General features: G+C 46.1%; 28 non-coding genes across 28 annotated transcripts; all 28 read left to right on the top strand.

Moving 5' to 3' along the window:
- The first annotated feature begins 7,435 nt into the window (after window positions 1–7,435).
- On the top strand, window positions 7,436–7,506 carry trnag-gcc (transfer RNA glycine (anticodon GCC)). Its single transcript has one exon. It is a non-coding gene; the product is annotated as a tRNA-Gly (tRNA).
- A 2,062-nt stretch (window positions 7,507–9,568) lies between these two features.
- On the top strand, window positions 9,569–9,639 carry trnag-gcc (transfer RNA glycine (anticodon GCC)). The gene has a single exon. It is a non-coding gene; the product is annotated as a tRNA-Gly (tRNA).
- A 2,062-nt stretch (window positions 9,640–11,701) lies between these two features.
- trnag-gcc (transfer RNA glycine (anticodon GCC)) lies at window positions 11,702–11,772 on the top strand. Its single transcript has one exon. It is a non-coding gene; the product is annotated as a tRNA-Gly (tRNA).
- Window positions 11,773–13,834: 2,062 nt separating this feature from the next.
- trnag-gcc (transfer RNA glycine (anticodon GCC)) lies at window positions 13,835–13,905 on the top strand. The gene has a single exon. It is a non-coding gene; the product is annotated as a tRNA-Gly (tRNA).
- Window positions 13,906–15,967: 2,062 nt separating this feature from the next.
- On the top strand, window positions 15,968–16,038 carry trnag-gcc (transfer RNA glycine (anticodon GCC)). Its single transcript has one exon. It is a non-coding gene; the product is annotated as a tRNA-Gly (tRNA).
- A 2,062-nt stretch (window positions 16,039–18,100) lies between these two features.
- On the top strand, window positions 18,101–18,171 carry trnag-gcc (transfer RNA glycine (anticodon GCC)). Its single transcript has one exon. It is a non-coding gene; the product is annotated as a tRNA-Gly (tRNA).
- Window positions 18,172–20,233: 2,062 nt separating this feature from the next.
- trnag-gcc (transfer RNA glycine (anticodon GCC)) lies at window positions 20,234–20,304 on the top strand. The gene has a single exon. It is a non-coding gene; the product is annotated as a tRNA-Gly (tRNA).
- Window positions 20,305–21,258: 954 nt separating this feature from the next.
- Window positions 21,259–21,330, top strand: trnae-uuc (transfer RNA glutamic acid (anticodon UUC)). Its single transcript has one exon. It is a non-coding gene; the product is annotated as a tRNA-Glu (tRNA).
- A 1,037-nt stretch (window positions 21,331–22,367) lies between these two features.
- Window positions 22,368–22,438, top strand: trnag-gcc (transfer RNA glycine (anticodon GCC)). The gene has a single exon. It is a non-coding gene; the product is annotated as a tRNA-Gly (tRNA).
- Window positions 22,439–24,500: 2,062 nt separating this feature from the next.
- Window positions 24,501–24,571, top strand: trnag-gcc (transfer RNA glycine (anticodon GCC)). The gene has a single exon. It is a non-coding gene; the product is annotated as a tRNA-Gly (tRNA).
- A 4,251-nt stretch (window positions 24,572–28,822) lies between these two features.
- On the top strand, window positions 28,823–28,893 carry trnag-gcc (transfer RNA glycine (anticodon GCC)). The gene has a single exon. It is a non-coding gene; the product is annotated as a tRNA-Gly (tRNA).
- Window positions 28,894–31,012: 2,119 nt separating this feature from the next.
- On the top strand, window positions 31,013–31,083 carry trnag-gcc (transfer RNA glycine (anticodon GCC)). The gene has a single exon. It is a non-coding gene; the product is annotated as a tRNA-Gly (tRNA).
- Window positions 31,084–33,185: 2,102 nt separating this feature from the next.
- Window positions 33,186–33,256, top strand: trnag-gcc (transfer RNA glycine (anticodon GCC)). The gene has a single exon. It is a non-coding gene; the product is annotated as a tRNA-Gly (tRNA).
- A 928-nt stretch (window positions 33,257–34,184) lies between these two features.
- On the top strand, window positions 34,185–34,256 carry trnae-uuc (transfer RNA glutamic acid (anticodon UUC)). The gene has a single exon. It is a non-coding gene; the product is annotated as a tRNA-Glu (tRNA).
- Window positions 34,257–37,566: 3,310 nt separating this feature from the next.
- Window positions 37,567–37,637, top strand: trnag-gcc (transfer RNA glycine (anticodon GCC)). Its single transcript has one exon. It is a non-coding gene; the product is annotated as a tRNA-Gly (tRNA).
- A 2,120-nt stretch (window positions 37,638–39,757) lies between these two features.
- Window positions 39,758–39,828, top strand: trnag-gcc (transfer RNA glycine (anticodon GCC)). The gene has a single exon. It is a non-coding gene; the product is annotated as a tRNA-Gly (tRNA).
- A 2,120-nt stretch (window positions 39,829–41,948) lies between these two features.
- Window positions 41,949–42,019, top strand: trnag-gcc (transfer RNA glycine (anticodon GCC)). Its single transcript has one exon. It is a non-coding gene; the product is annotated as a tRNA-Gly (tRNA).
- A 2,119-nt stretch (window positions 42,020–44,138) lies between these two features.
- On the top strand, window positions 44,139–44,209 carry trnag-gcc (transfer RNA glycine (anticodon GCC)). The gene has a single exon. It is a non-coding gene; the product is annotated as a tRNA-Gly (tRNA).
- A 928-nt stretch (window positions 44,210–45,137) lies between these two features.
- Window positions 45,138–45,209, top strand: trnae-uuc (transfer RNA glutamic acid (anticodon UUC)). Its single transcript has one exon. It is a non-coding gene; the product is annotated as a tRNA-Glu (tRNA).
- Window positions 45,210–46,328: 1,119 nt separating this feature from the next.
- trnag-gcc (transfer RNA glycine (anticodon GCC)) lies at window positions 46,329–46,399 on the top strand. Its single transcript has one exon. It is a non-coding gene; the product is annotated as a tRNA-Gly (tRNA).
- A 2,119-nt stretch (window positions 46,400–48,518) lies between these two features.
- On the top strand, window positions 48,519–48,589 carry trnag-gcc (transfer RNA glycine (anticodon GCC)). Its single transcript has one exon. It is a non-coding gene; the product is annotated as a tRNA-Gly (tRNA).
- Window positions 48,590–50,709: 2,120 nt separating this feature from the next.
- On the top strand, window positions 50,710–50,780 carry trnag-gcc (transfer RNA glycine (anticodon GCC)). The gene has a single exon. It is a non-coding gene; the product is annotated as a tRNA-Gly (tRNA).
- Window positions 50,781–51,708: 928 nt separating this feature from the next.
- On the top strand, window positions 51,709–51,780 carry trnae-uuc (transfer RNA glutamic acid (anticodon UUC)). The gene has a single exon. It is a non-coding gene; the product is annotated as a tRNA-Glu (tRNA).
- Window positions 51,781–52,899: 1,119 nt separating this feature from the next.
- Window positions 52,900–52,970, top strand: trnag-gcc (transfer RNA glycine (anticodon GCC)). Its single transcript has one exon. It is a non-coding gene; the product is annotated as a tRNA-Gly (tRNA).
- A 2,120-nt stretch (window positions 52,971–55,090) lies between these two features.
- Window positions 55,091–55,161, top strand: trnag-gcc (transfer RNA glycine (anticodon GCC)). The gene has a single exon. It is a non-coding gene; the product is annotated as a tRNA-Gly (tRNA).
- Window positions 55,162–57,257: 2,096 nt separating this feature from the next.
- On the top strand, window positions 57,258–57,329 carry trnag-ccc (transfer RNA glycine (anticodon CCC)). Its single transcript has one exon. It is a non-coding gene; the product is annotated as a tRNA-Gly (tRNA).
- A 4,354-nt stretch (window positions 57,330–61,683) lies between these two features.
- Window positions 61,684–61,754, top strand: trnag-ccc (transfer RNA glycine (anticodon CCC)). Its single transcript has one exon. It is a non-coding gene; the product is annotated as a tRNA-Gly (tRNA).
- Window positions 61,755–66,109: 4,355 nt separating this feature from the next.
- trnag-ccc (transfer RNA glycine (anticodon CCC)) lies at window positions 66,110–66,180 on the top strand. The gene has a single exon. It is a non-coding gene; the product is annotated as a tRNA-Gly (tRNA).
- The last annotated feature ends 3,103 nt before the right edge of the window (window positions 66,181–69,283 follow it).

The following is a 69,283-nucleotide window of genomic DNA, read 5'->3' as shown; positions in this document are numbered from 1 at the left end:
CACCCTGCATCACTGCTGCGAACGTTGCCCTTCTTGCTATTTCAACAATCTGGACTTGGGTACAGGAGGCAGACGTATCGAAATATGCTGGTAACACGAAAAACAGGGAGCCTGGGTAGCTGTGAAGGAACCGTCAGTGAACTTTTAGAGAAGAATATGGAGAGGAAATGTACACCAAATAGTGTATTAAAAGCTGCCAAGGAGTCCCCAAAAATAGATATTTACAGATCAGAGGAGACCATTCGGCCCACTGTGTTTATTCTGGGTCTTTGCCACAGCAATACTAAACTAAACGCACTGACTCACTATCTCCCCATAGACCTGTATCAATCGCAAACTAATCCCACTGCCCCGCTCTCTCCCCAAAGCCCTGTAACAATCCCAAACTAATCCCACTGTCCCGCTCTCACCCCATAGCCCTGCATCAATCCCAAACTAATCCCACTGAACCGCTATCTCCCCATAGCTCTGTATCAATCCCCAAACTAATCCCACTGCCCCGCTCACACCCCATAGACCTGTATCAATCCCAAACTAATCACACTGCCCCGCTGACACCCCATAGACCTGTATCAATCCCAAATAAATCCCAGTGCTCCACTCTCTCCCCATAGCCCTGTGCCGGCACTTTGAAAGAGCTCTGCAATTAATTTCATTCACCTGCCCTTTCCCCATAGCCCTGTAATGATTTTCCTTCAAGTAATTATTCAACTGCCTTTTTAAAGTTACTATTGAATCTGCTTCCACCGCCCTTTCAGGCAGCACATTCCAGATCACAACAACTTGCTGCTTAAAAAAAATGTTTCCTCATGTCACCTCTGGTTCTTTTGCCAATCACCATAAATCTGTGTTCTCTGGTTACCGAACCTTCTGCCAGTGGAAACATTATCTTCTTATTTACGCTATCAAAACTATTCATGATTTTGAACATCTCTATCAAATCTCCTCTTAACCCTCTCTGCTCTAAGGAGAACAATCCCAGCTTCTCCAGTCTCTCCACATAATTGAATTCCCTCATCCCTGGTACCATTCTGGTAAATCTCCTCTGCACCCTCTCTAAGACCTTGACATTCTGTGTTGACGTTAATAACATAGCCCTGATTTGACACGTTACTGTGAAAGGTCATTGATCATTAAGAGATCGTAAATCTCACCTGCTTGCTGCTGGGGTTTGCCGATGTTGAGCTGAGACTGTAAGTGCAATGGTTTTGAAATGACTATCAGAGGGGATGTGGTTTAGACGTCACATGAATGAAATGGCAGTTTCATCTTAAAAAGGAGAAGTGTAAGTGAAGGCAGTCCACGAGGAGGCTGGATTGGCTCTTGTGTGTCATGGGCTGTGGTAACCCGCTGTCCGAACTGCCTGCTGTGGGCAGCAGCAGCTGTAACAGCTGGGAGCCACTTTCTTTATCTTTACAACTTCCCTTCTCCACCTCTCCCCTCCTGCTGAAACCCATCACAACTGGTCCTCTGCTCAGCCATTGCCCAGAGCCAGCAGGGCGAGTGGACAAGAAGCAAGGCTCATTCACCCTCTCACTGACACAGGGCCACTGACACCAATTGTAACCGCTGCCCAGGCTCAGGTCAGCTCCCTCAGCACAGGCCGGGAATGGAGCCTGGAGCTTTCCAAATGCAATGAAGTAAGAAACAAATACTGGCCAGGAAAGTCTCAGCGAGTCCGAGAAATCTGTGTGTTTGTTTGATTGAAACCAAAACAGCTTCGAACCCGAGGATACTTCACGCAGGTGTAGAAATTCAGTTCACTTTTTCGACACAATTCAAAGCAGCAGAAGAAATGAACACGATGAAACCGGCAAATATGAACACATATATCACAAAGCAACAATAGAATAAGGAGCATATGGCACAGAAAAGGAAGAAATGAAAGAAAGATAGTACAAGGACTTGGGGTTTTATACACTGGCACTGTGTTTCTTTCTGCACCGGGCACAATCAGAACATCAGCGCCTGAAACATGGTTCAATAGGTACAGGAGGAGGCCGTTCAGCCCCTCGAGCCTGTCAAGCCGGAGGCCATTCAGCCCCTCAAGCCTGTCAAACCGGAACAGGAGAAGGCCATTCAGCCCGTCGAACAGGAGGAGGCCATTCAGCCCCTCGATCCTGTCGAAGAGGAACAGGAGGAGGCCATTCAGCCCCTCGAGCCTGTTACAGAGGAACACGTGGAGGCCATTCATTCCCTTGACCCAGTTACACAGGAACAGCTAATTTATTATTAATGTTTCATGTGATGTGTTTATTCTGTGTCTGTTTAAAAGGGATCTACCGTCAGTCCCGGATCATTCTGTGTCTGTTTAAAAGGGATGTGCTGTCAGTGCCGGATCATTCTGTGTCGGTTTAAAAGGGACATGCTTTCAGTCCCGGATCATTCTGTGTCTGTTTAAAAGGGATGTGCTGTCAGTCCCGGATCATTCTGTGTCTGTTTAAAAGGGATGTGCTGTCAGTCCCGGATCATTCTGTGTATGTTTAAAAGGGATGTGCTGTCAGTCCCGGATCATTCTGTGTCTGTTTAAAAGGGACATGCTGTCAGTCCCGGATCATTCTGTGTCTGTTTAAAAGGGATGTGCTGTCAGTCCCGGATCATTCTGTGTCTGTTTAAAAGGGATGTGCTCTCAGTCCCGGATCATTCTGTGTCTGTTTAAAAGGGATGTGCTGTCAGTCCCGGATCATTCTGTGTCTGTTTCAAAGGGACATGCTGTCAGTCCCGGATCATTCTGTGTCTGTTTAAAAGGGATGTGCTGTCAGTCCTGGATCATTCTGTGTCTGAATAAAACGGGTGTTACATAATATTATAGAGTCTGCCCCACAGAAGCAGTCCATTTGAACGAACTGGTCTCCACACGAGACTGCTCCTTCTCTATTTCTCCTAACCCCCCCAAAAAAACTAGAATCAATAATGATAACCATGAAACTATCGGATTGTCATAAAAACACATCTGGTTCACTAATGTCTTTCAGGGAAAGAAATCTGCTGTCCTTACCTGGTCTGGCCTTTGTGTGACTCCAGTCCCACAGCAATGTGCTTGAATCTTAACTGCCCTCTGAAATGGCCTAGCAAGCCACTCAGTTGTAACAAACCGCTACGAAACAAAATAATAAAAATGAAACTGTATGGCCACCTGGCCTGATCCTTATCAGCCTCCTCCTGAGGTCCCCACCATCACAGAAGCCAGCCTTCAGCAAATTCGATTCACTCCACGTGATATCAAGAAAAGGCTGAGCACACTGGATACAGCAATGGCTCTGGGCCCTGACAACACCCTGGCTATCATTCTGAAGACTTGTGCTCCAGCCAAGCTGTTCTAGTACAGCTAAAACACTGGCATCTATCCAACAATGTGGAAGACTGCCCAGGTATGTCCTGTCCACAAAAAGCAGGACAATTCCAATCCAGCCAATTACCACCCCATCAGTCTACTCTCTACTCTCAATCATCAGCAAAGTGATGGAAGGTTTCATCCACAGTGCTGTAAAGTGGCACTTACTGACCAATAACCTGCTCATTGATGCCCGGCTTGGGTTCTGCCAAGAGCACTCGGCACCCGACTTCATCAAAACCTTGGTCCAACATGAACAAAGGAGCTGACCACCAACATCCTGGGGGTGACTATTGACCATAAATACTGTGACAACAAGAGAAGGTCAGAGGCTAGGCATTCTGCGTCGGGTGTCTCACCTCCTGACTCCCCAAAGACTTTCTACCATCTACAAGGCACAAGTAAGGAGTGTGATGGAATACTCTCCACTTGCCTGGATGAGTGCAACTCCAACAACACTCAAGAAGTTCGACACCATCCAGGACAAAGCAGCCCGCTTGATTGACACCCAGTCCACCACCTTAAACATTCACTCCCTCCACCACCGGCGCACCGTGGCTGCAGTGCGTACCATCTACAAGATGTACTGCAGCAACTCACCAAGGCTTCTTGGGCAGCACCTCCCAAACCCGCGACCTCTTCCACCTGGAAGTCAAGTGCAGCAGGCGCATGGGAACACCACCCCCCCTACAAGTTCCTCTGCAAGTCACACACCATCCTGTCTTAGAAGTATATTGCCGATCCTTCATCGTCGCTGGGTCAAAATCCTGGAACTCCCTCCCTAACAGCACTGTGGGAGTACCTTCACCACACGGACTGCAGCGGTTCAAGAAGGCGGCTCACCTCCACCTTCTCAAGGAGCAATTAGGGATCGGCATTTAATGCTGGCCTTGCCAGCGCACCCACATCCCATAAACGAATTAAAAAAAATCCTATCAGCATATCCTTCTATTCCTTTCTCCCTTCCTCTTAAATGCATCTTTAGTATTCGCCTCAACTACTGCATTCTCAGCGCTCTTTGGGCAAAGAAGTTAATCCTGAATTCCCTGATGAATTTATCGGTGAGTGTTTGTGATCTGTCTTCTCTGAGCTAGTTCCTGACTCACTCACAGTAGGAAGCATTTTGTCACTGTTAACGTGCAGCTGTGATGGCCGAGTGGTTAAGGCGTTGGACTTGACATTCAATGGGGTTTCCCCACACAGGTTCGAATCCCGCTCACAGCGACTTTGATGGTAATTCTTTATTTCATCTGCTCCCTGTGGCGATCACTGGCCCCGAAATTGATCAGAATTCCCTCCACTACACTTTATTACACTGATTAAACCAAAGCTGTTGATCCAATTGCAAAACTAATAATTTATCGGCATCAATTAGATATTGTGGATTTGTTGGGAACTAGTGAGCAATACACACACAAAGCAGCATCAAAAATACCAATTAATAAAGAGTCCTGCAGTGTTTGGTAGGGAATCACCTTCAGCGAGGAAGTGGGAACACGGTTTGGTTTTATAAAACTGAACACGAATTAAAAAGTGTGTAAAAAGGCCGCGGTAGGACTCGCACCTGCAATTTTCTGAATAACTTGAGAATTAGTAGAGAAGTCAGATGCCTTATCCATTAGGCCACGCGGCCACTAACAGTCGTTTGCAGATCAGGTGACATCTGTGGATAGAGAAATACAGGGTCAACCTTCCAGTTCCTTGAGCTCTCGGCAGAACTTTGCTTCAAAGTATGACAGCTCCAATCTTTTCAGCAAATAGCAAAATTAAGAAACTACCCACACCATCAAAAAATAAATGGCACGTACGGGGATCGAACCCGTGAGCTTGGCGTTATTAGCACCACGCGCTAATCTACTGGTGGTAGAATTCTCGCCTGCCATGCGGGACACCCGGGTTCGATTCCCGGCCAAATCAGTCTAATTTTTTTAACAATTCATTCCATTGCAAGCACATCACATGATGTTCCCGCTCAGTGGAACCAGTGCGTTTTCTGGCTGTTTGAAACGCGCAAAACAACCCTAAAAAATGTCATCTTGTACGAAAAGTTTGCCTGGCGTGAAAGTGACCTGAATTTCAAAGCAGCAAGGAGGAAAGACTGCATTGTTCTGCTTGCTGGCAGGACGCTTTACGCAGCTTTCCTGGTGGTCTAGTGGACAGGATTCGGCGCTTTCACAGCCGCGGCCCGAGTTCGATTCCCGTTCAGTGGAACCACTGCGTTTACTGGCTGTATGAAATGCCAGCAATCAAAACACCCGCGCAAAACAATGCTTGAACCTTTCAATTTTTCACACCGCTGCTATTGCCTCAACAGTGAGCAGCGCAGCATTCGCTTCCTTGCCTTCTATAAAATGCCTGCTGTTTCAAAGTCAGCAGGAAATGACATTGGGAACAAGACACTTTAAATGCCCACATTTATGTGTACCTCACAGTGTCAGAGCAGTCACGGTTATTATCCGTCTTCCATGTACTATTTTGCCGACTGCATCTCCCTAACAAACTTAGCTGATCACAGCACGGCTATCAGTCAACTCATTGCCAGTGTGAAAAATGCCACATTAGCAACGTGTGCAAGACTCGAATGACAGAGTAACTGGGCCGTGATAACTTATCCTGATATTCATGAGGCCTTAACATTCGCTGCATAAGACAATTCTACCTCTGGTTACCATCCCTCCTGCCATTGGAAAGCGTTTGTCTTTATTTCCTCTATCAAAACCCATTGTAATTTTGCAAGCCTCTATTAAATTCAATATCCCGACGGCTTTTCTCTGACTGTGTATCTCTGAGAGAAGCACAGAAGCAAATAGATTTCAGGTGGACGCCTACACGCACTTGATGCTGTGGTTTCCGGAACATGTCCTTTGTGATCTCGCCTAAAAAATGTCATCTTCTACGAAAAGTTTGCCTGGCGTGAAAGTGACCTGAATTTCAAAGCAGCAAGGAGGAAAGACTGCCTTGTTCTGCTTGCTGGCAGGCCGCTTCTCACAGCTTCCCTGGTGGTCTAGTGGATAGGATTCGGCGCTTTCACCGCCGCGGCTCGGGTTCGATTCCCGGTCAGGGAACCAGTGCATTTTCTGGCTGTTTGAAATGCCAGCAATCAAAGCACCCGCGCGAAACAATGCTTGTACCTCATCAACCTTTCAATTTTCCACACCGCTGCTGTTGCCTCAACAGTCAGCAGCGCATCATTCGGTACCGAGGTGCAGCATTCGCTTCCTTGCCTCACAGTGTCAGAACAGTCACGGTTATTATCCGTCTTCCATGTATTATTTTGCCGACTGCATCTCCCGAACAAACTTAGCTGATCACAGCACGGCTATCAGTCAACTCATTGCCAGTGTGAAAAATGCCACATTAGCAACGTGTGCAAGACTCGAATGACAGAGTAACTGGGCCGTGATAACTTATCCTGATATTCATGAGGCCTTAACATTCGCTGCATAAGACAATTCGACCTCTGGTTACCATCCCTCCTGCCATTGGAAAGCGTTTGTCTTTATTTCCTCTATCAAAACCCATTGTAATTTTGCAAGCCTCTATTAAATTTCCTCTTAGCCTCCAGAGGAAAGCAATCCCAGCTTCTCCACACTATCCCTCGGGCCACACTGTAAGACGTCAAACGGGTTCTGTATGTCTGATAGACATATATTTCAGCTACAGGGGAGTCAAAGGTTATGGGGAACGGGCGGCAAAGTTGCGTTGTGTCGAAGATCTCATCAGCCACGAACTTTTTAAATGGCGGGCTCGAGGGGCCGAATGGCCCAATCCTGCTCCTATTTTTTCTTTTGGGGAAGGTTAGTTTCTTAATTATGTAATTTTTGAGCAGCTAAACAACGGTGGAAGGAAACTCCCACGGGATGTAGAAAAGTGCAAAATCTTAGCTCTACCGAGAGCTCATGCACCTGAGAGGTTAACCCTGTGTTTCTCTGTCCACAGATCTTCCAGGACCTTCGAGGTGTTTCCAGCATTTAATCAACAATTCCAGATGCAGTATCTGCTGCATATTGCTTTTTATGTTAACGCAGTGTCCCCGCTCGTATTAACAAAAGTCAAAAATAAATTGTAGCTACCAGAAAATAGAATCGATTAAGTCGGCGCGCATTGGTGGTTCAGGGGTAGAATTCTCGCCTGCCACGCGGGAGACCCGGGTTCGATTCCCGGCCAATGCAGGCTAATTTTTTTAACAATTCATTTCATAGCAAACACATCACATGAGCATAAATAATTTATTAGCTGTACCTGTGCAAGTGGATCAAGGGTATGAATGTTCTGCTCCTGTTGCTGTGCAACAGCTTTGAGGGGCTGAATGGCATCCTGTTCCTGTGTAACAGGCTCGATTCTTACTCTGACAGACATTGCATTGCTCACTTCCTCGTTAGTCTCGTTGTGCGTATCCCCGCCTGTCACGCGGGAGACCGGGTTGAAATTCCCCGACGGGAAGGAATTTTAACATCCCCAATTTTAAACGTTTTGGCAGCACCTTAAAGCGCTCCTTGGAAAAGATCAACAGCGAAAGATTGAACCTAAAACAATTTTAAACGGTGAGGAACTGCATAAAAACCTCCTGCATCAATTCCTCGTTAGCATAGTGTTCTCCTTCTGTTTGTCTTTTGTGCGGGGCACTGCGGAACGAGAGAGGACAGGGAAATGCAGATAACAGCGGGAGAAAGCACGTCTGATCTTTCAAGTGGACAGCACTGGCACGATTGGCCGAATGGCCTCACACTGTACTGCACGCCTCCATGAATCATATGGATATCTGAGACATACTCACACAAAGTGAGCACACATCTGTGTTCGTGCATATGTTTGAGTCTTTGTCTCAAGCAGTGCATTACTGTTTCCTCTGTATTGTCCTTGATATTTTGGTGCTGATTATTCAATATCCCGACGGCTTTTCTCTGACTGTGTATCTCTGAGAGAAGCACAGAAGCAAATAGATTTCAGGTGGACGCCTACACGCACTTGATGCTGTGGTTTCCGGAACATGTCCTTTGTGATCTCGCCTAAAAAATGTCATCTTCTACGAAAAGTTTGCCTGGCGTGAAAGTGACCTGAATTTCAAAGCAGCAAGGAGGAAAGACTGCCTTGTTCTGCTTGCTGGCAGGCCGCTTCTCACAGCTTCCCTGGTGGTCTAGTGGATAGGATTCGGCGCTTTCACCGCCGCGGCTCGGGTTCGATTCCCGGTCAGGGAGCCAGTGCATTTTCTGGCTGTTTGAAATTCCAGCAATCAAAGCACCCGCGCGAAACAATGCTTGTACCTCATCAACCTTTCAATTTTCCACACCGCTGCTGTTGCCTCAACAGTCAGCAGCGCATCATTCGGTACCGAGGTGCAGCATTCGCTTCCTTGCCTCACAGTGTCAGAACAGTCACGGTTATTATCCGTCTTCCATGTATTATTTTGCCGACTGCATCTCCCGAACAAACTTAGCTGATCACAGCACGGCTATCAGTCAACTCATTGCCAGTGTGAAAAATGCCACATTAGCAACGTGTGCAAGACTCGAATGACAGAGTAACTGGGCCGTGATAACTTATCCTGATATTCATGAGGCCTTAACATTCGCTGCATAAGACAATTCTACCTCTGGTTACCATCCCTCCTGCCATTGGAAAGCGTTTGTCTTTATTTCCTCTATCAAAACCCATTGTAATTTTGCAAGCCTCTATTAAATTTCCTCTTAGCCTCCAGAGGAAAGCAATCCCAGCTTCTCCACACTATCCCTCGGGCCACACTGTAAGACGTCAAACGGGTTCTGTATGTCTGATAGACATATATTTCAGCTACAGGGGAGTCAAAGGTTATGGGGAACGGGCGGCAAAGTTGCGTTTTGTCGAGGATCTCATCAGCCACGAACTTTTTAAATGGCGGGCTCGAGGGGCCGAATGGCCCAATCCTGCTCCTATTTTTTCTTTTGGGGAAGGTTAGTTTCTTAATTATGTAATTTTTGAGCAGCTAAACAACGTTGGAAGGAAACTCCCACGGGACGTAGAAAAGTGCAAAATCTTAGCTCTACCGAGAGCTCATGCACCTGAGAGGTTAACCCTGTGTTTCTCTGTCCACAGATCTTCCAGGACCTTCGAAGTGTTTCCAGCATTTAATCAACAATTCCAGATGCAGTATCTGCTGCATATTGCTTTTTATGTTAACGCAGTGTCCCCGCTCGTATTAACAAAAGTCAAAAATAAATTGTAGCTACCAGAAAATAGAATCGATTAAGTCGGCGTGCATTGGTGGTTCAGGGGTAGAATTCTCGCCTGCCACGCGGGAGACCCGGGTTCGATTCCCGGCCAATGCAGGCTAATTTTTTTAACAATTCATTTCATAGCAAACACATCACATGAGCATAAATAATTTATTAGCTGTACCTGTGCAAGTGGATCAAGGGTATGAATGTTCTGCTCCTGTTGCTGTGCAACAGCTTTGAGGGGCTGAATGGCATCCTGTTCCTGTGTAACAGGCTCGATTCTTACTCTGACAGACATTGCATTGCTCACTTCCTCGTTAGTCTCGTTGTGAGTATCCCCGCCTGTCACGCGGGAGACCGGGTTGAAATTCCCCGACGGGAAGGAATTTTAACATCCCCAATTTTAAACGTTTTGGCAGCACCTTAAAGCGCTCCTTGGAAAAGATCAACAGCGAAAGATTGAACCTAAAACAATTTTAAACGGTGAGGAACTGCATAAAAACCTCCTGCATCAATTCCTCGTTAGCATAGTGTTCTCCTTCTGTTTGTCTTTTGTGCGGGGCACTGCGGAACGAGAGAGGACAGGGAAATGCAGATAACAGCGGGAGAAAGCACGTCTGATCTTTCAAGTGGACAGCACTGGCACGATTGGCCGAATGGCCTCACACTGTACTGCACGCCTCCATGAATCATATGGATATCTGAGACATACTCACACAAAGTGAGCACACATCTGTGTTCGTGCGTATGTTTGAGTCTTTGTCTCAAGCAGTGCATTACTGTTTCCTCTGTATTGTCCTTGATATTTTGGTGCTGATTATTCAATATCCCGACGGCTTTTCTCTGACTGTGTATCTCTGAGAGAAGCACAGAAGCAAATAGATTTCAGGTGGACGCCTACACGCACTTGATGCTGTGGTTTCCGGAACATGTCCTTTGTGATCTCGCCTAAAAAATGTCATCTTCTACGAAAAGTTTGCCTGGCGTGAAAGTGACCTGAATTTCAAAGCAGCAAGGAGGAAAGACTGCCTTGTTCTGCTTGCTGGCAGGCCGCTTCTCACAGCTTCCCTGGTGGTCTAGTGGATAGGATTCGGCGCTTTCACCGCCGCGGCTCGGGTTCGATTCCCGGTCAGGGAGCCAGTGCATTTTCTGGCTGTTTGAAATTCCAGCAATCAAAGCACCCGCGCGAAACAATGCTTGTACCTCATCAACCTTTCAATTTTCCACACCGCTGCTGTTGCCTCAACAGTCAGCAGCGCATCATTCGGTACCGAGGTGCAGCATTCGCTTCCTTGCCTCACAGTGTCAGAACAGTCACGGTTATTATCCGTCTTCCATGTATTATTTTGCCGACTGCATCTCCCGAACAAACTTAGCTGATCACAGCACGGCTATCAGTCAACTCATTGCCAGTGTGAAAAATGCCACATTAGCAACGTGTGCAAGACTCGAATGACAGAGTAACTGGGCCGTGATAACTTATCCTGATATTCATGAGGCCTTAACATTCGCTGCATAAGACAATTCTACCTCTGGTTACCATCCCTCCTGCCATTGGAAAGCGTTTGTCTTTATTTCCTCTATCAAAACCCATTGTAATTTTGCAAGCCTCTATTAAATTTCCTCTTAGCCTCCAGAGGAAAGCAATCCCAGCTTCTCCACACTATCCCTCGGGCCACACTGTAAGACGTCAAACGGGTTCTGTATGTCTGATAGACATATATTTCAGCTACAGGGGAGTCAAAGGTTATGGGGAACGGGCGGCAAAGTTGCGTTTTGTCGAGGATCTCATCAGCCACGAACTTTTTAAATGGCGGGCTCGAGGGGCCGAATGGCCCAATCCTGCTCCTATTTTTTCTTTTGGGGAAGGTTAGTTTCTTAATTATGTAATTTTTGAGCAGCTAAACAACGTTGGAAGGAAACTCCCACGGGACGTAGAAAAGTGCAAAATCTTAGCTCTACCGAGAGCTCATGCACCTGAGAGGTTAACCCTGTGTTTCTCTGTCCACAGATCTTCCAGGACCTTCGAAGTGTTTCCAGCATTTAATCAACAATTCCAGATGCAGTATCTGCTGCATATTGCTTTTTATGTTAACGCAGTGTCCCCGCTCGTATTAACAAAAGTCAAAAATAAATTGTAGCTACCAGAAAATAGAATCGATTAAGTCGGCGTGCATTGGTGGTTCAGGGGTAGAATTCTCGCCTGCCACGCGGGAGACCCGGGTTCGATTCCCGGCCAATGCAGGCTAATTTTTTTAACAATTCATTTCATAGCAAACACATCACATGAGCATAAATAATTTATTAGCTGTACCTGTGCAAGTGGATCAAGGGTATGAATGTTCTGCTCCTGTTGCTGTGCAACAGCTTTGAGGGGCTGAATGGCATCCTGTTCCTGTGTAACAGGCTCGATTCTTACTCTGACAGACATTGCATTGCTCACTTCCTCGTTAGTCTCGTTGTGCGTATCCCCGCCTGTCACGCGGGAGACCGGGTTGAAATTCCCCGACGGGAAGGAATTTTAACATCCCCAATTTTAAACGTTTTGGCAGCACCTTAAAGCGCTCCTTGGAAAAGATCAACAGCGAAAGATTGAACCTAAAACAATTTTAAACGGTGAGGAACTGCATAAAAACCTCCTGCATCAATTCCTCGTTAGCATAGTGTTCTCCTTCTGTTTGTCTTTTGTGCGGGGCACTGCGGAACGAGAGAGGACAGGGAAATGCAGATAACAGCGGGAGAAAGCACGTCTGATCTTTCAAGTGGACAGCACTGGCACGATTGGCCGAATGGCCTCACACTGTACTGCACGCCTCCATGAATCATATGGATATCTGAGACATACTCACACAAAGTGAGCACACATCTGTGTTCGTGCGTATGTTTGAGTCTTTGTCTCAAGCAGTGCATTACTGTTTCCTCTGTATTGTCCTTGATATTTTGGTGCTGATTATTCAATATCCCGACGGCTTTTCTCTGACTGTGTATCTCTGAGAGAAGCACAGAAGCAAATAGATTTCAGGTGGACGCCTACACGCACTTGATGCTGTGGTTTCCGGAACATGTCCTTTGTGATCTCGCCTAAAAAATGTCATCTTCTACGAAAAGTTTGCCTGGCGTGAAAGTGACCTGAATTTCAAAGCAGCAAGGAGGAAAGACTGCCTTGTTCTGCTTGCTGGCAGGCCGCTTCTCACAGCTTCCCTGGTGGTCTAGTGGATAGGATTCGGCGCTTTCACCGCCGCGGCTCGGGTTCGATTCCCGGTCAGGGAGCCAGTGCATTTTCTGGCTGTTTGAAATTCCAGCAATCAAAGCACCCGCGCGAAACAATGCTTGTACCTCATCAACCTTTCAATTTTCCACACCGCTGCTGTTGCCTCAACAGTCAGCAGCGCATCATTCGGTACCGAGGTGCAGCATTCGCTTCCTTGCCTCACAGTGTCAGAACAGTCACGGTTATTATCCGTCTTCCATGTATTATTTTGCCGACTGCATCTCCCGAACAAACTTAGCTGATCACAGCACGGCTATCAGTCAACTCATTGCCAGTGTGAAAAATGCCACATTAGCAACGTGTGCAAGACTCGAATGACAGAGTAACTGGGCCGTGATAACTTATCCTGATATTCATGAGGCCTTAACATTCGCTGCATAAGACAATTCTACCTCTGGTTACCATCCCTCCTGCCATTGGAAAGCGTTTGTCTTTATTTCCTCTATCAAAACCCATTGTAATTTTGCAAGCCTCTATTAAATTTCCTCTTAGCCTCCAGAGGAAAGCAATCCCAGCTTCTCCACACTATCCCTCGGGCCACACTGTAAGACGTCAAACGGGTTCTGTATGTCTGATAGACATATATTTCAGCTACAGGGGAGTCAAAGGTTATGGGGAACGGGCGGCAAAGTTGCGTTTTGTCGAGGATCTCATCAGCCACGAACTTTTTAAATGGCGGGCTCGAGGGGCCGAATGGCCCAATCCTGCTCCTATTTTTTCTTTTGGGGAAGGTTAGTTTCTTAATTATGTAATTTTTGAGCAGCTAAACAACGTTGGAAGGAAACTCCCACGGGACGTAGAAAAGTGCAAAATCTTAGCTCTACCGAGAGCTCATGCACCTGAGAGGTTAACCCTGTGTTTCTCTGTCCACAGATCTTCCAGGACCTTCGAAGTGTTTCCAGCATTTAATCAACAATTCCAGATGCAGTATCTGCTGCATATTGCTTTTTATGTTAACGCAGTGTCCCCGCTCGTATTAACAAAAGTCAAAAATAAATTGTAGCTACCAGAAAATAGAATCGATTAAGTCGGCGTGCATTGGTGGTTCAGGGGTAGAATTCTCGCCTGCCACGCGGGAGACCCGGGTTCGATTCCCGGCCAATGCAGGCTAATTTTTTTAACAATTCATTTCATAGCAAACACATCACATGAGCATAAATAATTTATTAGCTGTACCTGTGCAAGTGGATCAAGGGTATGAATGTTCTGCTCCTGTTGCTGTGCAACAGCTTTGAGGGGCTGAATGGCATCCTGTTCCTGTGTAACAGGCTCGATTCTTACTCTGACAGACATTGCATTGCTCACTTCCTCGTTAGTCTCGTTGTGCGTATCCCCGCCTGTCACGCGGGAGACCGGGTTGAAATTCCCCGACGGGAAGGAATTTTAACATCCCCAATTTTAAACGTTTTGGCAGCACCTTAAAGCGCTCCTTGGAAAAGATCAACAGCGAAAGATTGAACCTAAAACAATTTTAAACGGTGAGGAACTGCATAAAAACCTCCTGCATCAATTCCTCGTTAGCATAGTGTTCTCCTTCTGTTTGTCTTTTGTGCGGGGCACTGCGGAACGAGAGAGGACAGGGAAATGCAGATAACAGCGGGAGAAAGCACGTCTGATCTTTCAAGTGGACAGCACTGGCACGATTGGCCGAATGGCCTCACACTGTACTGCACGCCTCCATGAATCATATGGATATCTGAGACATACTCACACAAAGTGAGCACACATCTGTGTTCGTGCATATGTTTGAGTCTTTGTCTCAAGCAGTGCATTACTGTTTCCTCTGTATTGTCCTTGATATTTTGGTGCTGATTATTCAATATCCCGACGGCTTTTCTCTGACTGTGTATCTCTGAGAGAAGCACAGAAGCAAATAGATTTCAGGTGGACGCCTACACGCACTTGATGCTGTGGTTTCCGGAACATGTCCTTTGTGATCTCGCCTAAAAAATGTCATCTTCTACGAAAAGTTTGCCTGGCGTGAAAGTGACCTGAATTTCAAAGCAGCAAGGAGGAAAGACTGCCTTGTTCTGCTTGCTGGCAGGCCGCTTCTCACAGCTTCCCTGGTGGTCTAGTGGATAGGATTCGGCGCTTTCACCGCCGCGGCTCGGGTTCGATTCCCGGTCAGGGAGCCAGTGCATTTTCTGGCTGTTTGAAATTCCAGCAATCAAAGCACCCGCGCGAAACAATGCTTGTACCTCATCAACCTTTCAATTTTCCACACCGCTGCTGTTGCCTCAACAGTCAGCAGCGCATCATTCGGTACCGAGGTGCAGCATTCGCTTCCTTGCCTCACAGTGTCAGAACAGTCACGGTTATTATCCGTCTTCCATGTATTATTTTGCCGACTGCATCTCCCGAACAAACTTAGCTGATCACAGCACGGCTATCAGTCAACTCATTGCCAGTGTGAAAAATGCCACATTAGCAACGTGTGCAAGACTCGAATGACAGAGTAACTGGGCCGTGATAACTTATCCTGATATTCATGAGGCCTTAACATTCGCTGCATAAGACAATTCTACCTCTGGTTACCATCCCTCCTGCCATTGGAAAGCGTTTGTCTTTATTTCCTCTATCAAAACCCATTGTAATTTTGCAAGCCTCTATTAAATTTCCTCTTAGCCTCCAGAGGAAAGCAATCCCAGCTTCTCCACACTATCCCTCGGGCCACACTGTAAGACGTCAAACGGGTTCTGTATGTCTGATAGACATATATTTCAGCTACAGGGGAGTCAAAGGTTATGGGGAACGGGCGGCAAAGTTGCGTTTTGTCGAGGATCTCATCAGCCACGAACTTTTTAAATGGCGGGCTCGAGGGGCCGAATGGCCCAATCCTGCTCCTATTTTTTCTTTTGGGGAAGGTTAGTTTCTTAATTATGTAATTTTTGAGCAGCTAAACAACGTTGGAAGGAAACTCCCACGGGACGTAGAAAAGTGCAAAATCTTAGCTCTACCGAGAGCTCATGCACCTGAGAGGTTAACCCTGTGTTTCTCTGTCCACAGATCTTCCAGGACCTTCGAAGTGTTTCCAGCATTTAATCAACAATTCCAGATGCAGTATCTGCTGCATATTGCTTTTTATGTTAACGCAGTGTCCCCGCTCGTATTAACAAAAGTCAAAAATAAATTGTAGCTACCAGAAAATAGAATCGATTAAGTCGGCGTGCATTGGTGGTTCAGGGGTAGAATTCTCGCCTGCCACGCGGGAGACCCGGGTTCGATTCCCGGCCAATGCAGGCTAATTTTTTTAACAATTCATTTCATAGCAAACACATCACATGAGCATAAATAATTTATTAGCTGTACCTGTGCAAGTGGATCAAGGGTATGAATGTTCTGCTCCTGTTGCTGTGCAACAGCTTTGAGGGGCTGAATGGCATCCTGTTCCTGTGTAACAGGCTCGATTCTTACTCTGACAGACATTGCATTGCTCACTTCCTCGTTAGTCTCGTTGTGCGTATCCCCGCCTGTCACGCGGGAGACCGGGTTGAAATTCCCCGACGGGAAGGAATTTTAACATCCCCAATTTTAAACGTTTTGGCAGCACCTTAAAGCGCTCCTTGGAAAAGATCAACAGCGAAAGATTGAACCTAAAACAATTTTAAACGGTGAGGAACTGCATAAAAACCTCCTGCATCAATTCCTCGTTAGCATAGTGTTCTCCTTCTGTTTGTCTTTTGTGCGGGGCACTGCGGAACGAGAGAGGACAGGGAAATGCAGATAACAGCGGGAGAAAGCACGTCTGATCTTTCAAGTGGACAGCACTGGCACGATTGGCCGAATGGCCTCACACTGTACTGCACGCCTCCATGAATCATATGGATATCTGAGACATACTCACACAAAGTGAGCACACATCTGTGTTCGTGCATATGTTTGAGTCTTTGTCTCAAGCAGTGCATTACTGTTTCCTCTGTATTGTCCTTGATATTTTGGTGCTGATTATTCAATATCCCGACGGCTTTTCTCTGACTGTGTATCTCTGAGAGAAGCACAGAAGCAAATAGATTTCAGGTGGACGCCTACACGCACTTGATGCTGTGGTTTCCGGAACATGTCCTTTGTGATCTCGCCTAAAAAATGTCATCTTCTACGAAAAGTTTGCCTGGCGTGAAAGTGACCTGAATTTCAAAGCAGCAAGGAGGAAAGACTGCCTTGTTCTGCTTGCTGGCAGGCCGCTTCTCACAGCTTCCCTGGTGGTCTAGTGGATAGGATTCGGCGCTTTCACCGCCGCGGCTCGGGTTCGATTCCCGGTCAGGGAGCCAGTGCATTTTCTGGCTGTTTGAAATTCCAGCAATCAAAGCACCCGCGCGAAACAATGCTTGTACCTCATCAACCTTTCAATTTTCCACACCGCTGCTGTTGCCTCAACAGTCAGCAGCGCATCATTCGGTACCGAGGTGCAGCATTCGCTTCCTTGCCTCACAGTGTCAGAACAGTCACGGTTATTATCCGTCTTCCATGTATTATTTTGCCGACTGCATCTCCCGAACAAACTTAGCTGATCACAGCACGGCTATCAGTCAACTCATTGCCAGTGTGAAAAATGCCACATTAGCAACGTGTGCAAGACTCGAATGACAGAGTAACTGGGCCGTGATAACTTATCCTGATATTCATGAGGCCTTAACATTCGCTGCATAAGACAATTCTACCTCTGGTTACCATCCCTCCTGCCATTGGAAAGCGTTTGTCTTTATTTCCTCTATCAAAACCCATTGTAATTTTGCAAGCCTCTATTAAATTTCCTCTTAGCCTCCAGAGGAAAGCAATCCCAGCTTCTCCACACTATCCCTCGGGCCACACTGTAAGACGTCAAACGGGTTCTGTATGTCTGATAGACATATATTTCAGCTACAGGGGAGTCAAAGGTTATGGGGAACGGGCGGCAAAGTTGCGTTTTGTCGAGGATCTCATCAGCCACGAACTTTTTAAATGGCGGGCTCGAGGGGCCGAATGGCCCAATCCTGCTCCTATTTTTTCTTTTGGGGAAGGTTAGTTTCTTAATTATGTAATTTTTGAGCAGCTAAACAACGTTGGAAGGAAACTCCCACGGGACGTAGAAAAGTGCAAAATCTTAGCTCTACCGAGAGCTCATGCACCTGAGAGGTTAACCCTGTGTTTCTCTGTCCACAGATCTTCCAGGACCTTCGAAGTGTTTCCAGCATTTAATCAACAATTCCAGATGCAGTATCTGCTGCATATTGCTTTTTATGTTAACGCAGTGTCCCCGCTCGTATTAACAAAAGTCAAAAATAAATTGTAGCTACCAGAAAATAGAATCGATTAAGTCGGCGTGCATTGGTGGTTCAGGGGTAGAATTCTCGCCTGCCACGCGGGAGACCCGGGTTCGATTCCCGGCCAATGCAGGCTAATTTTTTTAACAATTCATTTCATAGCAAACACATCACATGAGCATAAATAATTTATTAGCTGTACCTGTGCAAGTGGATCAAGGGTATGAATGTTCTGCTCCTGTTGCTGTGCAACAGCTTTGAGGGGCTGAATGGCATCCTGTTCCTGTGTAACAGGCTCGATTCTTACTCTGACAGACATTGCATTGCTCACTTCCTCGTTAGTCTCGTTGTGAGTATCCCCGCCTGTCACGCGGGAGACCGGGTTGAAATTCCCCGACGGGAAGGAATTTTAACATCCCCAATTTTAAACGTTTTGGCAGCACCTTAAAGCGCTCCTTGGAAAAGATCAACAGCGAAAGATTGAACCTAAAACAATTTTAAACGGTGAGGAACTGCATAAAAACCTCCTGCATCAATTCCTCGTTAGCATAGTGTTCTCCTTCTGTTTGTCTTTTGTGCGGGGCACTGCGGAACGAGAGAGGACAGGGAAATGCAGATAACAGCGGGAGAAAGCACGTCTGATCTTTCAAGTGGACAGCACTGGCACGATTGGCCGAATGGCCTCACACTGTACTGCACGCCTCCATGAATCATATGGATATCTGAGACATACTCACTCAAAGTGAGCACACATCTGTGTTCGTGCATATGTTTGAGTCTTTGTCTCAAGCAGTGCATTACTGTTTCCTTTGTATTGTCCTTGATATTTTGGTGCTGATTATTCAATATCCCGACGGCTTTTCTCTGACTGTGTATCTCTGAGAGAAGCACAGAAGCAAATAGATTTCAGGTGGACGCCTACACGCACTTGATGCTGTGGTTTCCGGAACATGTCCTTTGTGATCTCGCCTAAAAAATGTCGTCTTGTACGAAAAGTTTCCCTGGCGTGAAAGTGACCTGAATTTCAAAGCAGCAAGGAGGAAAGACTGCCTTGTTCTGCTTGCTGGCAGGCCGCTTCTCACAGCTTCCCTGGTGGTCTAGTGGATAGGATTCGGCGCTTTCACCGCCGCGGCCCGGGTTCGATTCCCGGTCAGGAAACCAGTGCGTTTTCTGGCTGTTTGAAATGCCAGCAATCAAAGCACCCGCGCGGAACAATGCTTGCACCTCATCAACCTTTCAATTTTCCACACCGCTGCTGTTGCCTCAACAGTCAGCAGCGCATCATTCGGTACCGAGGTGCAGCATTCGCTTCCTTGCCTCACAGTGTCAGAACAGTCACGGTTATTATCCGTCTTCCATTTATTATTTTGCCGACTGCATCTCCCGAACAAACTTAGCTGATCACAGCACGGCTATCAGTCAACTCATTGCCAGTGTGAAAAATGCCACATTAGCAACGAGTGCAAGACTCGAATGACAGAGTAACTGGGCCGTGATAACTTATCCTGATATTCATGAGGCCTTAACATTCGCTGCATAAGACAATTCTACCTCTGGTTACCATCCCTCCTGCCATTGGAAAGCGTTTGTCTTTATTTCCTCTATCAAAACCCATTGTAATTTTGCAAGCCTCTATTAAATTTCCTCTTAGCCTCCAGAGGAAAGCAATCCCAGCTTCTCCACACTATCCCTCGGGCCACACTGTAAGACGTCAAACGGGTTCTGTATGTCTGATAGACATATATTTCAGCTACAGGGGAGTCAAAGGTTATGGGGAACGGGCGGCAAAGTTGCGTTGTGTCGAAGATCTCATCAGCCACGAACTTTTTAAATGGCGGGCTCGAGGGGCCGAATGGCCCAATCCTGCTCCTATTTTTTCTTTTGGGGAAGGTTAGTTTCTTAATTATGTAATTTTTGAGCAGCTAAACAACGTTGGAAGGAAACTCCCACGGGACGTAGAAAAGTGCAAAATCTTAGCTCTACCGAGAGCTCATGCACCTGAGAGGTTAACCCTGTGTTTCTCTGTCCACAGATCTTCCAGGACCTTCGAGGTGTTTCCAGCATTTAATCAACAATTCCAGATGCAGTATCTGCTGCATATTGCTTTTTATGTTAACGCAGTGTCCCCGCTTGTATTAACAAAAGTCAAAAATAAATTGTAGCTACCAGAAAATAGAATCGATTAAGTCGGCGTGCATTGGTGGTTCAGGGGTAGAATTCTCGCCTGCCACGCGGGAGACCCGGGTTCGATTCCCGGCCAATGCAGGCTAATTGTTTTAACAATTCATTTCATAGCAAACACATCACATGAGCATAAATAATTTATTAGCTGTACCTGTGCAAGTGGATCAAGGGTATGAATGTTCTGCTCCTGTTGCTGTGCAACAGCTTTGAGGGGCTGAATGGCATCCTGTTCCTGTGTAACAGGCTCGATTCTTACTCTGACAGACATTGCATTGCTCACTTCCTCGTTAGTCTCGTTGTGAGTATCCCCGCCTGTCACGCGGGAGACCGGGGTGAAATTCCCCGACGGGAAGGAATTTTAGCATCCCCAATTTTAAACGTTTTGGCAGCACCTTAAAGCGCTCCTTGGAAAAGATCAACAGCGAAAGATTGAACCTAAAACTATTTTAAACGGTGAGGAACTGCATAAAAACCTCCTGCATCAATTCCTCGTTATCATAGTGTTCTCCTTCTGTTTGTCTTTTGTGCGGGGCACTGCGGAACGAGAGAGGACAGGGAAATGCAGATAACAGCGGGAGAAAGCACGTCTGATCTTTCAAGTGGACAGCACTGGCACGATTGGCCGAATGGCCTCACACTGTACTGCACGCCTCCATGAATCATATGGATATCTGAGACATACTCACACAAAGTGAGCACACATCTGTGTTCGTGCATATGTTTGAGTCTTTGTCTCAAGCAGTGCATTACTGTTTCCTGTGTATTGTCCTTGATATTTTGGTGCTGATTATTCAATATCCCGACGGCTTTTCTCTGACTGTGTATCTCTGAGAGAAGCACAGAAGCAAATAGATTTCAGGTGGACGCCTACACGCACTTGATGCTGTGGTTTCCTGAACATGTCCTTTGTGATCTCGCCTAAAAAATGTCATCTTGTACGAAAAGTTTGCCTGGCGTGAAAGTGACCTGAATTTCAAAGCAGCAAGGAGGAAAGACTGCCTTGTTCTGCTTGCTGGCAGGCAGCTTCTCACAGCTTCCCTGGTGGTCTAGTGGATAGGATTCGGCGCTTTCACCGCCGCGGCCCGGGTTCGATTCCCGGTCAGGGAACCATGTGCGTTTTCTGGTTGTTTGACATGCCAGCAATCAAAGCACCCGCGCGAAACAATGCTTGCACCTCATCAACCTTTCAATTTTCCACACCGCTGCTGTTGCCTCAACAGTCAGCAGCGCATCATTCGGTACCGAGGTGCAGCATTCGCTTCCTTGCCTCGCAGTGTCAGAACAGTCACGGTTATTATCCGTCTTCCATGTATTATTTTGCCGACTGCATCTCCCGAACAAACTTAGCTGATCACAGCACGGCTATCAGTCAACTCATTGCCAGTGTGAAAAATGCCACATTAGCAACGTGTGCAAGACTCGAATGACAGAGTAACTGGGCCGTGATAACTTATCCTGATATTCATGAGGCCTTAACATTCGCTGCATAAGACAATTCGACCTCTGGTTACCATCCCTCCTGCCATTGGAAAGCGTTTGTCTTTATTTCCTCTATCAAAACCCATTGTAATTTTGCAAGCCTCTATTAAATTTCCTCTTAGCCTCCAGAGGAAAGCAATCCCAGCTTCTCCACACTATCCCTCGGGCCACACTGTAAGACGTCAAACGGGTTCTGTATGTCTGATAGACATATATTTCAGCTACAGGGGAGTCAAAGGTTATGGGGAACGGGCGGCAAAGTTGCGTTGTGTCGAAGATCTCATCAGCCACGAACTTTTTAAATGGCGGGCTCGAGGGGCCGAATGGCCCAATCCTGCTCCTATTTTTTCTTTTGGGGAAGGTTAGTTTCTTAATTATGTAATTTTTGAGCAGCTAAACAACGGTGGAAGGAAACTCCCACGGGATGTAGAAAAGTGCAAAATCTTAGCTCTACCGAGAGCTCATGCACCTGAGAGGTTAACCCTGTGTTTCTCTGTCCACAGATCTTCCAGGACCTTCGAGGTGTTTCCAGCATTTAATCAACAATTCCAGATGCAGTATCTGCTGCATATTGCTTTTTATGTTAACGCAGTGTCCCCGCTCGTATTAACAAAAGTCAAAAATAAATTGTAGCTACCAGAAAATAGAATCGATTAAGTCGGCGCGCATTGGTGGTTCAGGGGTAGAATTCTCGCCTGCCACGCGGGAGACCCGGGTTCGATTCCCGGCCAATGCAGGCTAATTTTTTTAACAATTCATTTCATAGCAAACACATCACATGAGCATAAATAATTTATTAGCTGTACCTGTGCAAGTGGATCAAGGGTATGAATGTTCTGCTCCTGTTGCTGTGCAACAGCTTTGAGGGGCTGAATGGCATCCTGTTCCTGTGTAACAGGCTCGATTCTTACTCTGACAGACATTGCATTGCTCACTTCCTCGTTAGTCTCGTTGTGCGTATCCCCGCCTGTCACGCGGGAGACCGGGTTGAAATTCCCCGACGGGAAGGAATTTTAACATCCCCAATTTTAAACGTTTTGGCAGCACCTTAAAGCGCTCCTTGGAAAAGATCAACAGCGAAAGATTGAACCTAAAACAATTTTAAACGGTGAGGAACTGCATAAAAACCTCCTGCATCAATTCCTCGTTAGCATAGTGTTCTCCTTCTGTTTGTCTTTTGTGCGGGGCACTGCGGAACGAGAGAGGACAGGGAAATGCAGATAACAGCGGGAGAAAGCACGTCTGATCTTTCAAGTGGACAGCACTGGCACGATTGGCCGAATGGCCTCACACTGTACTGCACGCCTCCATGAATCATATGGATATCTGAGACATACTCACACAAAGTGAGCACACATCTGTGTTCGTGCATATGTTTGAGTCTTTGTCTCAAGCAGTGCATTACTGTTTCCTCTGTATTGTCCTTGATATTTTGGTGCTGATTATTCAATATCCCGACGGCTTTTCTCTGACTGTGTATCTCTGAGAGAAGCACAGAAGCAAATAGATTTCAGGTGGACGCCTACACGCACTTGATGCTGTGGTTTCCGGAACATGTCCTTTGTGATCTCGCCTAAAAAATGTCATCTTCTACGAAAAGTTTGCCTGGCGTGAAAGTGACCTGAATTTCAAAGCAGCAAGGAGGAAAGACTGCCTTGTTCTGCTTGCTGGCAGGCCGCTTCTCACAGCTTCCCTGGTGGTCTAGTGGATAGGATTCGGCGCTTTCACCGCCGCGGCTCGGGTTCGATTCCCGGTCAGGGAGCCAGTGCATTTTCTGGCTGTTTGAAATTCCAGCAATCAAAGCACCCGCGCGAAACAATGCTTGTACCTCATCAACCTTTCAATTTTCCACACCGCTGCTGTTGCCTCAACAGTCAGCAGCGCATCATTCGGTACCGAGGTGCAGCATTCGCTTCCTTGCCTCACAGTGTCAGAACAGTCACGGTTATTATCCGTCTTCCATGTATTATTTTGCCGACTGCATCTCCCGAACAAACTTAGCTGATCACAGCACGGCTATCAGTCAACTCATTGCCAGTGTGAAAAATGCCACATTAGCAACGTGTGCAAGACTCGAATGACAGAGTAACTGGGCCGTGATAACTTATCCTGATATTCATGAGGCCTTAACATTCGCTGCATAAGACAATTCTACCTCTGGTTACCATCCCTCCTGCCATTGGAAAGCGTTTGTCTTTATTTCCTCTATCAAAACCCATTGTAATTTTGCAAGCCTCTATTAAATTTCCTCTTAGCCTCCAGAGGAAAGCAATCCCAGCTTCTCCACACTATCCCTCGGGCCACACTGTAAGACGTCAAACGGGTTCTGTATGTCTGATAGACATATATTTCAGCTACAGGGGAGTCAAAGGTTATGGGGAACGGGCGGCAAAGTTGCGTTTTGTCGAGGATCTCATCAGCCACGAACTTTTTAAATGGCGGGCTCGAGGGGCCGAATGGCCCAATCCTGCTCCTATTTTTTCTTTTGGGGAAGGTTAGTTTCTTAATTATGTAATTTTTGAGCAGCTAAACAACGTTGGAAGGAAACTCCCACGGGACGTAGAAAAGTGCAAAATCTTAGCTCTACCGAGAGCTCATGCACCTGAGAGGTTAACCCTGTGTTTCTCTGTCCACAGATCTTCCAGGACCTTCGAAGTGTTTCCAGCATTTAATCAACAATTCCAGATGCAGTATCTGCTGCATATTGCTTTTTATGTTAACGCAGTGTCCCCGCTCGTATTAACAAAAGTCAAAAATAAATTGTAGCTACCAGAAAATAGAATCGATTAAGTCGGCGTGCATTGGTGGTTCAGGGGTAGAATTCTCGCCTGCCACGCGGGAGACCCGGGTTCGATTCCCGGCCAATGCAGGCTAATTTTTTTAACAATTCATTTCATAGCAAACACATCACATGAGCATAAATAATTTATTAGCTGTACCTGTGCAAGTGGATCAAGGGTATGAATGTTCTGCTCCTGTTGCTGTGCAACAGCTTTGAGGGGCTGAATGGCATCCTGTTCCTGTGTAACAGGCTCGATTCTTACTCTGACAGACATTGCATTGCTCACTTCCTCGTTAGTCTCGTTGTGAGTATCCCCGCCTGTCACGCGGGAGACCGGGTTGAAATTCCCCGACGGGAAGGAATTTTAACATCCCCAATTTTAAACGTTTTGGCAGCACCTTAAAGCGCTCCTTGGAAAAGATCAACAGCGAAAGATTGAACCTAAAACAATTTTAAACGGTGAGGAACTGCATAAAAACCTCCTGCATCAATTCCTCGTTAGCATAGTGTTCTCCTTCTGTTTGTCTTTTGTGCGGGGCACTGCGGAACGAGAGAGGACAGGGAAATGCAGATAACAGCGGGAGAAAGCACGTCTGATCTTTCAAGTGGACAGCACTGGCACGATTGGCCGAATGGCCTCACACTGTACTGCACGCCTCCATGAATCATATGGATATCTGAGACATACTCACACAAAGTGAGCACACATCTGTGTTCGTGCATATGTTTGAGTCTTTGTCTCAAGCAGTGCATTACTGTTTCCTTTGTATTGTCCTTGATATTTTGGTGCTGATTATTCAATATCCCGACGGCTTTTCTCTGACTGTGTATCTCTGAGAGAAGCACAGAAGCAAATAGATTTCAGGTGGACGCCTACACGCACTTGATGCTGTGGTTTCCGGAACATGTCCTTTGTGATCTCGCCTAAAAAATGTCGTCTTGTACGAAAAGTTTGCCTGGCGTGAAAGTGACCTGAATTTCAAAGCAGCAAGGAGGAAAGACTGCCTTGTTCTGCTTGCTGGCAGGCCGCTTCTCACAGCTTCCCTGGTGGTCTAGTGGATAGGATTCGGCGCTTTCACCGCCGCGGCCCGGGTTCGATTTCCGGTCAGGGAACCAGTGCGTTTTCTGGCTGTTTGAAATGCCAGCAATCAAAGCACCCGCGCGAAACAATGCTTGCACCTCATCAACCTTTCAATTTTCCACACCGCTGCGGTTGCCTCAACAGTCAGCAGCGCATCATTCGGTTCCGAGGTGCAGCATTCGCTTCCTTGCATAACAGTGTCAGAACAGTCACGGTTATTATCCGTCTTCCATGTATTATTTTGCCGACTGCATCTCCCTAACAAACTTAGCTGATCACAGCACGGCTATCAGTCAACTCATTGCCAGTGTGAAAAATGCCACATTAGCAACGTGTGCAAGACTCGAATGACAGAGTAACTGGGCCGTGATAACTTATCCTGATATTCATGAGGCCTTAACATTCGCTGCATAAGACAATTCTACCTCTGGTTACCATCCCTCCTGCCATTGGAAAGCGTTTGTCTTTATTTCCTCTATCAAAACCCATTGTAATTTTGCAAGCCTCTATCAAATTTCCTCTTAGCCTCCAGAGGAAAGCAATCCCAGCTTCTCCACACTATCCCTCGGGCCACACTGTTAGACGTCAAACGGGTTCTGTATGTCTGATAGACATATATTTCAGCTACAGGGGAGTCAAAGGTTATGGGGAACGGGCGGCAAAGTTGCGTTGTGTCGAAGATCTCATCAGCCACGAACTTTTTAAATGGCGGGCTCGAGGGGCCGAATGGCCCAATCCTGCTCATATTTTTTCTTTTGGGGAAGGTTAGTTTCTTAATTATGTAATTTTTGAGCAGCTAAACAACGTTGGAAGGAAACTCCCACGGGACGTAGAAAAGTGCAAAATCTTAGCTCTACCGAGAGCTCATGCACCTGAGAGGTTAACCTTGTGTTTCTCTGTCCACAGATCTTCCACGACCTTCGAAGTGTTTCCAGCATTTAATCAACAATTCCAGATGCAGTATCTGCTGCATATTGCTTTTTATGTTAACGCAGTGTCCCCGCTTGTATTAACAAAAGTCAAAAATAAATTGTAGCTACCAGAAAATAGAATCGATTAAGTCGGCGTGCATTGGTGGTTCAGGGGTAGAATTCTCGCCTGCCACGCGGGAGACCCGGGTTCGATTCCTGGCCAATGCAGGCTAATTTTTTTAACAATTCATTTCATAGCAAACACATCACATGAGCATAAATAATTTATTAGCTGTACCTGTGCAAGTGGATCAAGGGTATGAATGTTCTGCTCCTGTTCCTGTGCAACAGCTTTGAGGGGCTGAATGGCATCCTGTTCCTGTGTAACAGGCTCGATTCTTACTCTGACAGACATTGCATTGCTCACTTCCTCGTTAGTCTAGTTGTGAGTATCCCCGCCAGTCACGCGGGAGACCGGGGTGAAATTCCCCGACGGGAAGGAATTTTAACATCCCCAATTTTAAACGTTTTGGCAGCACCTTAAAGCGCTCCTTGGAAAAGATCAACAGCGAAAGATTGAACCTAAAATAATTTTAAACGGTGATTACTGTATAAAAACATCCTGCATCAATTCCTCGTTAGCATAGTGTTCTCCTTCTGTTTGTCTTTTGTGCGGGGCACTGCGGAACGAGAGAGGACAGGGAAATGCAGATAACAGCGGGAGAAAGCACGTCTGATCTTTCAAGTGGACAGCACTGGCACGATTGGCCGAATGGCCTCACACTGTACTGCACGCCTCCGTGAATCATATGGATATCTGAGACATACTCACACAAAGTGAGCACACATCTGTGTTCGTGCATGTGTTTGAGTCTTTGTCTCAAGCAGTGCATTACTGTTTCCTCTGTATTGTCCTTGATATTTTGGTGCTGATTATTCAATATCCCGACGGCTTTTCTCTGACTGTGTATCTCTGAGAAAAGCGCAGAAGCAAATTGATTTCAGGTGGACGCCTACACGCACTTGATGCTGTGGTTTCCTGAAAAATGTCATCTTGTACGAAAAGTTTGCCTGGCGTGAAAATGACCTGAATTTCAAAGCAGCAAGGAGGAAAGACTGCCTTGTTCTGCTTGCTGGCAGGACGCTTCTCGCAGCTTCCGTGGTGGTCTAGTGGATAGGATTCGGCGCTTTCACCGCCGCGGCCCGGGTTCGATTCCCGGTCAGGGAACCAGTGCGTTTTCTGGCTGTTTGAAATGCCAGCAATCAAAGCACCCCCGCGAAACAATACTTGCACCTCACCAACTTTTCAATTTTCCACACCGCTGCTGTTGCCTCAGCAGTCAGCAGCGCATCATTCGGTACCGAGGTGCAGCATTCGCTTCCTTGCCTTCAAAAAAATGCCTGCTGTTCTAAAGTCAGCAGGAAATGACGTTGGGAACAAGACACTTTAAATGCCCACATTTATGTGTACCTCACAGTGTCAGAACAGTCACGGTTATTATCCGTCTTCCATGTATTATTTTGCCGACTGCATCTCCCCAACAAACTTAGCTGATCACAGCACGGCTATCAGTCAACTCATTGCCAGTGTGAAAAATGCCACATTAGCAACGTGTGCAAGACTCGAATGACAGAGTAACTGGGCCGTGATAACTTATCCTGATATTCCTGAGGCCTTAACATTCGCTGCATAAGACAATTCTATCTCTGGTTACCTCCCTCCTGCCATTGGAAAGCGTTTGTCTTTATTTCCTCTATCAAACCCATTGTAATTTTGCAAGCCTCTATTAAATTTCCTCTTAGCCTCCAGAGGAAAGCAACCCCAGCTTCTCCACACTATCCCTCGGGCCACACTGTAAGACGTCAAACGGGTTCTGTATGTCTGATGGACATATATTTCAGCTACAGGGGAGTCAAAGGTTATGGGGAACGGGCGGCAAAGTTGCGTTGTGTCGAAGATCTCATCAGCCACGAACTTATTAAATGGCGGGCTCGTGGGGCCGAATGGCCCAATCCTGCTCCTATTTATTCTTTTGGGGAAGGTTAGTTTCTTAATTATGTAATTTTTGAGCAGCTAAACAACGTTGGAAGGAAACTCCCACGGGACGTCGAAAAGTGCAAAATCTTAGCTCTGCCGAGAGCTCATGCACCTGAGAGGTTAACCCTGTGTTTCTCTGTCCACAGATCTTCCAGGACCTTGGAAGTGTTTCCAGCATTTAATCAACAATTCCAGATGCAGTATCTGCTGCATATTGCTTTTTATGTTAACGCAGTGTCCCCGCTTGTATTAACAAAAGTCAAAAATAAATTGTAGCTACCAGAAAATAAAACCTATTAAGTCGGCGTGCATTGGTGGTTCAGGGGTAGAATTCTCGCCTGCCACGCGGGAGACCCGGGTTCGATTCCCGGCCAATGCAGGCTAATTTTTTTTAACAATTCATTTCATAGCAAACACATCACATGAGCATAAATAATTTATTAGCTGTACCTGTGCAACTATATCAAGGGTATGAATGTTCTGCTCCTGTTCCTGTGCAACAGCTTTGAGGGGCTGAATGGCATCCTGTTCCTGTGTAACAGGCTCGATTCTTACTCTGACAGACATTACATTGCTCACTTCCTCGTTAGTCTCGTTGTGAGTATCCCCGCCTGTCACGCGGGAGACCGGGGTGAAATTCCCCGACGGGAAGGAATTTTAACATCCCCAATTTTAAACGTTTTGGAGCACCTTAAAGCGCTCCTTGGAAAAGATCAACAGCGAAAGATTGATACTAAAATAATTTTAAACGGTGATTACTGTATAAAAACCTCCTGCATCAATTCCTCGTTAGCATAGTGTTCTCCTTCTGTTTGTCTTTTGTGCGGGGCACTGCGGAACGAGAGAGGACAGGGAAATGCAGATAACAGCGGGAGAAAGCACGTCTGATCTTTCAAGTGGACAGCACTGGCACGATTGGCCGAATGGCCTCACACTGTACTGCACGCCTCCGTGAATCATATGGATATCTGAGACATACTCACACAAAGTGAGCACACATCTGTGTTCGTGCATGTGTTTGAGTCTTTGTCTCAAGCAGTGCATTACTGTTTCCTCTGTATTGTCCTTGATATTTTGGTGCTGATTATTCAATATCCCGACGGCTTTTCTCTGACTGTGTATCTCTGAGAAAAGCGCAGAAGCAAATTGATTTCAGGTGGACGCCTACACGCACTTGATGCTGTGGTTTCCTGAAAAATGTCATCTTGTACGAAAAGTTTGCCTGGCGTGAAAATGACCTGAATTTCAAAGCAGCAAGGAGGAAAGACTGCCTTGTTCTGCTTGCTGGCAGGACGCTTCTCGCAGCTTCCGTGGTGGTCTAGTGGATAGGATTCGGCGCTTTCACCGCCGCGGCCCGGGTTCGATTCCCGGTCAGGGAACCAGTGCGTTTTCTGGCTGTTTGAAATGCCAGCAATCAAAGCACCCGCGCGAAACAATGCTTGTACCTCATCAACCTTTCAATTTTCCACACCGCTGCTGTTGCCTCAGCAGTCAGCAGCGCATCATTCGGTACCGAGGTGCAGCATTCGCTTCCTTGCCTTCAAAAAAATGCCTGCTGTTCTAAAGTCAGCAGGAAATGACGTTGGGAACAAGACACTTTAAATGCCCACATTTATGTGTACCTCACAGTGTCAGAACAGTCACGGTTATTATCCGTCTTCCATGTATTATTTTGCCGACTGCATCTCCCCAACAAACTTAGCTGATCACAGCACGGCTATCAGTCAACTCATTGCCAGTGTGAAAAATGCCACATTAGCAACGTGTGCAAGACTCGAATGACAGAGTAACTGGGCCGTGATAACTTATCCTGATATTCCTGAGGCCTTAACATTCGCTGCATAAGACAATTCTATCTCTGGTTACCATCCCTCCTGCCATTGGAAAGCGTTTGTCTTTATTTCCTCTATCAAACCCATTGTAATTTTGCAAGCCTCTATTAAATTTCCTCTTAGCCTCCAGAGGAAAGCAACCCCAGCTTCTCCACACTATCCCTCGGGCCACACTGTAAGACGTCAAACGGGTTCTGTATGTCTGATAGACATATATTTCAGCTACAGGGGAGTCAAAGGTTATGGGGAACGGGCGGCAAAGTTGCGTTGTGTCGAAGATCTCATCAGCCACGAACTTATTAAATGGCGGGCTCGAGGGGCCGAATGGCCCAATCCTGCTCCTATTTATTCTTTTGGGGAAGGTTAGTTTCTTAATTATGTAATTTTTGAGCAGCTAAACAACGTTGGAAGGAAACTCCCACGGGACGTCGAAAAGTGCAAAATCTTAGCTCTGCCGAGAGCTCATGCACCTGAGAGGTTAACCCTGTGTTTCTCTGTCCACAGATCTTCCAGGACCTTCGAAGTGTTTCCAGCATTTAATCAACAATTCCAGATGCAGTATCTGCTGCATATTGCTCTTTATGTTAACGCAGTGTCCCCGCTTGTATTAACAAAAGTCAAAAATAAATTGTAGCTACCAGAAAATAGAACCTATTAAGTCGGCGTGCATTGGTGGTTCAGGGGTAGAATTCTCGCCTGCCACGCGGGAGACCCGGGTTCGATTCCCGGCCAATGCAGGCTAATTTTTTTTAACAATTCATTTCATAGCAAACACATCACATGAGCATAAATAATTTATTAGCTGTACCTGTGCAACTGTATCAAGGGTATGAATGTTCTGCTCCTGTTCCTGTGCAACAGCTTTGAGGGGCTGAATGGCATCCTGTTCCTGTGTAACAGGCTCGATTCTTACTCTGACAGACATTACATTGCTCACTTCCTCGTTAGTCTCGTTGTGAGTATCCCCGCCTGTCACGCGGGAGACCGGGGTGAAATTCCCCGACGGGAAGGAATTTTAACATCCCCAATTTTAAACGTTCTGGAGCACTTAAAGCGCTCCTTGGAAAAGATCAACAGCGAAAGATTGAACCTAAAATAATTTTAAACGGTGATTACTGTATAAAAACCTCCTGCATCAATTCCTCGTTAGCATAGTGTTCTCCTTCTGTTTGTCTTTTGTGCGGGGCACTGCGGAACGAGAGAGGACAGGGAAATGCAGATAACAGCGGGAGAAAGCACGTCTGATCTTTCAAGTGGACAGCACTGGCACGATTGGCCGAATGGCCTCACACTGTACTGCACGCCTCCGTGAATCATATGGATATCTGAGACATACTCACACAAAGTGAGCACACATCTGTGTTCGTGCATGTGTTTGAGTCTTTGTCTCAAGCAGTGCATTACTGTTTCCTCTGTATTGTCCTTGATATTTTGGTGCTGATTATTCAATATCCCGACGGCTTTTCTCTGACTGTGTATCTCTGAGAAAAGCGCAGAAGCAAATAGATTTCAGGTGGACGCCTACACGCACTTGATGCTGTGGTTTCCTGAAAAATGTCATCTTGTACGAAAAGTTTGCCTGGCGTGAAAATGACCTGAATTTCAAAGCAGCAAGGAGGAAAGACTGCCTTGTTCTGCTTGCTGGCAGGCCGCTTCTCGCAGCTTCCCTGGTGGTCTAGTGGATAGGATTCGGCGCTTTCACCGCCGCGGCCCGGGTTCGATTCCCGGTCAGAGGAACCAGTGCGTTTTCTGGCTGTTTGAAATGCCAGCAATCAAAGCACCCCCGCGAAACAATACTTGCACCTCACCAACTTTTCAATTTTCCACACCGCTGCTGTTGCCTCAGCAGTCAGCAGCGCATCATTCGGTACCGAGGTGCAGCATTCGCTTCCTTGCCTTCAAAAAAATGCCTGCTGTTCTAAAGTCAGCAGGAAATGACGTTGGGAACAAGACACTTTAAATGCCCACATTTATGTGTACCTCACAGTGTCAGAACAGTCACGGTTATTATCCGTCTTCCATGTATTATTTTGCCGACTGCATCTCCCCAACAAACTTAGCTGATCACAGCACGGCTATCAGTCAACTCATTGCCAGTGTGAAAAATGCCACATTAGCAACGTGTGCAAGACTCGAATGACAGAGTAACTGGGCCGTGATAACTTATCCTGATATTCGCTGCATAAGACAATTCTATCTCTGGTTACCATCCCTCCTGCCATTGGAAAGCGTTTGTCTTTATTTCCTCTATCAAACCCATTGTAATTTTGCAAGCCTCTATTAAATTTCCTCTTAGCCTCCAGAGGAAAGCAACCCCAGCTTCTCCACACTATCCCTCGGGCCACACTGTAAGACGTCAAACGGGTTCTGTATGTCTGATAGACATATATTTCAGCTACAGGGGAGTCAAAGGTTATGGGGAACGGGCGGCAAAGTTGCGTTGTGTCGAAGATCTCATCAGCCACGAACTTATTAAATGGCGGGCTCGAGGGGCCGAATGGCCCAATCCTGCTCCTATTTATTCTTTTGGGGAAGGTTAGTTTCTTAATTATGTAATTTTTGAGCAGCTAAACAACGTTGGAAGGAAACTCCCACGGGACGTCGAAAAGTGCAAAATCTTAGCTCTGCCGAGAGCTCATGCACCTGAGAGGTTAACCCTGTGTTTCTCTGTCCACAGATCTTCCAGGACCTTCGAAGTGTTTCCAGCATTTAATCAACAATTCCAGATGCAGTATCTGCTGCATATTGCTCTTTATGTTAACGCAGTGTCCCCGCTTGTATTAACAAAAGTCAAAAATAAATTGTAGCTACCAGAAAATAGAACCTATTAAGTCGGCGTGCATTGGTGGTTCAGGGGTAGAATTCTCGCCTGCCACGCGGGAGACCCGGGTTCGATTCCCGGCCAATGCAGGCTAATTTTTTTTAACAATTCATTTCATAGCAAACACATCACATGAGCATAAATAATTTATTAGCTGTACCTGTGCAACTGTATCAAGGGTATGAATGTTCTGCTCCTGTTCCTGTGCAACAGCTTTGAGGGGCTGAATGGCATCCTGTTCCTGTGTAACAGGCTCGATTCTTACTCTGACAGACATTACATTGCTCACTTCCTCGTTAGTCTCTTTGTGAGTATCCCCGCCTGTCACGCGGGAGACCGGGGTGAAATTCCCCGACGGGAAGGAATTTTAACATCCCCAATTTTAAACGTTCTGGAGCACCTTAAAGCGCTCCTTGGAAAAGATCAACAGCGAAAGATTGAACCTAAAATAATTTTAAACGCTGATTACTGTATAAAAACCTCCTGCATCAATTCCTCGTTAGCATAGTGTTCTCCTTCTGTTTGTCTTTTGTGCGGGGCACTGCGGAACGAGAGAGGACAGGGAAATGCAGATAACAGCGGGAGAAAGCACGTCTGATCTTTCAAGTGGACAGCACTGGCACGATTGGCCGAATGGCCTCACACTGTACTGCACGCCTCCGTGAATCATATGGATATCTGAGACATACTCACACAAAGTGAGCACACATCTGTGTTCGTGCATGTGTTTGAGTCTTTGTCTCAAGCAGTGCATTACTGTTTCCTCTGTATTGTCCTTGATATTTTGGTGCTGATTATTCAATATCCCGACGGCTTTTCTCTGACTGTGTATCTCTGAGAAAAGCGCAGAAGCAAATAGATTTCAGGTGGACGCCTACACGCACTTGATGCTGTGGTTTCCTGAAAAATGTCATCTTGTACGAAAAGTTTGCCTGGCGTGAAAATGACCTGAATTTCAAAGCAGCAAGGAGGAAAGACTGCCTTGTTCTGCTTGCTGGCAGGACGCTTCTCGCAGCTTCCCTGGTGGTCTAGTGGATAGGATTCGGCGCTTTCACCGCCGCGGCCCGGGTTCGATTCCCGGTCAGGGAACCAGTGCGTTTTCTGGCTGTTTGAAATGCCAGCAATCAAAGCACCCCCGCGAAACAATACTTGTACCTCACCAACCTTTCAATTTTCCACACCGCTGCTGTTGCCTCAGCAGTCAGCAGCGCATCATTCGGTACCGAGGTGCAGCATTCGCTTCCTTGCCTTCTATAAAATGCCTGCTGTTCTAAAGTCAGCAGGAAATGACGTTGGGAACAAGACACTTTAAATGCCCACATTTATGTGTACCTCACAGTGTCAGAACAGTCACGGTTATTATCCGTCTTCCATGTATTATTTTGCCGACTGCATCTCCCCAACAAACTTAGCTGATCACAGCACGGCTATCAGTCAACTCATTGCCAGTGTGAAAAATGCCACATTAGCAACGTGTGCAAGACTCGAATGACAGAGTAACTGGGCCGTGATAACTTATCCTGATATTCCTGAGGCCTTAACATTCGCTGCATAAGACAATTCTATCTCTGGTTACCATCCCTCCTGCCATTGGAAAGCGTTTGTCTTTATTTCCTCTATCAAACCCATTGTAATTTTGCAAGCCTCTATTAAATTTCCTCTTAGCCTCCAGAGGAAAGCAACCCCAGCTTCTCCACACTATCCCTCGGGCCACACTGTAAGACGTCAAACGGGTTCTGTATGTCTGATAGACATATATTTCAGCTACAGGGGAGTCAAAGGTTATGGGGAACGGGCGGCAAAGTTGCGTTGTGTCGAAGATCTCGTCAGCCACGAACTTATTAAATGGCGGGCTCGAGGGGCCGAATGGCCCAATCCTGCTCCTATTTATTCTTTTGGGGAAGGTTAGTTTCTTAATTATGTAATTTTTGAGCAGCTAAACAACGTTGGAAGGAAACTCCCACGGGACGTCGAAAAGTGCAAAATCTTAGCTCTGCCGAGAGCTCATGCACCTGAGAGGTTAACCCTGTGTTTCTCTGTCCACAGATCTTCCAGGACCTTGGAAGTGTTTCCAGCATTTAATCAACAATTCCAGATGCAGTATCTGCTGCATATTGCTTTTTATGTTAACGCAGTGTCCCCGCTTGTATTAACAAAAGTCAAAAATAAATTGTAGCTACCAGAAAATAGAAGCTATTAAGTCGGCGTGCATTGGTGGTTCAGGGGTAGAATTCTCGCCTGCCACGCAGGAGACCCGGGTTCGATTCCCGGCCAATGCAGGCTAATTTTTTTTAACAATTCATTTCATAGCAAACACATCACATGAGCATAAATAATTTATTAGCTGTACCTGTGCAACTGTATCAAGGGTATGAATGTTCTGCTCCTGTTCCTGTGCAACAGCTTTGAGGGGCTGAATGGCATCCTGTTCCTGTGTAACAGGCTCGATTCTTACTCTGACAGACATTACATTGCTCACTTCCTCGTTAGTCTCTTTGTGAGTATCCCCGCCTGTCACGCGGGAGACCGGGGTGAAATTCCCCGACGGGAAGGAATTTTAACATCCCCAATTTTAAACGTTTTGGAGCACCTTAAAGCGCTCCTTGGAAAAGATCAACAGCGAAAGATTGAACCTAAAATAATTTTAAACGGTGATTACTGTATAAAAACCTCCTGCATCAATTCCTCGTTAGCATAGTGTTCTCCTTCTGTTTGTCTTTTGTGCGGGGCACTGCGGAACGAGAGAGGACAGGGAAATGCAGATAACAGCGGGAGAAAGCACGTCTGATCTTTCAAGTGGACAGCACTGGCACGATTGGCCGAATGGCCTCACACTGTACTGCACGCCTCCGTGAATCATATGGATATCTGAGACATACTCACACAAAGTGAGCACACATCTGTGTTCGTGCATGTGTTTGAGTCTTTGTCTCAAGCAGTGCATTACTGTTTCCTCTGTATTGTCCTTGATATTTTGGTGCTGATTATTCAATATCCCGACGGCTTTTCTCTGACTGTGTATCTCTGAGAAAAGCGCAGAAGCAAATAGATTTCAGGTGGACGCCTACACGCACTTGATGCTGTGGTTTCCTGAAAAATGTCATCTTGTACGAAAAGTTTGCCTGGCGTGAAAATGACCTGAATTTCAAAGCAGCAAGGAGGAAAGACTGCCTTGTTCTGCTTGCTGGCAGGACGCTTCTCGCAGCTTCCCTGGTGGTCTAGTGGATAGGATTCGGCGCTTTCAACGCTGCGGCCCGGGTTCGATTCCCGGTCAGCGGAACCAGTGCGTTTTCTGGCTGTTTGAAATGCCAGCAATCAAAGCACCCCCGCGAAACAATACTTGCACCTTACCAACTTTTCAATTTTCCACACCGCTGCTGTTGCCTCAGCAGTCAGCAGCGCATCATTCGGTACCGAGGTGCAGCATTCGCTTCCTTGCCTTCTATAAAATGCCTGCTGTTCTAAAGTCAGCAGGAAATGACGTTGGGAACAAGACACTTTAAATGCCCACATTTATGTGTACCTCACAGTGTCAGAACAGTCACGGTTATTATCCGTCTTCCATGTATTATTTTGCCGACTGCATCTCCCCAACAAACTTAGCTGATCACAGCACGGCTATCAGTCAACTCATTGCCAGTGTGAAAAATGCCACATTAGCAACGTGTGCAAGACTCGAATGACAGAGTAACTGGGCCGTGATAACTTATCCTGATATTCCTGAGGCCTTAACATTCGCTGCATAAGACAATTCTATCTCTGGTTACCATCCCTCCTGCCATTGGAAAGCGTTTGTCTTTATTTCCTCTATCAAACCCATTGTAATTTTGCAAGCCTCTATTAAATTTCCTCTTAGCCTCCAGAGGAAAGCAACCCCAGCTTCTCCACACTATCCCTCGGGCCACACTGTAAGACGTCAAACGGGTTCTGTATGTCTGATAGACATATATTTCAGCTACAGGGGAGTCAAAGGTTATGGGGAACGGGCGGCAAAGTTGCGTTGTGTCGAAGATCTCGTCAGCCACGAACTTATTAAATGGCGGGCTCGAGGGGCCGAATGGCCCAATCCTGCTCCTATTTATTCTTTTGGGGAAGGTTAGTTTCTTAATTATGTAATTTTTGAGCAGCTAAACAACGTTGGAAGGAAACTCCCACGGGACGTCGAAAAGTGCAAAATCTTAGCTCTGCCGAGAGCTCATGCACCTGAGAGGTTAACCCTGTGTTTCTCTGTCCACAGATCTTCCAGGACCTTGGAAGTGTTTCCAGCATTTAATCAACAATTCCAGATGCAGTATCTGCTGCATATTGCTTTTTATGTTAACGCAGTGTCCCCGCTTGTATTAACAAAAGTCAAAAATAAATTGTAGCTACCAGAAAATAGAAGCTATTAAGTCGGCGTGCATTGGTGGTTCAGGGGTAGAATTCTCGCCTGCCACGCGGGAGACCCGGGTTCGATTCCCGGCCAATGCAGGCTAATTTTTTTTAACAATTCATTTCATAGCAAACACATCACATGAGCATAAATAATTTATTAGCTGTACCTGTGCAACTGTATCAAGGGTATGAATGTTCTGCTCCTGTTCCTGTGCAACAGCTTTGAGGGGCTGAATGGCATCCTGTTCCTGTGTAACAGGCTCGATTCTTACTCTGACAGACATTACATTGCTCACTTCCTCGTTAGTCTCTTTGTGAGTATCCCCGCCTGTCACGCGGGAGACCGGGGTGAAATTCCCCGACGGGAAGGAATTTTAACATCCCCAATTTTAAACGTTTTGGAGCACCTTAAAGCGCTCCTTGGAAAAGATCAACAGCGAAAGATTGAACCTAAAATAATTTTAAACGGTGATTACTGTATAAAAACCTCCTGCATCAATTCCTCGTTAGCATAGTGTTCTCCTTCTGTTTGTCTTTTGTGCGGGGCACTGCGGAACGAGAGAGGACAGGGAAATGCAGATAACAGCGGGAGAAAGCACGTCTGATCTTTCAAGTGGACAGCACTGGCACGATTGGCCGAATGGCCTCACACTGTACTGCACGCCTCCGTGAATCATATGGATATCTGAGACATACTCACACAAAGTGAGCACACATCTGTGTTCGTGCATGTGTTTGAGTCTTTGTCTCAAGCAGTGCATTACTGTTTCCTCTGTATTGTCCTTGATATTTTGGTGCTGATTATTCAATATCCCGACGGCTTTTCTCTGACTGTGTATCTCTGAGAAAAGCGCAGAAGCAAATAGATTTCAGGTGGACGCCTACACGCACTTGATGCTGTGGTTTCCTGAAAAATGTCATCTTGTACGAAAAGTTTGCCTGGCGTGAAAATGACCTGAATTTCAAAGCAGCAAGGAGGAAAGACTGCCTTGTTCTGCTTGCTGGCAGGACGCTTCTCGCAGCTTCCCTGGTGGTCTAGTGGATAGGATTCGGCGCTTTCACCGCTGCGGCCCGGGTTCGATTCCCGGTCAGCGGAACCAGTGCGTTTTCTGGCTGTTTGAAATGCCAGCAATCAAAGCACCCCCGCGAAACAATACTTGCACCTTACCAACTTTTCAATTTTCCACACCGCTGCTGTTGCCTCAGCAGTCAGCAGCGCATCATTCGGTACCGAGGTGCAGCATTCGCTTCCTTGCCTTCTATAAAATGCCTGCTGTTCTAAAGTCAGCAGGAAATGACGTTGGGAACAAGACACTTTAAATGCCCACATTTATGTGTACCTCACAGTGTCAGAACAGTCACGGTTATTATCCGTCTTCCATGTATTATTTTGCCGACTGCATCTCCCCAACAAACTTAGCTGATCACAGCACGGCTATCAGTCAACTCATTGCCAGTGTGAAAAATGCCACATTAGCAACGTGTGCAAGACTCGAATGACAGAGTAACTGGGCCGTGATAACTTATCCTGATATTCCTGAGGCCTTAACATTCGCTGCATAAGACAATTCTATCTCTGGTTACCATCCCTCCTGCCATTGGAAAGCGTTTGTCTTTATTTCCTCTATCAAACCCATTGTAATTTTGCAAGCCTCTATTAAATTTCCTCTTAGCCTCCAGAGGAAAGCAACCCCAGCTTCTCCACACTATCCCTCGGGCCACACTGTAAGACGTCAAACGGGTTCTGTATGTCTGATAGACATATATTTCAGCTACAGGGGAGTCAAAGGTTATGGGGAACGGGCGGCAAAGTTGCGTTGTGTCGAAGATCTCATCAGCCACGAACTTATTAAATGGCGGGCTCGAGGGGCCGAATGGCCCAATCCTGCTCCTATTTATTCTTTTGGGGAAGGTTAGTTTCTTAATTATGTAATTTTTGAGCAGCTAAACAACGTTGGAAGGAAACTCCCACGGGACGTCGAAAAGGGCAAAATCTTAGCTCTGCCGAGAGCTCATGCACCTGAGAGGTTAACCCTGTGTTTCTCTGTCCACAGATCTTCCAGGACCTTGGAAGTGTTTCCAGCATTTAATCAACAATTCCAGATGCAGTATCTGCTGCATATTGCTTTTTATGTTAACGCAGTGTCCCCGCTTGTATTAACAAAAGTCAAAAATAAATTGTAGGTACCAGAAAATAGAAGCTATTAAGTCGGCGTGCATTGGTGGTTCAGGGGTAGAATTCTCGCCTGCCACGCGGGAGACCCGGGTTCGATTCCCGGCCAATGCAGGCCAATTTTTTTTAACAATTCATTTCATAGCAAACACATCACATGAGCATAAATAATTTATTAGCTGTACCTGTGCAACTGTATCAAGGGTATGAATGTTCTGCTCCTGTTCCTGTGCAACAGCTTTGAGGGGCTGAATGGCATCCTGTTCCTGTGTAACAGGCTCGATTCTTACTCTGACAGACATTACATTGCTCACTTCCTCGTTAGTCTCTTTGTGAGTATCCCCGCCTGTCACGCGGGAGACCGGGGTGAAATTCCCCGACGGGAAGGAATTTTAACATCCCCAATTTTAAACGTTTTGGAGCACCTTAAAGCGCTCCTTGGAAAAGATCAACAGCGAAAGATTGAACCTAAAATAATTTTAAACGGTGATTACTGTATAAAAACCTCCTGCATCAATTCCTCGTTAGCATAGTGTTCTCCTTCTGTTTGTCTTTTGTGCGGGGCACTGCGGAACGAGAGAGGACAGGGAAATGCAGATAACAGCGGGAGAAAGCACGTCTGATCTTTCAAGTGGACAGCACTGGCACGATTGGCCGAATGGCCTCACACTGTACTGCACGCCTCCGTGAATCATATGGATATCTGAGACATACTCACACAAAGTGAGCACACATCTGTGTTCGTGCATGTGTTTGAGTCTTTGTCTCAAGCAGTGCATTACTGTTTCCTCTGTATTGTCCTTGATATTTTGGTGCTGATTATTCAATATCCCGACGGCTTTTCTCTGACTGTGTATCTCTGAGAAAAGCGCAGAAGCAAATAGATTTCAGGTGGACGCCTACACGCACTTGATGCTGTGGTTTCCTGAAAAAAGTCATCTTGTACGAAAAGTTTGCCTGGCGTGAAAATGACCTGAATTTCAAAGCAGCAAGGAGGAAAGACTGCCTTGTTCTGCTTGCTGGCAGGACGCTTCTCGCAGCTTCCCTGGTGGTCTAGTGGATAGGATTCGGCCCTTTCACCGCTGCGGCCCGGGTTCGATTCCCGGTCAGTGGAACCAGTGCGTTTTCTGGCTGTTTGAAATGCCAGCAATCAAAGCACCCGCGCGAAACAATACTTGCACCTTACCAACTTTTCAATTTTCCACACCGCTGCTGTTGCCTCAGCAGTCAGCAGCGCATCATTCGGTACCGAGGTGCAGCATTCGCTTCCTTGCCTTCTATAAAATGCCTGCTGTTCTAAAGTCAGCAGGAAATGACGTTGGGAACAAGACACTTTAAATGCCCACATTTATGTGTACCTCACAGTGTCAGAACAGTCACGGTTATTATCCGTCTTCCATGTATTATTTTGCCGACTGCATCTCCCCAACAAACTTAGCTGATCACAGCACGGCTATCAGTCAACTCATTGCCAGTGTGAAAAATGCCACATTAGCAACGTGTGCAAGACTCGAATGACAGAGTAACTGGGCCGTGATAACTTATCCTGATATTCCTGAGGCCTTAACATTCGCTGCATAAGACAATTCTATCTCTGGTTACCATCCCTCCTGCCATTGGAAAGCGTTTGTCTTTATTTCCTCTATCAAACCCATTGTAATTTTGCAAGCCTCTATTAAATTTCCTCTTAGCCTCCAGAGGAAAGCAACCCCAGCTTCTCCACACTATCCCTCGGGCCACACTGTAAGACGTCAAACGGGTTCTGTATGTCTGATAGACATATATTTCAGCTACAGGGGAGTAAAAGGTTATGGGGAACGGGCGGCAAAGTTGCGTTGTGTCGAAGATCTCATCAGCCACGAACTTATTAAATGGCGGGCTCAAGGGGCCGAATGGCCCAATCCTGCTCCTATTTATTCTTTTGGGGAAGGTTAGTTTCTTAATTATGTAATTTTTGAGCAGCTAAACAACGTTGGAAGGAAATTCCCACGGGACGTCGAAAAGTGCAAAATCTTAGCTCTGCCGAGAGCTCATGCACCTGAGAGGTTAACCCTGTGTTTCTCTGTCCACAGATCTTCCAGGACCTTGGAAGTGTTTCCAGCATTTAATCAACAATTCCAGATGCAGTATCTGCTGCATATTGCTTTTTATGTTAACGCAGTGTCCCCGCTTGTATTAACAAAAGTCAAAAATAAATTGTAGCTACCAGAAAATAGAACCTATTAAGTGGGCGTGCATTGGTGGTTCAGGGGTAGAATTCTCGCCTGCCACGCGGGAGACCCGGGTTCGATTCCCGGCCAATGCAGGCTAATTTTTTTTAACAATTCATTTCATAGCAAACACATCACATGAGCATAAATAATTTATTAGCTGTACCTGTGCAACTGTATCAAGGGTATGAATGTTCTGCTCCTGTTCCTGTGCAACAGCTTTGAGGGGCTGAATGGCATCCTGTTCCTGTGTAACAGGCTCGATTCTTACTCTGACAGACATTACATTGCTCACTTCCTCGTTAGTCTCGTTGTGAGTATCCCCGCCTGTCACGCGGGAGACCGGGGTGAAATTCCCCGACGGGAAGGAATTTTAACATCCCCAATTTTAAACGTTTTGGAGCACCTTAAAGCGCTCCTTGGAAAAGATCAACAGCGAAAGATTGAACCTAAAATAATTTTAAACGGTGATTACTGTATAAAAACCTCCTGCATCAATTCCTCGTTAGCATAGTGTTCTCCTTCTGTTTGTCTTTTGTGCGGGGCACTGCGGAACGAGAGAGGACAGGGAAATGCAGATAACAGCGGGAGAAAGCACGTCTGATCTTTCAAGTGGACAGCACTGGCACGATTGGCCGAATGGCCTCACACTGTACTGCACGCCTCCGTGAATCATATGGATATCTGAGACATACTCACACAAAGTGAGCACACATCTGTGTTCGTGCATGTGTTTGAGTCTTTGTCTCAAGCAGTGCATTACTGTTTCCTCTGTATTGTCCTTAATATTTTGGTGCTGATTATTCAATATCCCGACGGCTTTTCTCTGACTGTGTATCTCTGAGAAAAGCGCAGAAGCAAATAGATTTCAGGTGGACGCCTACACGCACTTGATGCTGTGGTTTCCTGAAAAATGTCATCTTGTACGAAAAGTTTGCCTGGCGTGAAAATGACCTGAATTTCAAAGCAGCAAGGAGGAAAGACTGCCTTGTTCTGCTTGCTGGCAGGACGCTTTTCGCAGCTTCCCTGGTGGTCTAGTGGATAGGATTCGGTGCTTTCACCGCCGCGGCCCGGGTTCAATTCCCGGTCAGAGAACCAGTGCGTTTTCTGGCTGTTTGAAATGCCAGCAATCAAAGCACCCCCGCGAAACAATACTTGCACCTCACCAACCTTTCAATTTTCCACACCGCTGCTGTTGCCTCAGCAGTCAGCAGCGCATCATTCGGTACCGAGGTGCAGCATTCGCTTCCTTGCCTTCTATAAAATGCCTGCTGTTCTAAAGTCAGCAGGAAATGACGTTGGGAACAAGACACTTTAAATGCCCACATTTATGTGTACCTCACAGTGTCAGAACAGTCACGGTTATTATCCGTCTTCCATGTATTATTTTGCCGACTGCATCTCCCCAACAAACTTAGCTGATCACAGCACGGCTATCAGTCAACTCATTGCCAGTGTGAAAAATGCCACATTAGCAACGTGTGCAAGACTCGAATGACAGAGTAACTGGGCCGTGATAACTTATCCTGATATTCCTGAGGCCTTAACATTCGCTGCATAAGACAATTCTATCTCTGGTTACCATCCCTCCTGCCATTGGAAAGCGTTTGTCTTTATTTCCTCTATCAAACCCATTGTAATTTTGCAAGCCTCTATTAAATTTCCTCTTAGCCTCCAGAGGAAAGCAACCCCAGCTTCTCCACACTATCCCTCGGGCCACACTGTAAGACGTCAAACGGGTTCTGTATGTCTGATAGACATATATTTCAGCTACAGGGGAGTCAAAGGTTATGGGGAACGGGCGGCAAAGTTGCGTTGTGTCGAAGATCTCATCAGCCACGAACTTATTAAATGGCGGGCTCGAGGGGCCGAATGGCCCAATCCTGCTCCTATTTATTCTTTTGGGGAAGGTTAGTTTCTTAATTATGTAATTTTTGAGCAGATAAACAACGTTGGAAGGAAACTCCCACGGGACGTCGAAAAGTGCAAAATCTTAGCTCTGCCGAGAGCTCATGCACCTGAGAGGTTAACCCTGTGTTTCTCTGTCCACAGATCTTCCAGGACCTTGGAAGTGTTTCCAGCATTTAATCAACAATTCCAGATGCAGTATCTGCTGCATATTGCTTTTTATGTTAACGCAGTGTCCCCGCTTGTATTAACAAAAGTCAAAAATAAATTGTAGCTACCAGAAAATAGAACCTATTAAGTCGGCGTGCATTGGTGGTTCAGGGGTAGAATTCTCGCCTGCCACGCGGGAGACCCGGGTTCGATTCCCGGCCAATGCAGGCTAATTTTTTTTAACAATTCATTTCATAGCAAACACATCACATGAGCATAAATAATTTATTAGCTGTACCTGTGCAACTGTATCAAGGGTATGAATGTTCTGCTCCTGTTCCTGTGCAACAGCTTTGAGGGGCTGAATGGCATCCTGTTCCTGTGTAACAGGCTCGATTCTTACTCTGACAGACATTACATTGCTCATTTCCTCGTTAGTCTCTTTGTGAGAATCCCCGCCTGTCACGCGGGAGACCGGGGTGAAATTCCCCGACGGGAAGGAATTTTAACATCCCCAATTTTAAACGTTTTGGAGCACCTTAAAGCGCTCCTTGGAAAAGATCAACAGCGAAAGATTGAACCTAAAATAATTTTAAACGGTGATTACTGTATAAAAACCTCCTGCATCAATTCCTCGTTAGCATAGTGTTCTCCTTCTGTTTATCTTTTGTGCGGGGCACTGCGGAACGAGAGAGGACAGGGAAATGCAGATAACAGCGGGAGAAAGCACGTCTGATCTTTCAAGTGGACAGCACTGGCACGATTGGCCGAATGGCCTCACACTGTACTGCACGCCTCCGTGAATCATATGGATATCTGAGACATACTCACACAAAGTGAGCACATCTCTGTGTTCGTGCATATGTTTGAGTCTTTGTCTCAAGCAGTGCATTACTGTTTCCTCTGTATTTTCCTTGATATTTTGGTGCTGATTATTCAATATCCCGACGGCTTTTCTCTGACTGTGTATCTCTGAGAAAAGCGCAGAAGCAAATAGATTTCAGGTGGACGCCTACACGCACTTGATGCTGTGGTTTCCTGAAAAATGTCATCTTGTACGAAAAGTTTGCCTGGCGTGAAAATGACCTGAATTTCAAAGCAGCAAGGAGGAAAGACTGCCTTGTTCTGCTTGCTGGCAGGACGTTTCTCGCAGCTTCCCTGGTGGTCTAGTGGATAGGATTCGGCGCTTTCACCGCCGCGGCCCGGGTTCGATTCCCGGTCAGGGAACCAGTGCGTTTTCTGGCTGTTTGAAATGCCAGCAATCAAAGCACCCCCGCGAAACAATGCTTGCACCTCACCAACCTTTCAATTTTCCACACCGCTGCTGTTGCCTCAGCAGTCAGCAGCGCATCATTCGGTACCGAGGTGCAGCATTCGCTTCCTTGCCTTCTATAAAATGCCTGCTGTTCTAAAGTCAGCAGGAAATGATGTTGGGAACAAGACACTTTAAATGCCCACATTTATGTGTACCTCACAGTGTCAGAACAGTCACGGTTATTATCCGTCTTCCATGTATTATTTTGCCGACTGCATCTCCCCAACAAACTTAGCTGATCACAGCACGGCTATCAGTCAACTCATTGCCAGTGTGAAAAATGCCACATTAGCAACGTGTGCAAGACTCGAATGACAGAGTAACTGGGCCGTGATAACTTATCCTGATATTCCTGAGGCCTTAACATTCGCTGCATAAGACAATTCTATCTCTGGTTACCATCCCTCCTGCCATTGGAAAGCGTTTGTCTTTATTTCCTCTATCAAACCCATTGTAATTTTGCAAGCCTCTATTAAATTTCCTCTTAGCCTCCAGAGGAAAGCAACCCCAGCTTCTCCACACTATCCCTCGGGCCACACTGTAAGACGTCAAACGGGTTCTGTATGTCTGATAGACATATATTTCAGCTACAGGGGAGTCAAAGGTTATGGGGAACGGGCGGCAAAGTTGCGTTGTGTCGAAGATCTCATCAGCCACGAACTTATTAAATGGCGGGCTCGAGGGGCCGAATGGCCCAATCCTGCTCCTATTTATTCTTTTGGGGAAGGTTAGTTTCTTAATTATGTAATTTTTGAGCAGCTAAACAACGTTGGAAGGAAACTCCCACGGGACGTCGAAAAGTGCAAAATCTTAGCTCTGCCGAGAGCTCATGCACCTGAGAGGTTAACCCTGTGTTTCTCTGTCCACAGATCTTCCAGGACCTTGGAAGTGTTTCCAGCATTTAATCAACAATTCCAGATGCAGTATCTGCTGCATATTGCTTTTTATGTTAACGCAGTGTCCCCGCTTGTATTAACAAAAGTCAAAAATAAATTGTAGCTACCAGAAAATAGAACCTATTTAGTCGGCGTGCATTGGTGGTTCAGGGGTAGAATTCTCGCCTGCCACGCGGGAGACCCGGGTTCGATTCCCGGCCAATGCAGGCTAATTTTTTTTAACAATTCATTTCATAGCAAACACATCACATGAGCATAAATAATTTATTAGCTGTACCTGTGCAACTGTATCAAGGGTATGAATGTTCTGCTCCTGTTCCTGTGCAACAGCTTTGAGGGGCTGAATGGCATCCTGTTCCTGTGTAACAGGCTCGATTCTTACTCTGACAGACATTACATTGCTCACTTCCTCGTTAGTCTCGTTGTGAGTATCCCCGCCTGTCACGCGGGAGACCGGGGTGAAATTCCCCGACGGGAAGGAATTTTAACATCCCCAATTTTAAACGTTTTGGAGCACCTTAAAGCGCTCCTTGGAAAAGATCAACAGCGAAAGATTGAACCTAAAATAATTTTAAACGGTGATTACTGTATAAAAACCTCCTGCATCAATTCCTCGTTAGCATAGTGTTCTCCTTCTGTTTGTCTTTTGTGCGGGGCACTGCGGAACGAGAGAGGACAGGGAAATGCAGATAACAGCGGGAGAAAGCACGTCTGATCTTTCAAGTGGACAGCACTGGCACGATTGGCCGAATGGCCTCACACTGTACTGCACGCCTCCGTGAATCATATGGATATCTGAGACATACTCACACAAAGTGAGCACACATCTGTGTTCGTGCATGTGTTTGAGTCTTTGTCTCAAGCAGTGCATTACTGTTTCCTCTGTATTGTCCTTAATATTTTGGTGCTGATTATTCAATATCCCGACGGCTTTTCTCTGACTGTGTATCTCTGAGAAAAGCGCAGAAGCAAATAGATTTCAGGTGGACGCCTACACGCACTTGATGCTGTGGTTTCCTGAAAAATGTCATCTTGTACGAAAAGTTTGCCTGGCGTGAAAATGACCTGAATTTCAAAGCAGCAAGGAGGAAAGACTGCCTTGTTCTGCTTGCTGGCAGGACGCTTCTCGCAGCTTCCCTGCTGGTCTAGTGGATAGGATTCGGCGCTTTCACCGTGCGGCCCGGGTTCGATTCCCGGTCAGGGGAACCAGTGCGTTTTCTGGCTGTTTGAAATGCCAGCAATCAAAGCACCCCCGCGAAACAATACTTGCACCTCACCAACCTTTCAATTTTCCACACCGCTGCTGTTGCCTCAGCAGTCAGCAGCGCATCATTCGGTACCGAGGTGCAGCATTCGCTTCCTTGCCTTCTATGAAATGCCTGCTGTTCTAAAGTCAGCAGGAAATGACGTTGGGAACAAGACACTTTAAATGCCCACATTTATGTGTACCTCACAGTGTCAGAACAGTCACGGTTATTATCCGTCTTCCATGTATTATTTTGCCGACTGCATCTCCCCAACAAACTTAGCTGATCACAGCACGGCTATCAGTCAACTCATTGCCAGTGTGAAAAATGCCACATTAGCAACGTGTGCAAGACTCGAATGACAGAGTAACTGGGCCGTGATAACTTATCCTGATATTCCTGAGGCCTTAACATTCGCTGCATAAGACAATTCTATCTCTGGTTACCATCCCTCCTGCCATTGGAAAGCGTTTGTCTTTATTTCCTCTATCAAACCCATTGTAATTTTGCAAGCCTCTATTAAATTTCCTCTTAGCCTCCAGAGGAAAGCAACCCCAGCTTCTCCACACTATCCCTCGGGCCACACTGTAAGACGTCAAACGGGTTCTGTATGTCTGATAGACATATATTTCAGCTACAGGGGAGTCAAAGGTTATGGGGAACGGGCGGCAAAGTTGCGTTGTGTCGAAGATCTCATCAGCCACGAACTTATTAAATGGCGGGCTCGAGGGGCCGAATGGCCCAATCCTGCTCCTATTTATTCTTTTGGGGAAGGTTAGTTTCTTAATTATGTAATTTTTGAGCAGCTAAACAACGTTGGAAGGAAACTCCCACGGGACGTCGAAAAGTGCAAAATCTTAGCTCTGCCGAGAGCTCATGCACCTGAGAGGTTAACCCTGTGTTTCTCTGTCCACAGATCTTCCAGGACCTTGGAAGTGTTTCCAGCATTTAATCAACAATTCCAGATGCAGTATCTGCTGCATATTGCTTTTTATGTTAACGCAGTGTCCCCGCTTGTATTAACAAAAGTCAAAAATAAATTGTAGCTACCAGAAAATAGAACCTATTAAGTCAGCGTGCATTGGTGGTTCAGGGGTAGAATTCTCGCCTGCCACGCGGGAGACCCGGGTTCGATTCCCGGCCAATGCAGGCTAATTTTTTTTAACAATTCATTTCATAGCAAACACATCACATGAGCATAAATAATTTATTAGCTGTACCTGTGCAACTGTATCAAGGGTATGAATGTTCTGCTCCTGTTCCTGTGCAACAGCTTTGAGGGGCTGAATGGCATCCTGTTCCTGTGTAACAGGCTCGATTCTTACTCTGACAGACATTACATTGCTCACTTCCTCGTTAGTCTCGTTGTGAGTATCCCCGCCTGTCACGCGGGAGACCGGGGTGAAATTCCCCGACGGGAAGGAATTTTAACATCCCCAATTTTAAACGTTTTGGAGCACCTTAAAGCGCTCCTTGGAAAAGATCAACAGCGAAAGATTGAACCTAAAATAATTTTAAACGGTGATTACTGTATAAAAACCTCCTGCATCAATTCCTCGTTAGCATAGTGTTCTCCTTCTGTTTGTCTTTTGTGCGGGGCACTGCGGAACGAGAGAGGACAGGGAAATGCAGATAACAGCGGGAGAAAGCACGTCTGATCTTTCAAGTGGACAGCACTGGCACGATTGGCCGAATGGCCTCACACTGTACTGCACGCCTCCGTGAATCATATGGATATCTGAGACATACTCACACAAAGTGAGCACACATCTGTGTTCGTGCATGTGTTTGAGTCTTTGTCTCAAGCAGTGCATTACTGTTTCCTCTGTATTGTCCTTAATATTTTGGTGCTGATTATTCAATATCCCGACGGCTTTTCTCTGACTGTGTATCTCTGAGAAAAGCGCAGAAGCAAATAGATTTCAGGTGGACGCCTACACGCACTTGATGCTGTGGTTTCCTGAAAAATGTCATCTTGTACGAAAAGTTTGCCTGGCGTGAAAATGACCTGAATTTCAAAGCAGCAAGGAGGAAAGACTGCCTTGTTCTGCTTGCTGGCAGGACGCTTTTCGCAGCTTCCCTGGTGGTCTAGTGGATAGGATTCGGCGCTTTCACCACCGCGGCCCGGGTTCGATTCCCGGTCAGGGGAACCAGTGCGTTTTCTGGCTGTTTGAAATGCCAGCAATCAAAGCACCCCCGCGAAACAATACTTGCACCTCACCAACCTTTCAATTTTCCACACCGCTGCTGTTGCCTCAGCAGTCAGCAGCGCATCATTCGGTACCGAGGTGCAGCATTCGCTTCCTTGCCTTCTATAAAATGCCTGCTGTTCTAAAGTCAGCAGGAAATGACGTTGGGAACAAGACACTTTAAATGCCCACATTTATGTGTACCTCACAGTGTCAGAACAGTCACGGTTATTATCCGTCTTCCATGTATTATTTTGCCGACTGCATCTCCCCAACAAACTTAGCTGATCACAGCACGGCTATCAGTCAACTCATTGCCAGTGTGAAAAATGCCACATTAGCAACGTGTGCAAGACTCGAATGACAGAGTAACTGGGCCGTGATAACTTATCCTGATATTCCTGAGGCCTTAACATTCGCTGCATAAGACAATTCTATCTCTGGTTACCATCCCTCCTGCCATTGGAAAGCGTTTGTCTTTATTTCCTCTATCAAACCCATTGTAATTTTGCAAGCCTCTATTAAATTTCCTCTTAGCCTCCAGAGGAAAGCAACCCCAGCTTCTCCACACTATCCCTCGGGCCACACTGTAAGACGTCAAACGGGTTCTGTATGTCTGATAGACATATATTTCAGCTACAGGGGAGTCAAAGGTTATGGGGAACGGGCGGCAAAGTTGCGTTGTGTCGAAGATCTCATCAGCCACGAACTTATTAAATGGCGGGCTCGAGGGGCCGAATGGCCCAATCCTGCTCCTATTTATTCTTTTGGGGAAGGTTAGTTTCTTAATTATGTAATTTTTGAGCAGATAAACAACGTTGGAAGGAAACTCCCACGGGACGTCGAAAAGTGCAAAATCTTAGCTCTGCCGAGAGCTCATGCACCTGAGAGGTTAACCCTGTGTTTCTCTGTCCACAGATCTTCCAGGACCTTGGAAGTGTTTCCAGCATTTAATCAACAATTCCAGATGCAGTATCTGCTGCATATTGCTTTTTATGTTAACGCAGTGTCCCCGCTTGTATTAACAAAAGTCAAAAATAAATTGTAGCTACCAGAAAATAGAACCTATTAAGTCGGCGTGCATTGGTGGTTCAGGGGTAGAATTCTCGCCTGCCACGCGGGAGACCCGGGTTCGATTCCCGGCCAATGCAGGCTAATTTTTTTTAACAATTCATTTCATAGCAAACACATCACATGAGCATAAATAATTTATTAGCTGTACCTGTGCAACTGTATCAAGGGTATGAATGTTCTGCTCCTGTTCCTGTGCAACAGCTTTGAGGGGCTGAATGGCATCCTGTTCCTGTGTAACAGGCTCGATTCTTACTCTGACAGACATTACATTGCTCATTTCCTCGTTAGTCTCTTTGTGAGAATCCCCGCCTGTCACGCGGGAGACCGGGGTGAAATTCCCCGACGGGAAGGAATTTTAACATCCCCAATTTTAAACGTTTTGGAGCACCTTAAAGCGCTCCTTGGAAAAGATCAACAGCGAAAGATTGAACCTAAAATAATTTTAAACGGTGATTACTGTATAAAAACCTCCTGCATCAATTCCTCGTTAGCATAGTGTTCTCCTTCTGTTTATCTTTTGTGCGGGGCACTGCGGAACGAGAGAGGACAGGGAAATGCAGATAACAGCGGGAGAAAGCACGTCTGATCTTTCAAGTGGACAGCACTGGCACGATTGGCCGAATGGCCTCACACTGTACTGCACGCCTCCGTGAATCATATGGATATCTGAGACATACTCACACAAAGTGAGCACATCTCTGTGTTCGTGCATATGTTTGAGTCTTTGTCTCAAGCAGTGCATTACTGTTTCCTCTGTATTTTCCTTGATATTTTGGTGCTGATTATTCAATATCCCGACGGCTTTTCTCTGACTGTGTATCTCTGAGAAAAGCGCAGAAGCAAATAGATTTCAGGTGGACGCCTACACGCACTTGATGCTGTGGTTTCCTGAAAAATGTCATCTTGTACGAAAAGTTTGCCTGGCGTGAAAATGACCTGAATTTCAAAGCAGCAAGGAGGAAAGACTGCCTTGTTCTGCTTGCTGGCAGGACGTTTCTCGCAGCTTCCCTGGTGGTCTAGTGGATAGGATTCGGCGCTTTCACCGCCGCGGCCCGGGTTCGATTCCCGGTCAGGGAACCAGTGCGTTTTCTGGCTGTTTGAAATGCCAGCAATCAAAGCACCCCCGCGAAACAATGCTTGCACCTCACCAACCTTTCAATTTTCCACACCGCTGCTGTTGCCTCAGCAGTCAGCAGCGCATCATTCGGTACCGAGGTGCAGCATTCGCTTCCTTGCCTTCTATAAAATGCCTGCTGTTCTAAAGTCAGCAGGAAATGATGTTGGGAACAAGACACTTTAAATGCCCACATTTATGTGTACCTCACAGTGTCAGAACAGTCACGGTTATTATCCGTCTTCCATGTATTATTTTGCCGACTGCATCTCCCCAACAAACTTAGCTGATCACAGCACGGCTATCAGTCAACTCATTGCCAGTGTGAAAAATGCCACATTAGCAACGTGTGCAAGACTCGAATGACAGAGTAACTGGGCCGTGATAACTTATCCTGATATTCCTGAGGCCTTAACATTCGCTGCATAAGACAATTCTATCTCTGGTTACCATCCCTCCTGCCATTGGAAAGCGTTTGTCTTTATTTCCTCTATCAAACCCATTGTAATTTTGCAAGCCTCTATTAAATTTCCTCTTAGCCTCCAGAGGAAAGCAACCCCAGCTTCTGCACACTATCCCTCGGGCCACACTGTAAGACGTCAAACGGGTTCTGTATGTCTGATAGACATATATTTCAGCTACAGGGGAGTCAAAGGTTATGGGGAACGGGCGGCAAAGTTGCGTTGTGTCGAAGATCTCATCAGCCACGAACTTATTAAATGGCGGGCTCGAGGGGCCGAATGGCCCAATCCTGCTCCTATTTATTCTTTTGGGGAAGGTTAGTTTCTTAATTATGTAATTTTTGAGCAGCTAAACAACGTTGGAAGGAAACTCCCACGGGACGTCGAAAAGTGCAAAATCTTAGCTCTGCCGAGAGCTCATGCACCTGAGAGGTTAACCCTGTGTTTCTCTGTCCACAGATCTTCCAGGACCTTGGAAGTGTTTCCAGCATTTAATCAACAATTCCAGATGCAGTATCTGCTGCATATTGCTTTTTATGTTAACGCAGTGTCCCCGCTTGTATTAACAAAAGTCAAAAATAAATTGTAGCTACCAGAAAATAGAACCTATTTAGTCGGCGTGCATTGGTGGTTCAGGGGTAGAATTCTCGCCTGCCACGCGGGAGACCCGGGTTCGATTCCCGGCCAATGCAGGCTAATTTTTTTTAACAATTCATTTCATAGCAAACACATCACATGAGCATAAATAATTTATTAGCTGTACCTGTGCAACTGTATCAAGGGTATGAATGTTCTGCTCCTGTTCCTGTGCAACAGCTTTGAGGGGCTGAATGGCATCCTGTTCCTGTGCAACAGGCTCGATTCTTACTCTGACAGACATTACATTGCTCACTTCCTCGTTAGTCTCGTTGTGAGTATCCCCGCCTGTCACGCGGGAGACCGGGGTGAAATTCCCCGACGGGAAGGAATTTTAACATCCCCAATTTTAAACGTTTAGGAGCACCTTAAAGCGCTCCTTGGAAAAGATCAACAGCGAAAGGTTGAACCTAAAATAATTTTAAACGGTGATTACTGTATAAAAACCTCCTGCATCAATTCCTCGTTAGCATAGTGTTCTCCTTCTGTTTGTCTTTTGTGCGGGGCACTGCGGAACGAGAGAGGACAGGGAAATGCAGATAACAGCGGGAGAAAGCACGTCTGATCTTTCAAGTGGACAGCACTGGCACGATTGGCCGAATGGCCTCACACTGTACTGCACGCTTCCGTGAATCATATGGATATCTGAGACATACTCACACAAAGTGAGCACACATCTGTGTTCGTGCATGTGTTTGAGTCTTTGTCTCAAGCAGTGCATTACTGTTTCCTCTGTATTGTCCTTGATATTTTGGTGCTGATTATTCAATATCCCGACGGCTTTTCTCTGACTGTGTATCTCTGAGAAAAGCGCAGAAGCAAATAGATTTCAGGTGGACGCCTACACGCACTTGATGCTGTGGTTTCCTGAAAAATGTCATCTTGTACGAAAAGTTTGCCTGGCGTGAAAATGACCTGAATTTCAAAGCAGCAAGGAGGAAAGACTGCCTTGTTCTGCTTGCTGGCAGGACGCTTCTCGCAGCTTCCCTGGTGGTCTAGTGGATAGGATTCGGCGCTTTCAATCGCCGCGTCCCGGGTTCGATTCCCGGTCAGGAAACCAGTGCGTTTTCTGGCTGTTTGAAATGCCAGCAATCAAAGCACCCCCGCGAAACAATACTTGCACCACACCAACCTTTCAATTTTCCACACCGCTGCTGTTGCCTCAGCAGTCAGCAGCGCATCATTCGGTACCGAGGTGCAGCATTCGCTTCCTTGCCTTCTATAAAATGCCTGCTGTTCTAAAGTCAGCAGGAAATGACGTTGGGAACAAGACACTTTAAATGCCCACATTTATGTGTACCTCACAGTGTCAGAACAGTCACGGTTATTATCCGTCTTCCATGTATTATTTTGCCGACTGCATCTCCCCAACAAACTTAGCTGATCACAGCACGGCTATCAGTCAACTCATTGCCAGTGTGAAAGATGCCACATTAGCAACGTGTGCAAGACTCGAATGACAGAGTAACTGGGCCGTGATAACTTATCCTGATATTCCTGAGGCCTTAACATTCGCTGCTTAAGACAATTCTATCTCTGGTTACCATCCCTCCTGCCATTGGAAAGCGTTTGTCTTTATTTCCTCTATCAAACCCATTGTAATTTTGCAAGCCTCTATTAAATTTCCTCTTAGCCTCCAGAGGAAAGCAACCCCAGCTTCTCCACACTATCCCTCGGGCCACACTGTAAGACGTCAAACGGGTTCTGTATGTCTGATAGACATATATTTCAGCTACAGGGGAGTCAAAGGTTATGGGGAACGGGCGGCAAAGTTGCGTTGTGTCGAAGATCTCATCAGCCACGAACTTATTAAATGGCGGGCTCGAGGGGCCGAATGGCCCAATCCTGCTCCTATTTATTCTTTTGGGGAAGGTTAGTTTCTTAATTATGTAATTTTTGTGCAGCTAAACAACGTTGGAAGGAAACTCCCACGGGACGTCGAAAAGTGCAAAATCTTAGCTCTGCCGAGAGCTCATGCACCTGAGAGGTTAACCCTGTGTTTCTCTGTCCACAGATCTTCCAGGACCTTCGAAGTGTTTCCAGCATTTAATCAACAATTCCAGATGCAGTATCTGCTGCATATTGCTTTTTATGTTAACGCAGTGTCCCCGCTTGTATTAACAAAAGTCAAAAATAAATTGTAGCTACCAGAAAATAGAACCTATTAAGTCGGCGTGCATTGGTGGTTCAGGGGTAGAATTCTCGCCTGCCACGCGGGAGACCCGGGTTCGATTCCCGGCCAATGCAGGCTAATTTTTTTTAACAATTCATTTCATAGCAAACACATCACATGAGCATAAATAATTTATTAGCTGTACCTGTGCAACTGTATCAAGGGTATGAATGTTCTGCTCCTGTTCCTGTGCAACAGCTTTGAGGGGCTGAATGGCATCCTGTTCCTGTGTAACAGGCTCGATTCTTACTCTGACAGACATTACATTGCTCACTTCCTCGTTAGTCTCGTTGTGAGTATCCCCGCCTGTCACGCGGGAGACCGGGGTGAAATTCCCCGACGGGAAGGAATTTTAACATCCCCAATTTTAAACGTTTTGGAGCACCTTAAAGCGCTCCTTGGAAAAGATCAACAGCGAAAGATTGAACCTAAAATAATTTTAAACGGTGATTACTGTATAAAAACCTCCTGCATCAATTCCTCGTTAGCATAGTCTTCACCTTCTGTTTGTCTTTTGTGCGGGGCACTGCGGAACGAGAGAGGACAGGGAAATGCAGATAACAGCGGGAGAAAGCACGTCTGATCTTTCAAGTGGACAGCACTGGCACGATTGGCCGAATGGCCTCACACTGTACTGCACGCCTCCGTGAATCATATGGATATCTGAGACATACTCACACAAAGTGAGCACACATCTGTGTTCGTGCATGTGTTTGAGTCTTTGTCTCAAGCAGTGCATTACTGTTTCCTCTGTATTGTCCTTGATATTTTGGTGCTGATTATTCAATATCCCGACGGCTTTTCTCTGACTGTGTATCTCTGAGAAAAGCGCAGAAGCAAATAGATTTCAGGTGGACGCCTACACGCACTTGATGCTGTGGTTTCCTGAAAAATGTCATCTTGTACGAAAAGTTTGCCTGGCGTGAAAATGACCTGAATTTCAAAGCAGCAAGGAGGAAAGACTGCCTTGTTCTGCTTGCTGGCAGGACGCTTCTCGCAGCTTCCCTGGTGGTCTAGTGGATAGGATTCGGCGCTTTCACCGCCGCGGACCGGGTTCGATTCCCGGTCAGGGAACCAGTGCGTTTTCTGGCTGTTTGAAATGCCAGCAATCAAAGCACCCCCGCGAAACAATACTTGCACCTCACCAACTTTTCAATTTTCCACACCGCTGCTGTTGCCTCAGCAGTCAGCAGCGCATCATTCGGTACCGAGGTGCAGCATTCGCTTCCTTGCCTTCAAAAAAATGCCTGCTGTTCTAAAGTCAGCAGGAAATGACGTTGGGAACAAGACACTTTAAATGCCCACATTTATGTGTACCTCACAGTGTCAGAACAGTCACGGTTATTATCCGTCTTCCATGTATTATTTTGCCGACTGCATCTCCCCAACAAACTTAGCTGATCACAGCACGGCTATCAGTCAACTCATTGCCAGTGTGAAAAATGCAACATTAGCAACGTGTGCAAGACTCGAATGACAGAGTAACTGGGCCGTGATAACTTATCCTGATATTCCTGAGGCCTTAACATTCGCTGCTTAAGACAATTCTATCTCTGGTTACCATCCCTCCTGCCATTGGAAAGCGTTTGTCTTTATTTCCTCTATCAAACCTATTGTAATTTTGCAAGCCTCTATTAAATTTCCTCTTAGCCTCCAGAGGAAAGCAACCCCAGCTTCTCCACACTATCCCTCGGGCCACACTGTAAGACGTCAAACGAGTTTTGTATGTCGGGGAGTCAAGGGTTATGGGGAGCGGGCGGAAAAGTTGCGTTGTGTCGAAGATCTCATCAGCCACGAAATTATTAAATGGCAGGGCTCGAGGGGCCGAATGGCCCAATCCTGCTCCTATTTATTCTTTTGGGGAAGGTTTGTTTCTTAATTATGTAATTTTTGAGCAGCTAAACAACGTTGGAAGGAAACTCCCACGGCACCTAGAAAAGTGCAAAATCTTAGCTCTGCCGTGAGCTCATGCACCTGAGAGGTTAACCCTGTAATTCTCTGTCCACAGATCTTCCAGGACCTTCGAAGTGTTTCCAGCATTTAGTCAACAATTCCAGATGCAGTATCTGCTGCATTTAGCTTTTTCTGTTAACGCAGTGTCCCCGCTTGTATTAACAAAAGCCAAAAATAAATTGTAGCTGCCAGAAAATGGCATTTGTTATCTTGGCGTGCATTGGTGGTTCAGGGGTAGAATTCTCGCCTCCCACGCGGGTGACCCGGGTTCTGATTCCCGGCCAATGCAGGTTAACATTTTAAACAATTCATTTCATAGCAAACACATCACTTGAGCATAAATAATATATTAGCTGTATCTGTGCAACTGGATCAAGGGTATGAATGTTCTGCTCCTGCTCCTGTGCAACAGCTTTCTAGGGGCTGAATGGCATCCTGTTCCTGTGTAACAGGCTCGATTCTTACTCTGACAGACATTACATTGCTCACTTCCTCGTTAGTATAGTTGTGAGTATCCCCACCTGTCACGCGGGAGACCGGGGTGAAATTCACCGACGGGGAGGAATTTTAACATCCCCAATTTTAAACCTTTGGGCAGTACCTTAACGTGCTCCTTGGAAAAGATCAACAGCGAAAAATTGAACCTAAAATAATTTGAAACGGTGAGGAACTGTATAAAAAGCTCCTGCATCAATTCCTCGTTAGCATAGTGTTCTCCTTCTGTTTGTCTTTTGTGCGGGGCACTGCGGAACGAGAGGGGACAGGGAAATGCAGATAACAGCGGGAGAAAGCAAGTCTGATCTTTCAAGGGGACAGCACTGGCACGATTGGCCGAATGGCCTCATACTGTACTGCAAGCTTCCATGAATCATATGGATATCTGAGACATAACCACACAAAGTGAGCACACATCTGTGTTCGTGTATGTGTTTGAGTCTTTGTCTCAAGCAGTGCATGACTATTTCCTCTGTGTTGTCCTTGATATTTTGGTGCTGATTATTCAATATCCCGACGACTTTTCTCTGACTGTGTATCACTGAGAAAAGCACAGAAGCAAATAGATTTCAGGTGGACGCCTACCCGCAATTGATGCTGTGGTTTCTTGAACATGTCGTTTGTGATCTCGCCTAAAGAATGACATCTTGTACGAAAAGTTTGCCTGGCGCGATACTGACCTGAATTTCAAAGCAACAAGGAGGAAAGACTGCATTGTTCTGCTTGCTGGCAGGATGCTTTCCGCAGCTTCCCTGGTGGTTTAGTGGTTAGGATTCGGCGCTTTCACCGCCGCGGCCCGATTCGATTCCCGGTCAGGGAACCAGTGCTTTTTCTGGCTGTTTGAAATGCCAGCAATCAAAGCACCCGCGCGAAACAATGCTTGCACCTCATCAACCTTTCAACTTTCCACGCTGCTGTTGCCTCAACAGTCAGCAGCGCAACATTCGGTACCGAGGTGCAACATTCACTTCCTTGCCTTCTGTAAAATGCCTGCTATTTCAAAGTCAGCAGGAAATGACATTGGGAACAAGACACCTTAAATGCCCACATTTATGTGTACCTCACAGTGTCAGAACAGTCACGGTTATTATCCGCCTTCCATGTATTATTTTGCCGACTGCATCTCCCTAACAAACTTAGCTGATCACAGCACGGCTATCAGTCAACTCATTGCCAGTGTGAAAAATGCCATATTAGCTACGTGTGCAAGACTCGAATGACAGAGTACCTGGGCCGAGATAACTTATCCTGATATTCATGAGGCCTTAACATTCGCTGCATAAGACAATTCTGCCTCTGGTTACCATCCCTCCTGCCATTGGAAAGCGGTTGTCTTTATTTCCTCTATCAAAAGCCATTGTAATTTTGCAAGCATTTATTAAATTTCCTCTTAGCCTCCAGAGGAAAGCAATTCCAGCTTGTCCACACCATCAACATAACTGAAGTCGCTTGTCCCTCGGGCCACACTGTAAGACGTCAAACGAGTTCTGTATGTCGGGGAGTCAAGGGTTATGGGGAGCGGGCGGAAAAGTTGCGTTGTGTCGAAGATCTCATCAGCCACGAAATTATTAAATGGCGTGGCTCGAGGGGCCGAATGGCCCAATCCTGCTCCTATTTATTCTTTTGGGGAAGGTAAGTTTCTTAATTATGTAATTTTTGAGCAGCTAAACAACGTTGGAAGGAAACTCCCACGGCACCTAGAAAAGTGCAAAATCTTAGCTCTGCCGTGAGCTCATGCACCTGAGAGGTTAACCCTGTAATTCGCTGTCCACAGATCTTCCAGGACCTTCGAAGTGTTTCCAGCATTTAGTCAACAATTCCAGATGCAGTATCTGCTGCATTTAGCTTTTTATGTTAACGCAGTGTCCCTGCTTGTATTAACAAAAGCCAAAAATAAATTGTAGCTACCAGAAAATGGAATTTTTGAAGTCGGCGTACATTGGTGGTTCAGGAGTAGAATTCTCTCCTCCCACGCGGGTGACCCGGGTTCGATTCCCGGCCAGTGCAGGTTAACATTTTAAACAATTCATTTCAAAGCAAACACATCACTTGAGCATAAATAATATATTAGCTGCATCTGTGCAACTGGATCGAGGGTATGAATGTTCTGCTCCTGTTCCTGTGCAACAGCTTTCAGGGGCTGAATGGCATCCTGTTCCTGTGTAACAGGCTCGATTCTTACTCTGACAGACATTACATTGCTCACTTCCTCGTTAGTATAGTTGTGAGTATCGCCACCTGTCCCGCGGGAGACCGGGGTGAAATTCCCCGACGGGGAGGAATTTTAACATCCCCAATTTTAAACCTTTGGGTAGCACATCAACGTGCTCGTTGGAAAAGATCAACAGCGAAAAATTGAACCTAAAATAATTTTAAACGGTGAGGAACTGTATAAAAACCTCCTGCATCAATTCCTCGTTAGCATAGTGTTCTCCTTCTGGTTGTATTTTGTGCGGGGCACTGCGGAACGAGAGAGGACAGGGAAATGCAGATAACAGCGGGAGAAAGCACGTCTGATCGTTCAAGGGGACAGCACTGGCACGATTGGCCGAATGGCCTCACACTGTACTGCAAGCTTCCATGAATCATATGGATATCTGAGACATACCCACACAAAGTGAGCACACATCTGTGTTCGTGTATGTGTTTGAGTCTTTGTCTCAAGCAGTGCATTACTATTTCCTCTGTGTTGTCCTTGATATTTTGGTGCTGATTATTCAATATCCCGACGACTTTTCTCTGACTGTGTATCACTGAGAAAAGCACAGAAGCAAATAAATTTCAGTTGGACGCCTACCCGCAATTGATGCTGTGGTTTCTTGAACATGTCGTTTGTGATCTCGCCTAAAAAATGACATCTTGTACGAAAAGTTTGCCTGGCGCGATAGTGACCTGAATTTCAAAGCAGCAAGGAGGAAAGACTGCATTGTTCTGCCTGCTGGCAGGATGCTTTTCGCACCTTCCCGGGTGGTCTAGTGGGTGGATTCGGCGCTTTCACTGCCGCGGCCCGGGTTCGATTCCCGGTCAGGGAACCAATGCTTTTTCTGGCTGTTTGAAATGCCAGCAATCAAAGCACACGCGCGAAACAATGCTTGCACCTCATCAACCTTTCAACTTTCCACGCTGCTGTTGCCTCAACAGTCAGCAGCGCAACATTCGGTACCGAGGTGCAACATTCACTTCCTTGCCTTCTGTAAAATGCCTGCTGTTTCAAAGTCAGCAGGAAATGACATTGGGAACAAGACACCTTAAATGCCCACATTTATGTGTACCTCACAGTGTCAGAACAGTCACGGTTATTACCCGCCTTCCATGTATTATTTTGCCGACTGCATCTCCCTAACAAGGTTAGCTGATCACAGCACGGCTATCAGTCAACTCATTGCCAGTATGAAGAATGCCACATTAGCTACGTGTGCAAGACTCGAATGACAGAGTACCTGGGCCGTGATAACTTATCCTGATATTCATGAGGCCTTAACATTCGCTGCATAAGACAATTCTACCTTTGGTTACCATCCCTCCTGCCATTGGAAAGCGGTTGTCTTTATTTCCTCTATCAAAAGCCATTGTAATTTTGCAAGCCTTTATTAAATTTCCTCTTAGCCTCCAGAGGAAAGCAATTCCAGCTTGTCCACACCATCAACATAACTGAAGTCGCTTGTCCCTCGGGCCACACTGTAAGACGTCAAACGAGTTCTGTATGTCGGGGAGTCAAGAGTTATGGGGAGCGGGCGGAAAAGTTGCGTTGTGTCGAAGATCTCATCAGCCACGAACTTATTAAATGGCGGGGCTCGAGGGGCCGAATGGCCCAATCCTGCTCCTATTTATTCTTTTGGGGAAGGTTAGATTCTTAATTATGTAATTTTTGAGCAGCTAAACAACGTTGGAAGGAAACTCCCACGGCACCTAGAAAAGTGCAAAATCTTAGCTCTGCCGTGAGCTCATGCACCTGAGAGGTTAACCCTGTAATTCCCTGTCCACAGATCTTCCAGGACCTTCGAATTGTTTCCAGCATTTAGTCAACAATTCCAGATGCAGTATCTGCTGCATTTAGCTTTTTATGTCAACGCAGTGTCCCCGCTTGTATTAACAAAAGCCAAAAATAAATTGTATCTACCAGAAAATAGAATTTGTTAACTCGGCGTGCATTGGTGGTTCAGGGGTAGAATTCTCGCTTCCCACGCGGGTGACCCGGGTTCGATTCCCGGCCAATGCAGGTTAACATTTTAAACAATTCATTTCATTGCAAACACATCACTTGAGCATAAATAATATATTAGCTGCATCTGTGCAACTGGATCAAGGGTATGAATGTTCTGCTCCTGTTTCTGTGCAACAGCTTTCAGGGGCTGAATGGCATCCTGTTCCTGTGTAACAGGCTCGGTTCTTACTCTGACAGACATTACATTGCTCACTTCCTCGTTTGGAAAGTTGTGAGTATCCCCACCTGTCACGCGGGAGACAGGGGTGAAATTCCCCGACGGGGAGGAATTTTAACATCCCCAATTTTAAACCTTTGGGCAGCACCTTAACGTGCTCCTTGGAAAAGATCAACAGCGAAAAATTGAACCTAAAATAATTTTAAACGGTGAGGAACTGTATAAAAACCTCCTGCATCAATTCCTCGTTAGCATAGTGTTCTCCTTCTGGTTGTCTTTTGTGCGGGCCACCGCGGAACGAGAGAGGACAGGGAAATGCAGATAACAGCGGGAGAAAGCACGTCTGATCTTTCAAGGGGACAGCACTGGCACGATTGGCGGAATGTCCTCACACTGTACTGCAAGCTTCCATGAATCATATGGATATCTGAGACATACCCACACAAAGTGAGCACACATCTGTGTTCGTGTATGTGTTTGAGTCTTTGTCTCAAGCAGTGCATTGCTATTTCCTCTGTGTTGTCCTTGATATTTTGGTGCTGATTATTCAATATCCCGACGACTTTTCTCTGACTGTGTAACACTGAGAGAAGCACAGAAGCAAATAGATTTCAGGTGGACGCCTACCCGCAATTGATGCTGTGGTTTCTTGAACATGTCGTTTGTGATCTCGCCTAAAAAATGAAATCTTGTACGAAAAGTTTGCCTGGCGCGATTGTGACCTGAATTTCAAAGCAGCAAGGAGGAAAGACTGCATTGTTCTGCTTGCTGGCAGGATGCTTTCCGCAGCTTCCCTGGTGGTCTAGTGGTTAGGATTCGGCGCTTTCACCGCCGCGGCCCGGGTTCGATTCCCGGTCAAAGAACCAGTGCTTTTTCTGGCTGTTTGAAATGCCAGCAATCAAAGCACCCGCGCGAAACAATGCTTGCACCTCATCAACCTTTCAACTTTCCACGCTGCTTTTGCCTCAACAGTCAGCAGCGCAACATTCGGTACCGAGGTGCAACATTCACTTCCTTGCCTTCTGTAAAATGCCTGCTGTTTCAAAGTCAGCAGGAAATGGCATTGGGAACAAGACACCTTAAATGCCCACATTTATGTGTACCTCACAGTGTCAGAACAGTCACGGTTATTATCCGCCTTCCATGTATTATTTTGCCGACTGCATCTCCCTAACAAACTTAGCTGATCACAGCACGGCTATCAGTCAACTCATTGCCAGTGTGAAGAATGCCACATTAGCTACGTGTGCAAGACTCGAATGACAGAGTACCTGGGCCGTGATAACTTATCCTGATATTCATGAGGCCTTAACATTCGCTGCATAAGACAATTCTACCTCTGGTTACCATCCCTCCTGCCATTGGAAAGCGTTTGTCTTTATTTCGTCTATCAAAACCCATTTTAATTTTGAAAGCCTTTATTAAATTTCCTCTTAGCCTCCAGAGGAAAGCAATTCCAGCTTGTGCACACCATCAACATAACTGAAGTCGCTTGTCCCTCGGGCCACACTGTAAGACGTCAAACGAATTCTCTATGTCGGGGAGTCAAGGGTTATGGGGAGCGGGCGGAAAAGTTGCGTTGTGTCGAAGATCTCATCAGCCACGAAATTATTAAATGGGGGGGCTCGAGGGGCCGAATGGCCCAATCCTGCTCCTATTTATTCTTTTGGGGAAGGTTAGTTTCTTAATGATGTAATTTTTGAGCAGCTAAACAAAGTTGGAAGGAAACTCCCACGGCACCTAGAAAAGTGCAAAATCTTAGCTCTGCCGTGAGCTCATGCAACTGAGAGGTTAACCCTGTGATTCTCTGTCCACAGATCTTCCAGGACCTTCGAAGTGTTTCCAGCATTTAGTCAACAATTCCAGATGCAGTATCTGCTGCATTTTGCTTTTTATGTTAACGCAGTGTCCCCGCTTGTATTAACAACAGCCAAAAATAAATTGTAGCTAACAGAAAATGGAATTTGTTAACTCGGCGTGCATTGATGGTTCAGGAGTAGAATTCTCGCCTGCCACGCGGGGGACCCGGGTTCGATTCCCGGCCAATGCAGGATAACATTTTAAACAATTCATTTCATAGCAAACACATCACTTGAGCATAAATAATATATTAGCTGCATCTGTGCAACTGGATCGAGGGTATGAATGTTCTGCTCCTGTTCCTGTGCAATAGCTTTCAGGGGCTGAATGGCATCTTGTTCCTGTGTAACAGGCTCGATTCTTACTCTGACAGACATTACATTGCTCACTTCCTCGTTAGTATAGTTGTGAGTATCCCCACCTGTCACGCGGGAGACCGGGGTGAAATTCCCCGACGGGGAGGAATTTTAACATCCCCAATTTTAAACCTTTGGGCAGCACCTTAACGTGCTCCTTGGAAAAGATCAACAGCGAAAAATTGAACCCAAAATAATTTTAAACGGTGAGGAACTGTATAAAAAGCTCCTGCATCAATTACTCGTTAGCATAGTGTTCTCCTACTGGTTGTCTTTTGTGCGGGGCACTGCGGAACGAGAGAGGACAGGGAAATGTAGATAACAGCGGGAGAAAGCACGTCTGGTCTTTCAAGGGGACAGCACTGGCACGATTGGCCGAATGGCCTCACACTGTACTGCAAGCTTCCATGAATCATATGGATATCTGAGACATACCCACACAAAGTGAGCACACATCTGTGTTCGTGTATGTGTTTGAGTCTTTGTCTCAAGCAGTGCATTACTATTTCCTCTGTGTTGTCCTTGATATTTTGGTGCTGATTATTCAATATCCCGACGACTTTTCTCTGACTGTGTATCACTGAGAAAAGCACAGAAGCAAATAAATTTCAGGTGGACGCCTACCCGCAATTGATGCTGTGGTTTCTTGAACATGTCGTTTGTGATCTCGCCTAAAAAATGACATCTTGTACGAAAAGTTTGCCTGGCGCGATAGTGACCTGAATTTCAAAGCAGCAAGGAGGAAAGACTGCATTGTTCTGCCTGCTGGCAGGATGCTTTTCGGAGCTTCCCGGGTGGTCTAGTGGTTAGGATTCGGTGCTTTCACCGCCGCGGCCCGGGTTCGATTCCCGGTCACGGAACCAATGCTTTTTCTAGCTGTTTGAAATGCCAGCAATCAAAGCACCCGCGCGAAACAATGCTTGCACCTCATCAACCTTTCAACTTTCCACGCTGCTGTTGCCTCAACAGTCAGCAGCGCAACATTCGGTACCGAGGTGCAACATTCACTTCCTTGCCTTCTGTAAAATGCCTGCTGTTTCAAAGTCAGCAGGAAATGACATTGGGAACAAGACACCTTAAATGCCCACATTTATGTGTACCTCACAGTGTCAGAACAGTCACGGTTATTACCCGCCTTCCATGTATTATTTTGCCGACTGCATCTCCCTAACAAGGTTAGCTGATCACAGCACGGCTATCAGTCAACTCATTGCCAGTGTGAAGAATGCCACATTAGCTACGTGTGCAAGACTCGAATGACAGAGTACCTGGGCCGTGATAACTTATCCTGATATTCATGAGGCCTTAACATTCGCTGCATAAGACAATTCTACCTTTGGTTACCATCCCTCCTGCCATTGGAAAGCGGTTGTCTTTATTTCCTCTATCAAAAGCCATTGTAATTTTGCAAGCCTTTATTAAATTTCCTCTTAGCCTCCAGAGGAAAGCAATTCCAGCTTGTCCACACCATCAACATAACTGAAGTCGCTTCTCCCTCGGGCCACACTGTAAGACGTCAAACGAGTTCTGTGTGTCACGGAGTCAAGAGTTATGGGGAGCGGGCGGAAAAGTTGCGTTGTGTCGAAGATCTCATCAGCCACGAACTTATTAAATGGAGGGGCTTGAGGGGCCGAATGGCCCAATCCTGCTCCTATTTATTCTTTTGGGGAAGGTTAGTTTCTTAATTATGTAATTTTTGAGCAGCTAAACAACGTTGGAAGGAAACTCCCACGGCACCTAGAAAAGTGCAAAATCTTAGCTCTGCCGTGAGCTCATGCACCTGAGAGGTTAACCCTGTAATTCCCTGTCCACAGATCTTCCAGGACCTTCGAAGTGTTTCCAGCATTTAGTCAACAATTCCAGATGCAGTATCTGCTGCATTTAGCTTTTTATGTCAACGCAGTGTCCCCGCTTGTATTAACAAAAGCCAAAAATAAATTGTAGCTACCAGAAAATAGAATTTGTTAACTCGGCGTGCTTTGGTGGTTCAGGGGTAGAATTCTCGCTTCCCACGCGGGTGACCCGGGTTCGATTCCCGGCCAATGCAAGTTAACATTTTAAACAATTCATTTCATAGCAAACACATCACTTGAGCATAAATAATATATTAGCTGTATCTGTGCAACTGGGACAAGGGTATGATTGTTCTGCTCCTGTTGCCTGTGCAACAGCTTTCAGGGGCTGAATGGCATTCTGTTCCTGTGTAACAGGCTCGAATCTTACTCTGACAGACATGACATTGCTCACTTCCTCGTTAGTGTAGTTGTGAGTATCCCCACCTGTCACGCGGGAGACCGGGGTGAAATTCCCCGACGGGGAGGAATTTTAACATCCCCAATTTTAAACCTTTGAGCAGCACCTTAACGTGCTCCTTGAAAAAGATCAACAGCGAAAAATTGAACCTGAAATAATTTTAAACGGTGAGGAACTGTATAAAAACCTCCTGCATCAATTCCCCGTTAGCATAGTGTTCTCCTTCTGGTTGTCTTTTGTGCGGGGCACTGCGGAACGAGAGAGGACAGGGAAATGCAGATAACAGCGGGAGAAAGCACGTCTGAACTTTCAAGGGGACAGCACTGGCACGATTGGCCGAATGGCCTCACACTGTGCTGCAAGCTTCCATGAATCATATGGATATCTGAGACATACCCACACAAAGTGAGCACACATCTGTGTTCGTGTATGTGTTTGAGTCTTTGTCTCAAGCACTGCATTGCTATTTCCTTTGTGTTGTCCTTGATATTTTGGTGCTGATTATTCAATATCCCGACGACTTTTCTCTGACTGTGTATCACTGAGAAAAGCACAGAAGCAAATAGATTTCAGGTGGACGCCTACCCGCAATTGATGCTGTGGTTTCTTGAACATGTCGTTTGTGATCTCGCCTAAAAAATGACATCTTGTACGAAAAGTTTGCCTGGCGCGATAGTGACCTGAATTTCAAAGCAGCAAGGATTAAAGACTGCATTGTTCTGCTTGTTGGCTGGATGCTTTCCGCAGCTTCCCTGGTGGTCTAGTGGTTAGGATTCGGCGCTTTCACCGCCACGGCCCGGGTTCGAATTCCCGGTCAGGAAACCAGTGCTTTTTCTGGCTGTTTAAAATGCCAGCAATCAAAGCACACGCGCGAAACAATGCTTGCACCTCATCAACCTTTCTCCTTTCCACGCTGCTGTTGCCTCAACAGTCAACAGCGCAACATTCGGTACCGAGGTGCAACATTCACTTCTTTGCCTTCTGTAAAATGCCTGCTGTTTCAAAGTCAGCAGGAAATGATTTTGGGAACAAGACACCTTAAATGCCCACATTTATGTGTACCTCACAGTGTCAGAACAGTCACGTTTATTATCCGCCTTCCATGTATTATTTTGCCGACTGCATCTCCCTAACAAACTTAGCTGATCACAGCACGGCTATCAGTCAACTCATTGCCAGTGTGAAGAATGCCACATTAGCTACGTGTGCAAGACTCGAATGACAGAGTACCTGGGCCGTGATAACTTATCCTGATATTCATGAGGCCTTAACATTCGCTGCATAAGACAATTCTACCTCTGGTTACCATCCCTCCTGCCATTGGAAAGCGTTTGTCTTTATTTCGTCTATCAAAACCCATTTTAATTTTGAAAGCCTTTATTAAATTTCCTCTTAACCTCCAGAGGAAAGCAATTCCAGCTTGTCCACACCATCAACATAACTGAAGTCGCTTGTCCCTCGGGCCACACTGTAAGACGTCAAACGAGTTCTCTATGTCGGGGAGTCAAGGGTTTTGGGGAGCGGGCGGAAAAGTTGCGTTGTGTCGAAGATCTCATCAGCCACGAAATTATTAAATGGCGGGGCTCGAGGGGCCGAATGGCCCAATCCTGCTCCTATTTATTCTTTTGGGGAAGGTAAGTTTCTTAATTATGTAATTTTTGAGCAGCTAAACAACGTTGGAAGGAAACTCCCACGGCACCTAGAAAAGTGCAAAATCTTAGCTCTGCCGTGAGCTCATGCAACTGAGAGGTTAACCCTGTGATTCTCTGTCCACAGATCTTCCAGGACCTTCGAAGTGTTTCCAGCATTTAGTCAACAATTCCAGATGCAGTATCTGCTGCATTTTGCTTTTTATGTTAACGCAGTGTCCCCGCTTGTATTAACAACAGCCAAAAATAAATTGTAGCTACCAGAAAATGGAATTTGTTAACTCAGCGTGCATTGGTGGTTCAGGGGTAGAATTCTCGCCTGCCACGCGGGGGACCCGGGTTCCGATTCCCGGCCAATGCAAGTTAAAATTTTAAACAATACATTTCATAGCAAACACATCACTTGAGCATAAATAATATATTAGCTGCATCTGTGCAACTGGATCGAGGGTATGAATGTTCTGCTCCTGTTCCTGTGCAACAGCTTTCAGGGGCTGAATGGCATCCTGTTCCTGTGTAACAGGCTCGATTCTTACTCTGAGAGACATTACATTGCTCACTTCCTCGTTAGTATAGTTGTGAGTATCCTCACCTGTCACGCGGGAGACCGGGGTGAAATTCCCCGACGGGGAGGAATTTTAACATCCCCAATTTTAAAACTTTGGGCAGCACCTTAACGTGCTCCTTGGAAAAGATCAACAGCGAAAAATTGAACCCAAAATAATTTTAAACGATGAGGAATTGTATAAAAACCTCCTGCATCAATTCCTCGTTAGCATAGTGTTCTCCTTCTGTTTGTCTTTTGTGCGGGGCACTGCGGAACGAGAGAGGACAGGGAAATGCAGATAACAGCGGGAGAAAGCACGTCTGAACTTTCAAGGGGACAGCACTGGCACTATTGGCCGAATGGCCTCCCACTGTACTGCAAGCTTCCATGAATCATATGGATATCTGAGACATACCTACACAAAGTGAGCACACATCTGTGTTCGTGTATGTGTTTGAGTCTTTGTCTCAAACACTGCATTACTATTTCCTCTGTGTTGTCCTTGATATTTTGGTGCTGATTATTCAATATCCCGACGACTTTTCTCTGACTGTGTATCACTGAGAAAAGCACAGAAGCAAATAGATTTCAGGTGGACGCCTACCCGCAATTGATGCTGTAGATTTTTGAACATGTCGTTTGTGACCTCGCCTAAAAAATGTCATCTTGTACGAAAAGTTTGCCTGGCGCGAAAGTGACCT

Source organism: Somniosus microcephalus, unplaced genomic scaffold (assembly GCF_052327205.1).
Source record: "Somniosus microcephalus isolate GS21.2 unplaced genomic scaffold, FLI_Smic_1.0 unresolved_chr8, whole genome shotgun sequence".
NCBI lineage: Eukaryota > Metazoa > Chordata > Chondrichthyes > Squaliformes > Somniosidae > Somniosus > Somniosus microcephalus.
Note: the sequence above shows the minus strand (reverse complement) of the source record. Positions and strands in the feature narration are given on the sequence as shown.